General features: G+C 36.0%; 2 protein-coding genes across 2 annotated transcripts; one reads left to right on the forward strand and one right to left on the reverse strand.

Annotated features, from left to right (window-relative positions):
* Nucleotides 1-5,005: 5,005 nt before the first annotated feature.
* On the forward strand, nt 5,006-10,506 carry LOC136220122 (pollen receptor-like kinase 4). The gene is made up of 3 exons (XM_066007826.1): nt 5,006-5,678; nt 7,405-8,061; nt 9,740-10,506. Exons 1-3 carry the CDS (start codon nt 5,006-5,008, stop codon nt 10,372-10,374), a joined length of 1,965 nt encoding a protein of 654 aa, XP_065863898.1. The 3' UTR covers nt 10,375-10,506.
* An 18,243-nt stretch (nt 10,507-28,749) lies between these two features.
* On the reverse strand, nt 28,750-47,936 carry LOC136220128 (beta-amyrin synthase-like). The gene is made up of 18 exons (XM_066007839.1): nt 47,587-47,936; nt 47,255-47,440; nt 47,080-47,169; nt 46,808-47,005; nt 46,492-46,576; nt 43,337-43,503; nt 40,923-41,114; nt 39,719-39,832; nt 39,105-39,224; nt 38,533-38,655; nt 38,354-38,452; nt 37,921-37,977; nt 36,912-36,958; nt 36,678-36,821; nt 35,332-35,509; nt 33,580-33,663; nt 31,686-31,769; nt 28,750-29,005 (listed from the first exon to the last, which is right to left on the reverse strand). Exons 1-18 carry the CDS (start codon nt 47,785-47,787, stop codon nt 28,871-28,873), a joined length of 2,304 nt encoding a protein of 767 aa, XP_065863911.1. The 5' UTR covers nt 47,788-47,936; the 3' UTR covers nt 28,750-28,870.
* Between the last annotated feature and the right edge of the window lie 24,153 nt (nt 47,937-72,089).

Consider the following 72,089-nt stretch of genomic DNA (forward strand, 5'->3'; position numbering starts at 1 on the left):
GGTATTTGTTACGATAGGGTATCCCAGGATATGATTTTATTGGCCAAGCAACCATTGGGTATTACTTTTTTTTTTTGGTCTGTAATTTGATTTAACCATTGAGTATTACTAGACTAAAGTAATCAGGACCTTTTGAATAAATTAATAATAATTTATCAATTATTGGATTGTTTGCTTGATAACTAATAAATTTAAATGCCAGAAGACTATTGTATGCGTATGTGATTGCACTATGTATTTAAATAACTATTTACTGAGTCGGCAGCTCATCCCTTGCCACCACGACTTCAAGAATAAAAGATTAGCGACGTTCGTGTCAACCCGGCCAGTATGTGGAATCGCTATATTTAGGATTGATATTTATTTATTCATCTTATTTAAGATTTGATTGTTTTTTTAGCAATTAAATTGAGATTTTTTTTTTCGAATTTGTATGCTCAATTGGTTTTATTTGCGTAGGAGTTTTTATTAAATCCGACTGTATCTATTCGAAGATGAACTGGACAACTTTTGCTATTTATTGGTTTTACCCAAATTATTCATTATACAAAGGAGAACAAAAGAGTTTATTTAATTTGTTTGTATCTCACTTATATTAGTAAAAGGCCTAATACACAAATAACCCCCTGAACTTGTCCAAATGTTGCAACTGCCCCCCTCAACTTTCAATTGTAACAACTTACCCCTTAAACTTGTCCAATTGTAAAATATAACTCCAAATTGGGAATTTTTTTACCCCGTATTTGAAGCAACAGTAAAAAAATTTTCTGGATTCGTATCACGCTAAAGATCTGATTATTATACTCCACGAGCGTTGCAGATTTTGTATTTCACGTGTTTCTTCAATTGCAGTCCATGTCAGCAATTTGAGGTTGTGTTTTATAATTGGACAAGTTTAAGGGGTAAGTTGTTACAATTGGACAAGTTTGAGGGGTAAATTGTTACAATTGAAAGTTGGAGGGGGCAGTTGCAACATTTGGACAAGTTCAGGGGGTTATTTGTGTATTATGCCTTAGTAAAATAGGTATTTGGTGGTGGCGAAGGACACTGTTAAAATTTATTCATTTTATTATTATTTTTCTTTCTTTCCTTTTAGCCAGTAGTGATGATTATAAAATTGTGACAGGGAAAAAGCTATATTCTCTTAGTACAGGGTAGGCTTTTGATTGTTTTGGAAAGAAATTGTGTATTATTATTTTATTACTGTTATTATTATTCAATTGTTTTCTTTTAAAATAAATAGATAAATAGAGTACTTATTTTGATGAAAAGAGGTGTTACATGCCACTTGAACCATCTATCTTCCTCGAATCTAATGGGGTAAAACTGCTTTCTTATGGCTCGCTTAAACTTCTTCCACATCATAGTTTTTATATTATGATGTTTGTTATAAGTTTTGGACTATGTTAAAAGCATGTTTGGTCAACTTTAATGTTGCAAAGTTGACCCTTAAATGATTATTATACTCATAAATAGTATAATAAGTCTCTAATTGCTCGATCAAATTTTCCAACTTCTCTGTATTGATAACCCCATCATATAGAGACAGGAATTTTCACATATCTAACGGTGAATGAATAAATTCTACACGCTCATTAAGGTGCATGTGATCAAGAATGCATATAGAGAAATATCAATCTTGATATCGATTTTAAAACCACTCAAAGAAGTTTTGGATGTAATATCTTTGTCAGTAGTTGATTCATCTTTTTTCGGTTTATTTGCAATTCTCTACTAACTTCGTCATCATCAATGTCATTTTCTCCATTTGTTACGCCAACACTGCAATCTTAACATCGATTCCTTCTTCTCCCGCCATTGGTTGCTTCCTCTTTCATTGAAGAACTTTTTCTAAAATTAATGGTTCAACAAGTTTTTTGCTCAAAACTTTGACTTGCTTGTGAGTTGAGACTATAAACCAAAGGAAACCACAAAATATAATGCTCTGATACCACTTGATCAAAAGTTTTCTTATAGAACTCTTAATCAAGAATAAAAGAAAAAAAATGCTAAAATGGAGAAATAAAAGAAAAGACATTGAATAAAAAAAACTGATTGATAATTAACATACAACATTGATTCCTAAATTAGAAAAACTAACCCCAGGTCTGTAAGAAATTTTAGAACCTCATTTCGGTGTGACTTCGCATCGCCCAATTCCGTGCGGGTGCGCCACTAACCCTATGGTGCTTCGGTTGCATCCTCTCTGCGCGTGAGAGGGCATTTCCCCTAGTAATTGGCTAAAGGCTTGTAAATGCCATTTACTTATAAACTAGTTAAGATTCTCATTTCTTTCTTATGTGGGATGAGAATGTTTAATTTCATTTCATCTTCTTCCAAACCATTTCAAGTGGTTCACTTTGAGCAACAATTTCTCATCATCACTTGTCCGTTTTGAGTTTATAATATACCGTTAAAAATATCTCATGGCATAGAATACGTTGACATATTTCAAGTTATTCTAAACTTCATTTATCCATTAATATAATATTATTTAATTTTAACTGTTTTTTAATAGTTGGACACACCAGCAAGGAATGTCAATTTTTTGCTCAAGTAGCAGAAAATATTGGCTTTCACGGTGAAAAAAATAATAATTCATCCCTTCTATTTTTTCCATAGTTTCAATTCGTTTGACTTTTTCAAGACACGTTGATACGGATCGGGTAACAGTGATAATTTTCAATCGTAAATTATCAAAGATATTTTCAAGATACCTTGAAGGACCCGTGAAACTCCCAAGATTCACAGGCTAGACCCATATGAATTGAAAAATCCTCATTTTTTAAGAATGAACCTAACAAAAGCTCTCAAAGAGAAATATAAGTTTGATTGATAAAAAGTTGCATATCCTTACAAATATTGGGGTTTAAATACCTCCCCTAAAATAAAGATAAAAGACTTAAATACCCTAACTACTGTTACAAAACATAAAATAAGTGATATGGATAAGGTATGGTGAAGTGGCTAAATGGAATAATGGTTAATAGGCCTAAATGGCAAAACAATAATAGTTGGATAGCAAAATAGTAGTTAAGAGGGGCAGGGATTTGCCAGGCATTGGGGCAGCCGCTGTCTCCTTGTTATGTAAGTGACCTCACATGGCGTGTGCCTTTGGTGACATACCGTGTGGCTGATTCCTCCGGCCACCCAAGGTTCGTCGATGCACTTTCAAGGCCCCTCTCCAACATGTCACGTAGCCACTGTTCGAAACAAAGGACGCCTGGACCGCCTAGGCGCTCGAAATTGAGAATCCGCCGCGATTTTCTCCAATTAGTTGCTATAGGCGTTTTATTGACTCCTAAGTGATTTTTACCCGTCTTGCCTCCGGCTAGGCCGCCTAGACCGTCTAGGTACCGCCTAAGTGACAATGAATAAAAACATTTTTTATTCTGTTTTTTTTTTGGTTTATTATAGTTCAATTTTAAGTTGTTTTAATGATATTGTTGTTGAAATGTTGATGTTTGCACATTTTTAAAGATATATGTTACAAATATACATGTTTTTCTATATTAAATAATTTTATATTATTATTTTTAGATAGTATAATACATATTTTAATTGAATTTATATAATAATTTGATGATTAACAAATAAAAAATACAAAAATACAAATCCGACTAATCCCCGATTAAATCCGACTAATCCTCGATTAATCCCCGAGGGCTCTGTCCGCCCGACTAGCATCTAGCGTTTTTTATAACCTTGCACACAGCGTGCGAGTAATAGCCGCATGCCGTATGAATTAATTCTGAGTTCTAGGACCTCATCCATCATCTCACATGTCGTGTGGGTTATGTTTTCCACATTTCTTCACACAATTCTTGGCTCACACGCTGTGTGGCTAATGGCACATGTCGTGTGAGACTCTTTCCCCTCTTGTCTTGGTTTCACATTTGAGATGCCCGCATCACACGTGTAATATATCTTCTGCATGCAGATTATTTTGTACAATGGACGAATTAATTGAATACATTTTAAGTAAATCGATGAGGTCTCAGTGTATTTTAATAATGTTGAGGGGCTATTGAGATATTTTAAGAATTCAGGAGACCAATTAAGTTTTTAGGACAAGTATATAATATGATGATGTATTAAGTCTAAATTAAACGAGAGATATGTAACAGAAAAAAAAAACTTTAATATATCATTTGCCCCCTGAACTTGTCCAAAAAAACTTTGATTGGCTTTTGAATTTTCAAAATATCGCGATAGCCCCCTCAACTTGCTTAAATTGTCCCGATAGCCTCCACAACTTACGTAAAATGTAATCAATTAATTACTCGGTTGCAAAACATAAAGTTGTATAAGGTGTGTTGCGCGCACATCAGAATGTTATTACATAATTTCCAGAATAAATTAAATCATATTAAAAATGAAGTTCCACTTGCTCATTTGCAAAACATGTTCTATCTGATATTAGAATTTCATACTCCTACATTGGTCGTTTGACTTTTTCGAGATACGTTAAACAAACCTTTCATATGCAGCTTACCTTTTTTTCAATCAAATGATTAATACTACATCTTAAACAAGTTAAGAGGACTATCGAGATACTTTGAAAGTTTAAAAGCTCAAATAAACTTTTTAAATAAGTTCGGGGACGGATGATGTATTATGTGAAAATAAAATTATACTTAGAAGAACCAAAAATATTTGTAAAAAAGCTATTAAAATTAACAACTAACAAATTGAAAAAAAAAAAAAAAACTCAATGGCATACCTTCTATCTCTCCTGATCTTATCTCTACCTCTAATTTAAAAAAAGAAAACAAACTCTCATCAGGTTTTTTCCTGTCCTGTCTAAAAAAAACATAAACAAAAACAAAATCAACAAAAGCTTTGAGAATTTTTACTTTCTTTCTCATCTTTTTGCTATCTGAATCAATCATTCCCCCTGTCAAGAACAAATACACAATTCCCGTTAATGATTTTCCCATTTCGATCACCAAAAACCCGATCCTGAGTCGAAAGAAATCATAAAAACAACCCTGAGCAGCGCCAAATGCTAATGGGCGCGCACGCAGCTACGCTTGCGCGCAAAACAACGTTATTCTTATTAATATTCATTACAACGGTAATCACGATGTCATATGGTGCGGTAGAAACGGATTCGCTATTAAAATTCAAAGAAGGATTACGTAATTCGACGGCTCTAAACAACTGGGATCCGATGGTGAAACCGTGTATTTCGAATCGGACTAATTGGTTAGGTGTTCTTTGTTGGAATGGAACAATTTGGGGTATCAAATTAGAACATATGGATCTTCATGGAATCATTGACATTGATTCACTTGTTGCTTTGCCTAATTTCAGGACATTAAGTCTTATGGATAACAAGTTTGAAGGGCCGTTGCCGGAAATTAACAAATTAGGGAAATTAAAAGCGTTGTATCTTTCGAATAATTTTTTCTCGGGCGAGCTTTCCGACGACGCGTTTCAGGGGATGGGGTCGTTGAAAAGGGTATTTTTGGCAAATAATTTGTTTACAGGAAAAATACCTCATTCACTTACTACATTGAATAAGCTTATGGAATTGAGACTTGAAGGGAATCAATTTAGTGGACAGATTCCTGATTTTTCTCATCATGAATTGAAAACTGCTAATTTTGCTCGGAATGAATTGGAGGGTCCGATTCCGGAAAGCCTCGCCAAAGTGGCTCTCGACTCGTTTTCAGGTACACATATACCCTTAACGTTACTGTAAGAAGCGATAAAATTTTATAGTTATAAGAAAATTTGAGCTTTAGATAAAGCTACATTGAGTAATTTTGAGATACGGGGGTTGGCGCATATCTCATGGTCGAGAATGTATTTTTTAAGTCGGGTGCGTGTGGACTAGGTTTTTTTTGCAATTTAATAGCAGTGAAAAGGTAAAAAAAATTCTGTTTCTTATGTTAGGGGTATATTTCAACTTTTCTGAAAACATTAGGGGTAATTTTGACTTTATCCTGAAATGTTATAAATAAATGAGGTCATAAAGCATAGACGAGAGGATATTGAGGTGTTGTTGCATCCTGTCCTGCTGGTATCCACCCCCGAGAGGGGTTGTTTCGGCTTGTCTCAGTTCGACAATTTTATTTGTTGGAGTGCAATTTGCACTGAGAATGAAAAAAGAAAGAATTGCCTAGTCCAAATCAAAATGAGAAATTTTACTGTATTTTCGGAGTAATACACTCAATCAACCACAGTAATTTATGGGAAATGATTGGTGTAGAGAAATATATATATATACATATAACCTTATGTTAGAAATATATCTGCACTTTTTTAAAAATATTAGTAGCAATTTTGAATTTATCCCGAAATGTTATAAATAAATGAGGTCATAGGGAGAGACCATAGGATATTGGGGTGTCGTTGCATCTCGTGCTGTTGGTATCCACCCTTGAGAGGGGGTGGTTTCGCCTTTCCTCAGTTTGACAATTTCATCTGTGAGGCGAGGTGCAAATTGCACCTACAACAAATAAAGAAACGATTGCCTAGTTTAGATCAAAACGAGAAATTTTACTGCACGTCGGAAATAATACACTCAAACCATCACGATAATAATCTTGCATATTACTTCATAGGATATTATTGGTGTAGAGAAAAACATATATAAATTTGACTCGGCCACTATTTAGGTCCAAAATTGCTCCACATTCAAAAGTTAAGCGTAAAATTTTACAGTTTCTTACGTTAGGGTATATGTACACTTTCCCAAAAACATTAAGGACATTTTTCACTTTATCCCGAAATGTTATAAATAAATGAAATCATAAGCAGAGACGAGAGGATATGACGTCTGTCGTTGCATCCCATGTCGCTGGTACCTCCACTCAGATGATGTCACGTTATCCCAACTGCTGATATAACATCATCTGAGGAGAAGAACTACTACTGATCTCGGTCCACAGTAGAATTTCTCGTATCCACCCTTGACAGGAGCGGTCTCGCCATTCCTCAGTTGTCAATTTCATCTGTGGGGTGCAGTGGATTTTGCCCAATCTAGATCAAAATTAGAAATTTTACTGTACTCTGCAGACAACCAATCAAAATAGTTGTTCATATTAATTGATTCGTGAAATATTAATAATTAAATCTTAATTATCAATAATTAATTTCTGACATGATAGTATATCTGCACTTTTCTAAAAACATTACGGGAAATTTTAATTTTATCCCGAAATGTTATAAATAAATGAGACTATATGAGATGCCGATGCATCCCATGTCGCTAGTATCCACCTTTCCTCGGTTGTCAATTTCATCCGTCAGGCGGGGTGCAATTTTCCCGGTCTAAATCAAAATTAGAAATTTTACTATACTCGGGAAAGTAACACGCGACCAATCAAAATAGTGATGCATATCAATTGATTCGTTAAATATCAAGTTTTAACCCGAATTAACCTTAATTTGCAGGAAACAAAGACCTCTGCGGAGCGCCACTCGCAGAATGCAGCGACGCCCAATTCGAGGCGGCCGGAGTAAAAAAAAAGAGCAACAAAACAGTACTAATAATAATGATGATATTAATACTAGCAGGATTAATAATAATGGGAATAATAATAATAACAAGAAAAAAGGAAAGAGAAAGAATGCTAAGGGCAAAATCGTCATCAATAGATTCAAACAAAATAATCTCCAGACCGTACCAAATTTCCGATCCATTAGAAAGCCAAAGAGGCGGCGGCGCCGGCGGCGGAGGAGGAGGGAAAACGTCGTCAACAGCAGCATCGCTTATGAAGAAGACAGATCTGTCGTTTATGAGAGACGATGTGGAGAGATTCGATCTGAACGATTTATTGAGAGCGTCGGCGGAGGTTTTGGGGAGCGGGACTTTTGGATCGTCGTATAAGGCGTCGGTGAATCGGGGGAAAGCGATGGTGGTGAAGAGGTATCGGCATATGAATAATGTCGGGAGGGAGGAATTTCATGAGCATATGGTGAGATTGGGGAGTTTGGATCATCCGAATTTGTCTAGATTGGTTGCGTATTATTATAGGAAGGAGGAGAAGCTTTTGGTTTATGAGTTTGTTGCTCATGGAAGCTTGGCTAGTCATCTCCATGGTAATAATTGTTTCTTTTAGCTTTGCTTTTGCTTCCGAAATTCTACTGTAGACCGGGACCAATATTCGTTTTCCATTTAGATGGACGCGGGCATTACGGGTTTCTTTTACCTTTACTCTTACTTTGCCTCAGAAATTCTACTATAGATCGGGACGATACTCATCTTCTTGCTGAGATGATGGTACATGAGTAGTTAGATTGACGTGACATTATCTGAGTGGGTGGGTTCCCCATTCAAATAATGTCGCATCAATAGTTAGATTGAGATTGCATCATTTGAGTGGACGCAACCAGTAAGGGTTCCTCCATTCAGATAATATCGTATAAGTAGTTGGATTGACATGATATCATCTGAATGGACGGGAACAGTACTAGTTCTGGTCTACAGTAGAAATTTAGGATAAGATATCAAAATACGCCTAATGTTTTTTTACGAGTATCAATTTAGGCTTTACGTATAAAATAACATCAATATAGATTTAACGTTTATAAAAGAAAATATTGATTTACGACTCAATAACAAAACTCATATTACTCTGTTAAGTTCCGATTTATCTCTCCACGTGCAAGTGACACAACTTAACGGAGTAATATGAATGATGTGTCGCGTTCTGTTATTAAGGCATAAATTGGTACTTTTTTTTTTTTTGTAAATGTTAAACTTATATTGATATTATTTTATATGTGGAGACTAAATTAATACTTTCTAAAAAAAACTTTAAACCTATTTTGGTACCTAATCCGTAAATTTTTTTATTTTTATAACTTTTACTTTCATAACATTGTTTCAACTTGGGTAAATAATTTATTAGTCGTTATATTTTTACCTAGCACACAGTTCTCGTATTTTAATAATACATTGTTTAGTCTTTAATTTTTATTCTATTCAACAGTTTAATAGCTCAAATATTTGAGTTATTAAACAGTTTAGTTCCTCTATAAGGGACTAAACGGTAGAATAGAACAAAATTTAAGGACTAAACAATATATTATTAAAATATGAGGACTTAACAGTGTGATATGTAAAAATGTTAGAACTAATAAAATATTTACCTTTCGACTTTCATAAAAGTGAAATTATACCATTCTCATATGGGATAAGGTACCCAAAAAAAATAGTTTTTATATTAATTTCTAACCCACTCCTCACATGATAACACTTATATTATAGGTTCGAAGCGTGTATAAAATAGCAAGCTGTCAAATTAGAAAAAGCTCAATTTTTAGTTTGAGTAAATTACAAAATTAAATATTATGGTTTGGTTGATTAAATACAGTTTTTGTGATTTAAAAGTTTGCGAACATACGTTTACGTTTTATGAAATTTGCAGTTAAAGAATATATATGAGTCAATATCTCGGTAAACCAATATTTGCGGTTTAGTGGGTTTGCAAAATCAACAGACCTTATATTTTGAGTAATTTATAAAATCAGTTTTTTTTTAATTGTTCTAAATCACTTCTTTTTTAGGTAAATAGTCACGACAATAAATTTTTATAGAATGATTGCGTTTGTAAAATGCACAAAGTACAGATCCATGTTTTCAAACTTTTAAATCACGAGAACTGTTTTTATAAATCGACCAAATCACAAACTTTATTTTTGTATTTTGTTATAACAGAACATGACACGTCATTCATATTATTCCGTTAAATTCTGATTTCTCTGTCCATGGTTGATTTTTCAGGTAACAGAAAACAAAGGCTAAATTGGACCAGCAGAATGAAAATAATAAGAGGAATAGTAAGAGGATTAAGCTATTTATACAAAGAAATTCCAATGGTAGTTCCACATGGACATCTCAAATCATCAAATGTACTTTTAGGTCCATCAATGACAGCTTTATTAACGGATTACGCGTTAAGACCCGTAATTAACCCGCAACAAGCACACAGTACAATGATAGCTTACAAAACGCCCGATTACGCGCAACATAGCCGGACTTCAAACAAGACGGACATATGGAGTCTAGGAATTCTGATACTCGAAATTCTCACGGGAAGATTCCCCGAGAATTACCTTTTACCAACATACGATAGTGAAAACAACTTAGCTGCGTGGATTAATCAAATGGTTAGGAATAAAAAAACTAGTGAAGTGTTCGATAAAGATATGACAGGCGCTAAAGATAATAAAGCGGAAATGATAAGTATGTTGAAGATCGGTCTGAGTTGCTGTGAAGAAGATGCGGAGATTCGGTATGATATTAATCAAGTTCTTGATGAGGTTGAGAAGTTGAAATCAAATAATACCGCTCAAGCTTATAATATTAGATCGGGGAATGGGAATGACAACGCGGTTTCTTTCTCTCTTGATCGATGATTAGTACTTGATTATGACTCACACACTAGTTACAATTGATTATGAGATCGATACGTATATATTATATGAAGAATTATTCATGATTCCGTTCTATGTTTATTATATATGATGGTAGCCTCGATCTTTGCCTTTTTTTACTATTAACGTCGAACTAACTCTTGTAGAATTTTATTTTTCAATTTTTGCATATACACGAACCCGATTTTTCTTTTTCATTGTCTACTTAATTCATTAGCTTTTCCGAGAGTATCTTCTTGTCTACTACTTGTAGCACGTAGTTAATTTAAAAGTTTATGTATAATATATTACTTTTATATATGTGTTAGATGTACGGGTTAATCCATAAAGATAAACACAATATAAACTGGAATGTTATTATAAAACGAATAAAATATTACAAGTGGAAATACAAAATGAAAAATAAAAACACTTTTAAACTTTTGAATTAGCACGAAATAAAAGTTGATTGTGTTGAGGCCTGAAACTACAGTAAAACCTTCATAAATTAATACTCGATAAATTAATATCCTCTTTAAAATAATAATTTCTTCTGGTCCCGACTTGGACCAATTCGTTAAATTAACACTCGATAAATTAATATCTCTATAAATTAATAAAATTTCGTGGTCCCAACATTATTAATTTATAAAGGTTTTACTGTACTCAGCTTCTAAGAAAGAAATTTCCCCATAAGGATCAAACCGTCTCCCAAAATACAAAACACTAGAGGCGAAGTCGAACAGTAAACGGAGCTATCACCGGAGGTAAGAACGGAAGAATGTGAAATGAGACAAAATAATCTGATCCTTATTCATATAGAGGAAAATCAGAAATGTCTGTCCATTAATCCGCCAATTAAGCACAATTTGAATGTTGTATTAAAGTCTTATAACCGCACAAACGTTTGTAGATTTGAAAACAAGATGTTCCTCACCGGTCTGCTATAGTTGGATCTACACGCCCCGCTCTTTTATCCCGAGAAATGAAACGAATTGCATCTTTCTCTGTCGGAGATTAATATAAGATCTATGATTGGACCTTAACTATAAGCTCGAGCTTTTAGCTAAAACGGTTCCATGACATGGTATCAGAGCCAGTGTGACCAAGTGGTCATGGGTTCGATTCCTGGCAGCCCCATTTGTTGAGTTATTTGCATTACATGGTAATATGGGCCTGTGTTACGAAGTGGACCTTTAACTATCAGCTTGAGCTTTTAGCTAAAACGGTTCCATGACATTGTCGAACATTAATATAAGATCTATGATTGGACCTTAACTATCAGCTCGCAGAAGGATAGAGATCGAAACAAAAAATAGTTTGGTGCCTTAAACAGTTTGTATCCATAGAACATCCGTCGTACCATAGATAATAAATAAATAGGAGTTAATATCATTCCAACTGCCATTACGACAGTAATTAATATTTTTGCCGTTAAAAGGTATTTTTGGCCGCTAATTAATCCAAAAAAGACGACCAATTCCCAAAAAAACCCACTCATGCCCGGTAATCCACCTGCTGGTGAATTTAAATGTAACATCGACGCTGCACTGTGGACTTCCGATTTAATTCATGGTGCAAGCGCGGTGCTACGTGATTGTAATGGAACCTTTATTGCTGGACTTAGTATGCATGCGAAGGGCTCAATTTCGGTTAAAATGGCAGAGGTGCTGGCACTTAAAGCAAGTATAAATTAGGTACAGAAATTGACACCACACAATATCATTTTTGAGTCGGATGCTAAGCTAGTTGTGGATTGTATATCATCTACTAGACGAGATATCAGAGAGTTTGGTAGTATAATTGACGATATTAGAACTATTCTTAGCAGCCACTAAAGGTTTTCGGTGGTTTTTGTTTCAAGGTTAACCAACGATGCAACCCATGTGTTAGCACGGCATGCTCGTTTGTACGCTAATTCTTTCATTCATTTATCTGTTCCTATATTTATTGAGAACAGCCTAGTTCGGAAGGTTTCTCTTAATTATGAATAAAGTTGGTTTTTTCCTTAAAAAAAAATGTTCGTAACGTTTTTTCATTTTCCAGCTCACTAATATAAAGGGTAAATTACACTCATGGCCACTCAACTTTACCCATTTTAACATTGTGGCCATTGAACTTCAATTCCTAATGGTATGACCACTGAACTTTGCCACTCAATTTTAAATAACTCCTCAAAGTGACCGTTAACGACCTCAAAATGAAAATATTCAAGAATTAAAATTGTTCAGAACGATATTTGTTGAAACACCTTTCCACATAATTTTGATTTGACAAAATTGTTTAAGTATAAATTAAAATACATATTCTAAACACACTAAGTTTAAATGCTTTGATTTATTCTACTAATGTGTTTGTTCAATGTTGAGTTATAAATGTCATAAGTATTGGAAGGCCCAAGCCCAATACGGAAGCAAAGGCCCAAGTCAAACAACTCAGTACACTCGGCCTACGTATGTCAAGACGTTGCCGTTTTGATGCAAAACACAACTCAGCAAACGGAAGGATCTAGAAGACCTTCGGGAACAACTTCAAAACGAAGCTGCTGAGTAGTCTCGACAATACGTACAAGACAGCAGCTGGCATGGGAAAACTTCCAGACAAAGTGTTTCCCCTTTTGGCAAAGTTCAGAAGACACAGTATGCTGTCCAGTTGACTTTACCATAAAAGGAGAGACCATCTGCTGAGCTGACCGAGGACAGAAGATACACGATTGTGATTGGCCGAGAACTCTGTGCAAGTCAAGATGACAACGACATATAGCCGTTTCCCTCCAACGGTTATTTTGAATTTCGAAATGACCGAATGCCCAGACGTCTCTATAAATAGTGCCATCAGAAGCTTCACAATTGACAGAACTTGATCAAGCAGTTACGCTGACCAAATCTCTACAAGTTCTTCAAGCAAGAAGCAAAGCAAAATTCTTACACTACATTTTCATATCTGTGTAAAAGTCTAGAGTGATTGTAAATCGTCTAAAGTGTCTTAGCACATCTTTGTATTAGGACAAAAACACTTATCATTTCTAGAGATAGAAAGGAGAGGCTGAGTACTCGGTTTTAAGTACTCAGCGGAGAGATTAGGATTGAGTAGAAGTATAGAGGAAGGTACTCTTGTCATACTCAATTGCTGATATTGTAAAAGGTTTGAGGCTCTACCTTTAAAGAGCTCAGTAGAGGATTTGAAATCTCGGACGTGTTCCGGGGACAGGACGTAGGCTTAGAAGAAGCCGAACCTGGATAAATCTGCTGAGTGAAGTATTTCTAAACCTTAACTCCTTATTTATATTGCTTGCTTTAAGTAATCAAAACTGACCAAGTAAAGAGGTCAAGTTGAGTTGTGCGCGTTGAACGTGTGAGCTCAGGAATAGACTCTAAGTGCTATCTCCTGACTCAAGCTAAGGAACTGACCCAGTCACCTGTTGACTAAGCCAGAATCTTGCTGTTTACTCAGCGCCGCTGTTCAAACCTTTTTCTTTAGAAAAAGAAGTCTGCCTAACTTGCGAAAAAAAGAAAAGTTTAAATAGTTCCTAACCCCCCCCCCTTGGAACTATACTTGCAACTAAATAAGGGACCAACAAGTGGTATCAGAGCTCTAAAAGCTCACTTTAAAAGGTCTAACAACCTTGAGCTGATCCCTACCATGGGCGAAAACAGCACTCGGTTTCTCCCTGGAAACGAAACAACTCAAATACTGCCTGAGGGGCTGTCCATTACTAGGCCTCCCCTATTCTTCGGGTCAAACTATACCTTCTGGAAGAATAGGATGAAAAACTTCATTTAGGCTACAAACATGAGTGACTGGCTATCTATAGTCCAAGGCCCGTTTGTACCTGTCGAGGTTGTGGCTGGCCAAACAGTTATAAAAGCTGAGGCCAAATGGACAGAGGATGATCTTAAGAAGCTTCAAAACCATGCTTCGGCTATCAATATGCTTCACTGTGCGATCGATGCTACAGAATATAACAAAATCTCAGGTTGTGAGTCGGCACAAGAGATATGGAAAAAGCTGAAAGTCACCTACGAGGGAACAAACAAAGTAAAAGAATCCAAGGTGAATCAGCAGATGAGACTGTACGAGCTGTTCGAGATGAACAATGATGAGGGCATTTCAGACATGAACGCAAGGTTCACCAACATCATTAATGAGCTCAAGAGACTTGGGAAAATCTTCACTGAGGAAGAACAAGTCAAAAAGATACTCAGGAGTCTTCCAAAAGACTGGCAAGCAAAGAAGACAACAGTTGAGGAAGCTCAGGATTTAACCACCTACAAATATGACGAACTCATCGGTTCATTACTGACCCATGAGATATCCATGAAAAACTTTGAGGTGAAGGAAAAATCTGATGACAAGAAGCAGAAGTCACTTGTCATGAAAGCTGACTCCACTGACGGGAGTTCAACTGATGATGAGGAGATGGCTATGTTCACAAGGAAGATGAAAAGGCTATTCAGGAAGAATGACAAATACTCTAAAAAGCCTTACAAAAAGTTTGATAAGTATAAGGCTGACTTAAGTGATAGCAAATACAGAAAGGACAACTCAAAGCCCATTACATGCTTTGAGTGCCATCAAACTGGCCATATTAAGTCAAACTGCCCTACGCTGAGGAAAGACAAGAAGAGTGGGAAGAAGGCAATGGTGGCTACTTGGAGCGACAGTGATGAGTCTTCATCCACAGAAACTGAGGCCACCGAGTCAGCAAAGATATGCTTCATGGCTGACGAACTTGCTGAGCCATGCGTCTCTGAGCATGCTGACCCATCTATCTCATCAGATGATGAGGAGCAATCAAATGAGGTAATTTCTCTTCCCCAGCTCAGAAATGATATGGTCAATGCCTTGAGTGATCTCTATACACTTGTCAAGAAGTGTAATAAGAAAGTTAGAGCACTCAGCAGGCGCTGTGACGAAGTGGAAGAGGTCAAACTCAGTGACCTCAGATTCCTTCTTCAGGACAACTCAACTCTGCATGATAACATGAAAATCATTGCTGAGTCTGTCTCTGAAGTCCAGTCAGTTTCAAAGAAACTGAGGAAGGACGTCACAACTATCCAGAACCAACTAAAGGTTCCTAAGAAAAATAACATTCCTCTGAGAACTCAGTACCAAGGTACTCAGCAGAGATGGTATCCCCAGCGAAAAGTCCAATGTGACTTTTGTGGGAAGTTAGGACACACCACTAAGGTGTGCTGGCACGCTCAGCACTGGGGTGCTGACAAGTCAGTAAAAAATCCTAAACAGAAGGTCAGTTGTGACTTCTGTGGAAAGAATGGCCATACTGTCCATGTATGTCGCCATAAAATAAAATATGATGCTATACCTGTTGCACCTAACAAGTCAGGACCCAAAAAGAATTGGGTACCTAAAAGTAACTAGTCACAATGCAGGTAAGCCTGAGATGTGCCGAGAAGTCAAAGATGTGGTATATTGACAGCGCATGCTCAAGGCATATGACGGGTGATGAAACTCAGTTCATCACGTTTGAACGTAAACGAGGAGGGAGCGTAAGTTTTGGAGACAACAAGAAGGGTAAGATAGTAGGCTCAGGAACCATCGGAGGTAATCCTACTATTGAATCTGTCTCCCTAGTCAGTGGACTCAAATATAACTTACTCAGCGTAGCTCAGCTATGTGACAATGGGAGAAAAGTTATATTTGATGCTACTGGATGTAAAATATACGAGGGTGAAACAAATGAGTTAATCTTAACTGCCCCTCGGATAGATAATGTCTTTATTCTAGATTTAGAGAAAAAGTTTTCAAAAACTGTGTGCTTAGTAACAAAGGAAGAAAATTCCTGGCTATGGCACATGAGACTTGGTCATGTAAGCATGGACCTCCTGGCCAAACTAGCAAGAAAGCAATTGGTTGAGGGACTGCCCGAACTAGAATTTCAAAAAGATCAATTATGCCACGCTTGCCAAGCTGGAAAACAAACCAAACAATCTTTTCACAGTAAAAACATTGTCTCAACTAAACGTCCGTTAGAGTTGCTACACTTGGATCTCTTTGGTCCAGTCCAGCCGCTGAGTCTGGGTGGAAGAAGATTTTCCCTGGTCATTGTAGATGACTTCTCTCGGTATACGTGGGTCATCTTGCTGACCAGCAAGGATGAGACTTTTGAGACATTTTCAAATTTGGTTAGAAAAATTGAAAATGAAAAAGATCTAAAATTAGCTCATATCCGTAGCGATAACGGTGGAGAATTCAAAAACCAAAAGTTTGTTGAATTTTGTGAAGCCAGCGGCATTGACCATAATTTTTCTGCTCCTAGAACACCTCAGCAAAATGGGGTTGTAGAAAAGAAGAACAGAACTCTGGTTGAAATAGCCAGGACAATGCTGGATGAGCATAGGCTTCCAAAGTATTTTTGGGGAGAGGCTGTTAACACAGCATGCTACATTCTTAATAGGGCTCTAGTTAGACCTATACTCAAGAAAACCCCCTATGAACTTTGGAAAGGACGAAAGCCCAATATTGGATACTTTCGTGCCTTTGGCTGTAGATGTTTTATTTTAAATACCAAAGATAGCTTAGCAAAGTTTGACTCAAAAGCTGATGAGGCTATCTTTTTGGGCTACTCAACAAACAGCAAAGCATACAGAGTTTTTAATAAACGAACTCAAGTCTTAGAAGAGTCAATACATGTAGAGTTCGATGAAACAGACCCTGCAGGTAGATACCAGCCGCTGACCGAAGATGATCCAAACTCAGTAACCATTGCTGACCCAGAACCAGCTACTGAGTCATTCACAAAAAGGCTGACCAAGAGTAAGAGTGAACCTAAGATTACTTTTGCTGACCCATCTACTTCTGCAGAGATTGTTGAAACAGGAACAGCACAAGACATAAATCTACCCAAAGAAATAAGGATTCCAAGAGGGCACTCCGAAAGTGCAATCCTTGATTCTGCTGGGAATACCCTGATGACTAGGAATCAACTCAGGAAGTACCTCAGCAATGTTGCTTTCGTCTCAGTACAAGAACCGAAGAATTTCACTGAAGCTGAGTACGATGAATTCTGGATGATCGCAATGCAAGAGGAGCTCGATCAAATTAGAAGAAATGATGTATGGGAGCTAGTGCCTCATCCAAAGAGTCAAAAGACCATCGGAACAAGATGGGTCTTCAGGAACAAGATGGACAAACAAGGAAACGTAGTCAGGAACAAAGCAAGGCTTGTAGCTCAGGGCTACAGTCAGCAAGAAGGTATTGACTACGGTGAGACCTTCGCCCCAGTGGCAAGGCTAGAGGCAATTAGAATACTGTGTGCATATGCATCTCATATGAATTTTAAATTATTTCAAATGGATGTCAAAAGTGCATTTCTTAATGGAGTTATAAACGAGGAGGTTTATGTAAATCAACCTCCAGGTTTTGAGGACCCTAAATTCCCAAACCATGTTTATAAACTCAAAAAGGCTCTGTACGGCCTCAAGCAAGCACCACGTGCTTGGTATGAGAGGCTGACCAGGTTCCTGCTGACTAGAAATTACGTCAGGGGCAAAGCTGATACAACCTTATTCATTAAGAAAAAGGGTAAAGACACCCTGCTGGCCCAAATTTATGTTGATGATATAATATTTGGTGCAACTAACGAATCAATGTGCAAGGAGTTTAGCAAACAAATGCAGACTGAGTTTGAAATGTCTATGATGGGAGAACTCAACTTCTTCCTCGGTCTTCAAATTAAACAAGGAAAGAATGGCATCTTCATTAGTCAAGCCAAATATGCCAAGGAGATCTTAAAGAAATATGACTTGGAAAATTGCAAGCCAATAGCCACTCCTATGGGCACTGACACTGTCCTCTGCGCTGATGAAAATGGTAAGTCAGTAGACAGCAAGTTATATCGAGGTATGATAGGCTCTCTACTTTACTTAACAGCCAGTAGACCAGACATTCAGTTTTCAGTATGCTACTGTGCTAGATATCAATCTAACCCTAAGGAATCTCATTACATTGCTGTAAAAAGAATCCTTAGATATTTGCAAAGCTCAGTGAACGCAGGTTTGTGGTATCCAAATACTCATGATTTTACACTCATCGGATACACTGACGCTGACTATGGACGAGATAAGCTGGAATGTAAAAGCACCTCTGGAGGATGCCACTTCTTAGGAAGCTGTCTTGTATCCTGGTTCAGCAAAAAGCAGGCATCAGTAGCCTTGTCCACCACTGAAGCTGAGTACATTGCTGCTGGTCATTGTGTTGCTCAGGTCCTATGGATCAAGCAACAACTTGAAGATTATGGTGTTCAAACGAAGACAATTGAGGTCAAATGTGACAACAAAAGTGCAATTGATCTGTCCAAGAACCCAATTCAACACAGCAGAATAAAGCATGTCAGCATCAGACATCACTTCATTAGAGACCATATACTCAAGGGTGAGATCAAGTTGACCTTTGTCCCAACGGACGAATAGCTTGCGGATATCTTCACGAAGCCACTGGCTCGTGAGCAGTTCAGCATGCTGAGAGAAGCAATTGGTATGTTTAATCCTCTTCAGTAAGTTCCTGTGCTAAATAAATATGAATGCTGAGTGAATTACATGCTGAATGATTTTTTTTGTTTGCTGAGTATCTCATTGAAACTGGCTGAATATCCAATACTGAGTAAACTTGCACACTGAGTAAATTAGTTTAGAACTTGAATTTAAAATCATCCCTAAATGATGCACTGACCATTTAGAATATCAAACGCTTGACATTCTAAATACTGAGTGATTAATCCGTTAGCATAAATGCAAAGCACGCGTATAGCCTAGGATGACGTATTCGCCGTAATGTGTCATAAATGCCAGGATCATTGTCGGTACATGATCCCAAGGCAAAACTGACACATGGATTCGATTAAGATCCACATCGTTCATTTCGTCTATAAATTATGGGTATTTCCCCCTCTTTTGCTCCTTATGCTTAATCAATTCTTAAGGCAAGGAAATCACTTAGAACTTCTTTTCTCTCAAATTCCTCTAAATTCCTCCATCTTCGAAGAATGACTAAGTTATCCTTCAACGTCTCCGGTGCCGGCCAACAAAAGTCCAGCTCCGATGAACCTTCACAAAACCCTTCCACACCGAGCAAGGGTAAAACTGGCCAAACTTCCGGCCAAGGGAAAGCTGTTAAGATCAGGACCTATTCCAAGGTCTTCAAAAATGTCCACGAATGGAAGGTTGAGCCCTCCAGATGGGTCTCTGAGCACTTCGTACAACATGAACATCCATTTGCCGAATGGATTTCCAAGAACGAATGGACTGGGCTGTTCTCGGTCAGGGATGAGACCTATCCTGACCTAGTGAGGGAGTTTTACCACAACCTCAAGGTCGCTAATGACAATGCTGACTACCTATGCACCGAGGTAAAAGGAAGAACCATCTTCGTCAACCCTCTCTACATAGGAAATCTCCTCCAGCTCAAAACTGAGGGAGCAAGGCTGAGGAGATCAGGAGATCAGGACAAGACAAATTACGACCATACCTTCTGCAAACCTGAGGGCTACTCAGGAGAGGTCTCAGCATCCTCAATGGGTCAGCACCAAAAAGATGGCTCACTACCTGCTGAGCTACTTCATTTACCCGAAGATAAACTGCACGACCTCAGCAACGAACTTTGAACAGTGCTTCATATGGCACATGCTGACGTACACCCCCATCAACATGCCAGTATTCTTGGTTGCTGGGTTTTTACGCAGCACGGGTACGCTGAGGCTTGGGTCACTCATCACGCGCATTCTTCTTGACCACAAGATTGACCTTGAAGGAGAAGAATTCGTCAAAGGAACCAAAATCATAGCTGCCTCACTGAGGGCACTGAAATTTGGGCAGCCCTTGAAGAAAGGAAAAGCTGCTGCTATTGCTGCTGGCCAAGATGGCCTAACTGAGGATACTGTTGCTGAGCCTAAGAAAGGGCGAAGAACTAAGGCCCCAGCTTCTCGCAAGAGAAAGTCTGCTGAGACTCCTTCATCACATGATGAGTCTCCTGCAAAGAAGCAGAGGTCAGCTGGAAAGGAAGCTGACAAAAGAAACAGGCAAGATGAGCCTGAAACTTAGGAAGCTGCTGAGCTACCTCAGAAGAAGCAAAAGCTCTCAGCTATGACTCCTCTAGAGGCTATACCAACTGATTTCATCGTACCGAGTGATTCTCATTTCACTCAATGCCAGGGTACTGATGCTGAGGAACCAGAGGTCCAGTTAGATGATCACTTCATCTCCCAAGTTGAGGAAGAACTTGACGGAGATAGTTCTGAGGAGCAAGAGGAAGAAGAAGAAACCAGCGGTCAGGATGACGCTGAGGATTCAGAAGAAACTGCCAGCGAAATTGAAGCTGAGGATGCTAACACTGGGTTAGCTGGTGGAAATGTGCAAACTGACACCGAGTTAGCTGCTGGAGTTGAGCAAGTTGAGCAAGCTAACCAGACCCATACTGAGCAAAAGGAACCTTCTCCTACTCACTCAGAAGAACCTGCTCATCATACCACTCCACCACATAGAAGGCGAAAGCTGGTTAAGGCCAGTGAGGTGATAGTCAGTGAACCTCCTATGCAACCACCATCTATTCCTGAACTTGTCCTCTCTAAGACAACAAAGGATCCTTCTACAGTCAAACTGACGTTCTTCAAACGGCAATCAACTTCATCTACTTCAGCGCCGTTAGAAAAACAAGCCTCTGTTTCTTCTCAACAGGAACATGCCGAGCATACCACCTCAACCACTTCAACAAGTCAGGTTGAACCAAGCACTGTCCATGCTGTTTCCTCAAGCATGGTGCTGACTCCTCATCCTTCTGCCGTCAGCACAGACAGTGTTTGGGTTATGACTTCCATCACAAACCTCTCTACTGATCAATCAATCTTACCTCCAACTCAAATGCAGATTGAGCAAAGTCATCCAGTCACTGACCAGGGTACTCCTTTCACTCCACCTTCTTCTGGTCATACTGATGTACATCGGGATGCCACTGAGTCCGGTAAAAAGCTCATTGACTCAGTACAAGCACTCATCCACGATCTTCAACATTTCGCTTCGCCTGCTGCTCGATCTTCAATTCCTGACGCAACTCAGCTCTCCTAAGTCACTCTACTTCTCAATGAAGTCAAGGGACTCAAGGATCTGCTAAATGTCGTCCTGTCATTACAAGCCCAGCAAGCTAAGCAGGATTCAATTGCCAAGTTGGCAGAGATACAGCTGTCAACAATTCAACATCTGAACTCACTCCATCAGCAAGTTCAGAAGTTGTCTGCTGTGAACACTGACTACGCTACTTCCTCCGAACTCAAGATGCTTTTTGCCCAGCTTCATACCGAGCAACTTAAGACCAATGAGCAAATGGTATCCTATAGTCAGTGCTCAGTTGAGCAAATTGGTGAGGCCATACGGCTACTTAACCTCAACAAACAAGAGATGGATACTGACGCGATGAAGCAAAATGAGTTGCTATCCCTCGCACAACAATCCTTCAACCACATCCGTCATAATAATCTCCAACGTCATCACTATGACTCAGCACTTCTGAAGACTTTCCACCAAGTTTTTGCTGGCCTCTCTGAAGCCTTAATCTGGCAAGCAAAAGCTCAAGCGTTTAGCATCAACATGCTCAGTGTTGCTGATCTTCATATACCATTTGAAGTATCAGCTGATGGAGTTGCCATATTTGATGGGGTCAATGATAGTGCTGACAAGCTAAAAGAGCTATCCCAAGAACTGACTCGCGCTGTCTTAACAGATGCATTTAAGCTCCCTGAAGTTGACAAAACGGGGGAGAAAGCGCAAGCTGCTAGAGCTCAGCATGAGCGACGTCAGTACGAGCGAAGTCAGTCTCAGGGCAAGAAAAAGAAATAGATAGACTAGCAAAACTTAGGCATCTTTTTGTCCAGTTTACTTCCTTTGTCTATGTACTTGCTGACTTCTTTCAATATATATATATCATACTTTATTTCCTGATTATTTCCTGATTCCAATACTGAGTTATGATATATGTTTTTTTAAGTACTGAGTTACTTTGTATCTTCATCAGCTATGCTTAACACTTACAATATTTATTGACTAAATAATATGCTGATAACATGTTTGACATCATCCTATGGTCTTATAAAACATTCTGATAAGAACTCATTGAACAACAAATTACTCAGCGCGCGCTCTATATGTTTAACCTTTCGCTTAACACTGAGTAAATAGAATATGTGATATAGCTGACCTATTTCTGAAAACTGACCTTAGACTTACTCATTTAAACCCTTAAATGTTTTAAGTAAAACTAAGTCAGTAGATCAACCCTTACGGGGGAGTTTGCTAAATTATACTAGGTCAACTATCATGGGGGAGCTCATACTGAGTTCCTTGCTGAATAGTTTTGCCAACATCAAAATGGGGGAGTTTGTTGAAACACCTTTCCACATAATTTTGATTTGACAAAATTGTTTAAGTATAAATTAAAATACATATTCTAAACACACTAAGTTTAAATGCTTTGATTTATTCTACTAATGTGTTTGTTCAATGTTGAGTTATAAATGTCATAAGTATTGGAAGGCCCAAGCCCAATACGGAAGCAAAGGCCCAAGTCAAACAACTCAGTACACTCGGCCTACGTATGTCAAGACGTTGCCGTTTTGATGCAAAACACAACTCAGCAAACGGAAGGATCTAGAAGACCTTCGCGAACAACTTCAAAACGAAGCTGCTGAGTAGTCTCGACAATACGTACAAGACAGCAGCTGGCATGGGAAAACTTCCAGACAAAGTGTTTCCCCTTTTGGCAAAGTTCAGACGACACAGTATGCTGTCCAGTTGACTTTACCATAAAAGGAGAGACCATCTGCTGAGCTGACCGAGGACAGAAGATACACGATTGTGATTGGCTGAGAACTCTGTGCAAGTCAGGATGAGAACGACATATAGCCGTTTCCCTCCAACGGTTATTTCGAATTTCGAAATGACCGAATGCCCAGACGTCTCTATAAATAGTGCCATCAGAAGCTTCACAATTGACAGAACTTGATCAAGCAGTTACGCTGACCAAATCTCTACAAGTTCTTCAAGCAAGAAGCAAAGCAAAATTCTTACACTACATTTTCATATCTGTGTAAAAGTCTAGAGTGATTGTAAATCGTCTAAAGTGTCTTAGCACATCTTTGTATTAGGACAAAAACACTTATCATTTTTAGAGATAGAAAAGAGAGGCTGAGTACTCGGTTTTAAGTACTCAGCGGAGAGATTAGGATTGAGTAGAAGTATAGAGGAAGGTACTCTTGTCATACTCAATTGCTGATATTGTAAAAGGTTTGAGGCTCTACCTTTAAAGAGCTCAGTAGAGGATTTGAAATCTCGAACGTGTTCCGGGGACAGGACGTAGGCTTAGAAGAAGCCGAACCTGGATAAATCTGCTGAGTGAAGTATTTCTAAACCTTAACTCCTTATTTATATTGCTTGCTTTAAGTAATCAAAACTGACCAAGTAAAGAGGTCAAGTTGAGTTGTGCGCGTTGAACGTGTGAGCTCAGGAATAGACTCTAAGTGCTATCTCCTGACTCAAGCTAAGGAACTGACCCAGTCACCTGTTGACTAAGCCAGAATCTTGCTGTTTACTCAGCGCCGCTGTTCAAACCTTTTTCTTTAGAAAAAGAAGTCTGCCTAACTTGCGAAAAAAAGAAAAGTTTAAATAGTTCCTAACCCCCCCCCCCCTTGGAACTATACTTGCAACTAAATAAGGGACCAACAAGTGGTATCAGAGCTCTAAAAGCTCACTTTAAAAGGTCTAACAACCTTGAGCTGATCCCTACCATGGGCGAAAACAGCACTCGGTTTCTCCCTGGAAACGAAACAACTCAAATACTGCCTGAGGGGCTGTCCATTACTAGGCCTCCCCTATTCTTCGGGTCAAACTATACCTTCTGGAAGAATAGGATGAAAAACTTCATTCAGGCTACAAACATGAGTGCCTGGCTATCTATAGTCCAAGGCCCGTTTGTACCTGTCGAGGTTGTGGCTGGCCAAACAGTTATAAAAGCTGAGGCCAAATGGACAGAGGATGATCTTAAGAAGCTTCAAAACCATGCTTCGGCTATCAATATGCTTCACTGTGCGATCGATGCTGCAGAATATAACAAAATCTCAGGTTGTGAGTCGGCACAAGAGATATGGAAAAAGCTGAAAGTCACCTACGAGGGAACAAACAAAGTAAAAGAATCCAAGGTGAATCAGCAGATGAGACTGTACGAGCTGTTCGAGATGAACAATGATGAGGGCATTTCAGACATGAACGCAAGGTTCACCAACATCATTAATGAGCTCAAAATACTTGGGAAAATCTTCACTGAGGAAGAACAAGTCAAAAAGATACTCAGGAGTCTTCCAAAAGACTGGCAAGCAAAGAAGACAGCAGTTGAGGAAGCTCAGGATTTAACCACCTACAAATATGACGAACTCATCGGTTCATTACTGACCCATGAGATATCCATGAAAAACTTTGAGGTGAAGGAAAAATCTGATGACAAGAAGCAGAAGTCACTTGTCATGAAAGCTGACTCCACTGACGGGAGTTCAACTGATGATGAGGAGATGGCTATGTTCACAAGGAAGATGAAAAAGCTATTCAGGAAGAATGACAAATACTCTAAAAAGCCTTACAAAAAGTTTGATAAGTATAAGGCTGACTTAAGTGATAGCAAATACAGAAAGGACAACTCAAAGCCCATTACATGCTTTGAGTGCCATCAAACTGGCCATATTAAGTCAAACTGCCCTACGCTGAGGAAAGACAAGAAGAGTGGGAAGCTCAGGAATAGACTCTAAGTGCTATCTCCTGACTCAAGCTAAGGAACTGACCCAGTCACCTGTTGACTAAGCCATTATCTTGCTGTTTACTCAGCGCCGCTGTTCAAACCTTTTTCTTTAGAAAAAGAAGTCTGCCTAACTTGCGAAAAAAAGAAAAGTTTAAATAGTTCCTAACCCCCCCTTGGAACTATACTTGCAACTAAATAAGGGACCAATAATATTTACCATGAAACCACATTTTTTGGATCTTTCTCTCTCTACAAATTCAATATCTCTCTCCTAACAAAACAACACCTAAATGACCTCAAAACGAAAATTTTCAAGAATTAAAGTTCCTTAGAATATCATAAACGCTTTGGATTTTTATTTTTAGACCGTCAATGGTCGTTTTGAAACATTGAGTGGCCACCGGTATTAAAAAGCGTAAAGTTTAGTGACCATACTGTTAAGAATTGAAGTTCAGTTGTCCTAATATTAAATGGGTAAAGTTCAGTGACCATGGATGTAATTTACCCCTAATATAAACTATATGGACCGAGATATAAATGGGCCGGTTATGTTTTTGGTTCAACTACTGTAGACATATGACATTGATCATCCTGAATATGACATTGATCACTCAAAATCATACCTGTCCATAGTTCGGGTACCTGTCCGGCCCGTGTCCTTGGACTAGACTTAGACAATAAAAATTGTTTATAGGCCCAGCCTGGTCCAGGCCCGCTAAAGCTCGTCTATTTTTTGGGCGGGCTTGGGATTAATAAAGATAACACGGACCGACCCAGCCCGACCCGTCTATTAATATTAATTAATAAATATATATATATATTAAATATTTATTTTTAAGTATAATATTTATTTTTTATAATTAATAATTTTATATTTATATTTAGGTGGGCTTATATAGGTTGAGATTTGATTTTTCGGCCCAAACCCGCTTAAATTAATAGTGGACTGGGCTGGGCTTGGATCGAGCATTTTTACCTAAAAACCCGACAGGCCCTGCCCGAGCCCGGCCCTACCCGAGCCCGACTCTGCCTGACCCATGGACAAGTCTACTCAAAATGGTCAATGATCTTCCGGCAATTTTAGTGATAAAAAAAGTATCAAATCTCTGACCAAAAACGACACATGTCATATACATATGAGCCACCTAGCAGTTACAAGTCAGTTATTTTTATGGAAAAAAACAAAATTTAGATTTCTTCATAAAAATAACCAACATGTGGTTGCTTGCCAAGTATTCTTTCGGTCAGAAATCTGAGTTACCTCATACTCATGTGTCATCATTTTGATGAATTTTAATCACTGAAATCGTCTAAGTAACCTCATTAAAACAAAACTCAAAGTTAAGTTATTTATTGAGACAAATTGAAGTTAAGTGACCATTTTGAGACAACCATATAAATTCAGTAACCCCTGAAATAGTTTATAACATTTACGGTTAGGTTGATAACCTACAAAAAAAATACGCGTTATAAAGCTGTTTTATCAAACTTTTTCTTATATGTATTTAGTGTTGTATGAGGATAGAAAACTTGAAGTTAATTCGAGGTCATGCTCTCTCACGTGAAGAGGGTTGAAATCCAATTCTACTGGGTTGGGCCCTATCCGCATGATTAGTGGCGAATACAGGATTACTCGGTTAGAGAGGCCAATTTTACATGTGCGTTCGTAAAAAAAATTGATAAATCGAACTTGCTCAATTTTTTTTTATATATATGCGTGTTATAATTTGAATGGTCAAGAACCAATTTTTAAGAATTAATGTACAATTTCTCAAAATTAAGCTAGATTTCGTTTAAGAATCCTAACATGTAAAAAAAATTGGATTTAGGGAGGGCCAAACAGGTAAAAAAATTAAAAAATTTGATTTGAGAGGGCCTAATAGGTAAAAAAAATTAATAATTTGAATTTAAAGAAGGTCTAACAGGCCAAAAAAAATTAAAAATTTGGATTTAGAGAGATCTATCAGACTAAAAAAGTTAAAAATTTAGATTTAGAGAGGTCTAACAGGTCCAAAAAAAATTAGAAATTTGGATTTAGTGGTACCTGATAGGCCCAAAATATTGAAATTTTGAATTTTGGACAAGCCTAACACTTAATAGGCCATTTTGGGGGCTAATTCAACACGTCCTTTTTTTTTGAGATAGGGAGCCGAAACTACCCGGGGTCAAAGTGGTTCCGGCGGCCGGAGAGGCCCGGGCTCCCCTATCTACGCCCCTACGGCATGATGTAGACGATAAAAAAATTCCTATCCATTGCCAGTGGTGAATACATGATTGATTCATTGTGGAGACCAATTTCACACGTGCATGCGTAATTATTATTTTTTACTAAATCGAACTTGCTCAAAATTTATCTCGTATATATAAGTGTTAACATCTTAGTGGTCCGGAACAAATTTTTACATACCAATGTAAAATTTCTCAAAACGAAGTTAAATTTGGACTACAAAAGTAAGATTGAGAAACTTAGAGAAATTTATCGCATATCATATATTAATCAAATTGAATTTTATAATTAAATACAAACTCAATGAGCTAATTAACCATTCGAATCTTAATTTCTCAGAAATAAGAGATCGAAACCATCCATAATAAGGGTAGTTCCAACAACCGAAAGGTCGAAAACCATTCATGGTAGGGTGGTTCTGGCAACTGGGGGACCAGACCCCTCCAGACCTCCCATTATATCCACCCCTATCTACGGGGTTCGACTTTAAAAAAATCACCCCAATTCTAGGGCTAAATTTTAGCCGTGGTATGAAATTCTGGCTCCGACAATATGTACATATTATAAGAAACAAATTAATGAAGGAAAATAAAATATTATTAGAAAATTAACTTGAATTGAATACATTGTGACATGAAATTACATTCATATATACGATTTTTAACTAACACACCGAAACTATTAAGTTTTAGCATGCTAGGGGCTAAAAAAATTTTGTTTTGCCTATTGGCAGTGGCGAATACATGATTGACTCGTTTTAGAGGCTAATTTCACACGTGCATACGTAAAAAATTTGCCAAATTGTTCAAATTTTTTTCATATATATACGTATTATTATCTCAGTGTACCAGAACCAATTTTACATACCAATATAAAACTACTAAAAACAAAGCTAGATTTGGACTACAAAAGTAAGATTGAGTCGTTTTGAACAAACATATAGAATTTTATCGCATATCATATATTAATCAAATTAGATTTTGTAACTAAATACAAACTCATTAAGTTAATTAACAATCCCGAATCTTAATTTGTTAAAAATAAAAGGTCAAAACCATCCATAATAAGGGTAATTCCAATAGTCGGGAACCGAAAACCATCCATAATAGGGGTGGTTCCGATGGGTGGAGGTCCTGGGTCCCTCCAGGCCTCCCATTATATCCGCCCTTGCTAGTTAAAGTTCGATTTTGGAAAATTACCCAAATCACATGATAAATTTAGCCTCCTAAATATGAAATTCTGGCTCGGCCACTATATACATGTTGCGAGAAACAAATTAATGAAGGAAAACAATATATTATTAGAAAATGAACTTGAATTGAATACATTGTGAAATGAAATTACATTCATATATACGATTTTTAATTAATTATAAAATGTATATATTAAAATTTCTCTCTGTATATATTAATTTGTGCAAATTTTTTTATTTCACAAAAAAAAAAAAGAAATTGTTGGAAAATAATAAATAAATAAATAATATTAATAAATATTGCTGAAGGTAGAAGATGGCAATGGTATACGTTTGCGGTATTCAGCCAGGGCCCACAATGGAAAACAGTCCTTGTATATTGGATAGTGTAACATATTGTTATTCTTGAATGATCCCAATATTTCCTATAATTAAATAATTAAACAATTTAATTAATTAATAATATAAATAAATCTTTAGAAATATTAGTAATTTTAAAATAACTTTAGATTAAAAAAAATAATAAAAAAAAATAAATAACTTTAGATAAATAATTTTTTTGTCATGATACCCATTTGACTCGCTAGAGGCGAGCCTTGGCGCAACGGTAAACGTTGTTGTCGTGTAATCAAGAGGTCACAGGTTCGAGTCTTAGGAGCGGCCTCTTGCCAAATAAATTGGCAGGGGAAGACTTGCCCCCAGTACACCTTTGTGGTGAGACCCCTCCCCGGACCCTCGCTGTGGGGACGCGTAGTGCGACCGGGCCACTTTTTTTTTTACCCATTTGACTCCCTAGGCAAAGACTTTAAGTCAATTACGACTTTAAACTATCAAAATCATCAATTAGGTTCCTGAATTAATGGAAAATCATCAATTGAGTCCTCATTCTAAACAAAAATCATCAATCGAGACTTCATAAAAAATAATTCGGTTGGACAGTTTCAAACCCTCTTCTCCAAACTCATTTTGAACCAACACAGAGATTATTACAGTCTATATCAAATAGTCACATTTTCTGATTTTAAGATAGGATGATGACTTAATTGATGATTTTTTCTTAGTTCAGGGATCTGATTGATGATTTTGACAGTTTACGGTCCTAATTGATTTTGAAGTTTTAGTCCGGGGACCCAAATGGATGTAATGCCTAATTTTTTTTAATAGTTCGTCTGATTTCTCGGTTCGAGGCTCGTCAAAGCCCCTTTAGGTAGATCATCTTCCAATTAAAGCTTTCCGCGTATATTAGGAATCGAACTTGAGTTCTAGCTTAAGCGATTTGAGACGTTTAACCACTTAAACCAACCTTAATTGGTTGATAAATAATTTATTAGTCGGGTTAAATGCAGCATTCATTACCGAACCTTTATAGTTGTCTTAAAATGGTCACTCAACTTCAATTTGTCTCAATAAAATTACTCAACTTTAAATTTTGTCTCAATTAAGTCACTCTGGCGACTTCAAGAGTAAAAATACCTCGAAAAAATGATTTGGCTACCATATCAGCATGAGTCAACTTTCGCTGCTAATTGAAACAACTCGTGACTACCACGTAGCTGACCGAAACGACTCCACCTAGCTGACACATGTCATTTCGATCAGTTAGGTGGCAGCCACATGGCAACTAGATGGCAGCCACGTGTCGTTTAGGTCAGCGGTGAAAGTTGACTAATATTGATGTGGCAGCCATGTCACTTTTTCGATGCCCTTTTGCTCTTGAAGTCGCAGAAGTGACTTAATTGAGATAAAATTGAAAGTTTGATGATTTTATTGAGATAAATTGAAGTTGAGTGACCATTTTCAGACAATTATGAAAGTTCAGTGACCGACGATGCATTTAACCCTCTATTAGTCCGTACATTTTTACTTATTCATTGTTAGTCCTCGTATTTTAATAATCCACTGTTTAATTCTTTACTTTTGTTTCATTCAATAGTTTAGTCTCATATAGAAAGACTAAACTGTTTAATAATTTAAATATTTGAAGGACTAAATCGTTGAATAAAAGAAAAGTTAAGAATTAAACAGTGTATTAAATATAATTATTAAATAGTATGTTAATTAAAAATGTAGTGATTGATAAATTATTTACTTTTTGTTATGGAAAAAGATAAAAATAAATTTTGTGATTTGGCTGATTTGCAAAGACATTTCTCATGATTTAAAAATTTACAAACATAAGTTATGTGTTTAATGAATTTTGCAGTTAAATTAAATTTTTAATTAAATAATACTTGTGGTTTAGTTAATTTGTAAATTCAGATATTGTATTTTGAGTAATTTTCAAAGTTAGTTTTTTTAATTGCTTCAAATCCCTCGCTTCCGAGATAAAGTCACGACAATAATTTTTGATAGAATGTTTGAGTTTATAACTGTACAAAATATAAAGCAAATTTTTAAGGGATAAGGTATCAAAATAGGTTTAAGGTTTTTGGAAAAGTACCAATTTAGGCTCAACGTTCAAAATAACACTAATATAGGCTTAACGTTTACAACATAATATTAATTTAGGCTTAACATTTACAATATAGCATCAATTTAGGCCTCACGTACAAAATAGTACCAATATAGGCTTAACGTTTACAAAATAATACGAATTTAAGCTTAACGTACAAAATATATACAAGTTAAGCTAAACGTCATAATTAAATTAATCATATTATTTTGTATCAATATTATTTTAACTAGTGTATTATAATAAATAAGAAAATAGAAATAACATATAAAATTAATAGGAAAAGAATATAATATGGTTAATTTAATTATGAGTTTAGCTTAAATTGGATATATTTTGTAAACGTTAAGCTTAAATTCGTATTATTTTGTAAACGTTAAGCCTACATTGGTGCTATTTTGTACGTGAGGTCTAAATTGATGCTATATTGTAAACGTTAAACCTAAATTGATATTATGTTGTAAACGTTAAGCCTATATTACTGCTATTTGGAACGTTGAGTCTAAATTAGTATTTTTCCAAAAACCTTAGACCTATTTTGATACATTATCCCAATTTTTAAATCACGAGAACTGTGGTTGTAAATCCGTCAAAACAGGAGATTTATTTTTAAAAAATTTCGTTTTATTATTATTAAAATATATAAATATTACCTGTTGTGGAAAGCTGCCGTCCTCCTGCTGAGAGTTGATCAATAATTTTGCCCCACGGTGGATAGGAGTTGGGTCCCGCTTTGCCTATATAATATTCATTAAATTTATTTTAAAATGGATATTTTAAAAAAATAATGGAGTGATTCAAAAAAAAAAAATATAATGGAGATTTTATGAAAATTTCTAAAATAAGACGACTGTCCACGTGATATCATTTGAGTGAAAGGATTAGTACTGGTTTCGGTTTACGATGAAACTTCTCGAGATTTTATAATATAATCTGGTAATAATTTAATATAATTTTACATTTTGACAAAATATTCATATTGTATAATTAGCTACCAATCAAGAATATATATATATATATATATATATATATATATATATATATTAATTACATTTACATATTGGTTAAATATAGATTCCAAAATCGAATTACAGCTATATAAAATAAATTTAAATATCAATTTAATTCATAAATGGTCTGATTAATAAAAAAACGTAAAATTTGTATAATATGATAGCTTAATAGGCACCCAACCCCTTAAACTTGTAACTTTTTTTCACCTGCCCCCCTCAACTTAGGGGACAACCTCTCAACCCCCTCAACTCTCCAAAAACATCACATACAGCCCATTACACCCCTATGTTCGGTCAAAATATTGACCCGTGTAGAAAACGCGCTTGACTGTTGACCACACCAATGCCACATGTCATTTTTTATTAAATTTTTCCATTGAGACCCCTGCTCGGCGAGCAAGTCCAATTGTGCTCGGCGAGCAACTACCAGACATGGATTTTGATCAGAATTCTTATGTCAAAATGGAAAATTTTAATTAAAAAAAATGACACGTGACATTGGTGTGGTCAACAGTCAAACGCGTTTTCTACACGGGTCAATATTTTGACCGAACATAGGGGTGTAAGGGGTTGTATGTGATGTTTTTGGAAAGTTGAGGGGTTGATAGGTTGTCCCCTAAGTTGAGGGGGCCAAGTGAAAAAAAGTTACAAGTTTAGAGGGATGAGTGTCTATTAAGTCTAATATAATTTATGGCTTGATTTAGGGAGGTGTGTTTTATCGATACGTAAGAATAATTTTTTTAAAATAAAAATGTCATTGGTTGTAATCAGAACTTAATATTATAATTTAAAATATTTTGTTTTGTAAATAAAATATAACACATATTTTTATTTGCAATTTTTTAAACCACATGTCTGTGTTTGTAATTTTGACAAACCATGTGTAACTTTTTATACTTTTTCCAAATATATTTTAGTTGATTAGTATTAAAATAAATTAAATTATAAATCCCAAAATTCATAAATTTTAAACGTTAATATAAAACATGATATTAAAATATTAACCAAATGCGCGAATAAAGCTCTAAATGAGTCGTATTGCTCCATAGCAACTCGACGTTCAATAAAAGCATAATCTTGTTCAGTTTAATTTATAAATAAATCAAATTTAAACACAATCTTGAAACTCGATTCATAATGAGCCGAATTTGAACTTCGAAAACATATGATAGGTTCATGAACAAAACTTGATTATAATGTTCCTAAACAAACTTGGTTCGATTATTTTTCAATAATAATATTTTTATAAAAAAAATATAAAACTATGTAATTTTATTTAAAACTTTAGTTTTGTAAGTGTAAAATTTTGCTCGTGATCTTTCTTATAAACACAATAATGAGTTGTTCACGAATAAAATTTATGAATAGAATTAATGAGTTCTTTAATTAGATAATTTTTTTTTTAATAAATCGAGTTCAAATAAGATATTGAGTTTGAAAACTTCAGTATGAGCAGATTAAAACTCGGTTCGATTCGACTCGATTACGGTATATGCAATTTCTAGAAATTTATAAAAGAAAAAAGAGAGAGAACCTGGCCAGAATGAATTAGAGCCAACATGGCCCACGCAGTATGAACTAAATTGGATCGGTTCCCTCCATCAAGAGGTGTGTATATCTGAATTAATTAAAAGAAATTAATAATAATATCCAAAAATAATAATAGTTTATAATAATTAAAGGGCAAATTAAAAAAAAAAAATCCTTCAAGTTACACGAATTGTCAAACGTATGTCGTAGGTTTTTTTACGATCAAGAGAGGATTGAGGTTCTCGCTTTAATAGAAACGAGAAATTTTTAGTTTTATAATACTGTTAGTGACCTCAAAATGAAAATTTCTAAAAATTATAGGGTAAATTACATCCATGGCCACTGAACTTTACCCATTTTCACATTATGGCCACTCCACTTCATTTCTTCCCGGTATTGCCATTCAACTTTACACTTTTTAACACTGGTGACCACTCAATTTTAGCTAACTTCTTAAAATGACCGTTAAAGATCGTTAACGACCTCAATATGAAAATATTCAAGAATTAAAGTTGTTCAGAACGAAATTTACCATAAAATCACATTTTTTATTTTAAAAAATCACATTTTTTGGAGCTTTCTCTCTCTAAAAATTCATTTTTTCTCTTCTAACCAAACAACATCTAAATGACCTCAAAACGAGAATTTTCAAGAATTAAACTTCATTAAAATATCATTAACGCTTTGGATTTTTTATTTTTAGCCATCAATGGTCGTTTTGAGGCGTTAAGTGGCTACCGGTGTTAAAAAGTGTAAAGTTCAGTGGCCATACCGGGAAGAAATGTTCAGTGGCCATCATGTAAAAATGGGTAAACTTCAGTGGCCATAGGTGTAATTTACCCAAAAATTATAGTTGTTTAATACCACATTTGCTATAGAACCACGTTTTTTCTTTTCTAAAATCATCATTTTTCAAGTTTTCTTCTGTAAACATTCATTTTATCTCTCATCGTCAAACTGCTAAATAACATCAAAATAAAAAATTTCAACAGTTAAAGTTGATTAAAACAATTTTAATTATTGAAAATTTTCATTTTGATGTCGTTAACCGTCATTTTCAGAATGTTAAGCTAAATGGTCATCGTTTTTAGCAAAGCAACAACAACCTCGGTTCTCCTAACATCGCAAAAAAAAAAAAAAAAGCACAAGCATGTGTTTGACTATTCGTGTAACCACGAGAATTTTTTTGAGGGATTGAAATTGAGTGACCATTTTAGGATAAAAAATCATTTTGGTTGCACGAATTGTCAAACGTATGCATGTGGGTTTTTTTTTTTACGACCAAGAGAGGACTAAGGTTTCTCGCTTTACTAAAAATGATGATCTTTTATTTTGACACTCTAAAAATTACCGATAACGACCTCAAAATGAAAATTTTTAAGAATTAAAGTTCTTTAATGTATGTTTCTTTTGAAACCACTTTTTCCATCGTTTTTGGAGTTTTGTCCTTCTAAACATTAACATTATATCTCATCGCCAAACAACATCTGAATAATCTCAAAATGAAAATTTCCAACTTTAATTATTGGAAATTTTTATTTTGAGATCGTTAAAGATTATTTTTTTAGAGTGTTAAATTAAAAGATCATTGTTTTTAGTAAAGCGAGAACCTTAATTCTCTCTTGATCGCAAAAGAAAATTACAGGCATACGTTTGACAATTCGTGTAATCACAGTGATTATTATTATTATTATTTTTTTTAAATTTACACCTAATTAAATTGAATAATAAGAGTTGAATGAAAAGAAATTGAAACCTTGTTAGGGCAAGAAAGGTAGCTCTCTCCCCAACCACCATTTTTGCTTTGATTTTTAAGTAGAAAGTCAACGCCCTTTCTCACCGCCGGGCAGTTGTCGTAAGTTTTTCCGGCAGCCGATAGCCCGACAATGGCAAACCATGTTCCATATATGAAGCAAATCCCCCAATTTCCGTACCTACAAACCATGTTTTATTTGCATATCATTATTTTATTTTTTGCAAGAAAAAAAATAGTATCCGAGCCTGGACCTAAGTAGATTCGGTATTGGCTTGTTAATATCTCAAGTCGAACCCTCTCGAACTGAGCCGAGCTTTGAACAAATCTGGTCAAGTTTTGACCCAGTTGAGCTTTGACGGAACCGAACTCGAATAGTTTACGGACTACTAATGCTTATTAACACCCGTAGACATGACTAATACGGTGCGACGGGTCATATCAATAATGTAATGACACGTCACATATTTTAATGTCTAGAATTTATAGTTTAAAGTTTATATTTTAGGGATTAGAATTTTGTATAAATAGTTGAATGAAATATATATAATTAGTTAATTACGCAGTTAATATTTTATTATGTGTGACGTATCATTAATTATTGGTCGAACGCATATAAGAGTAGGACTGTAAACGAGCCGAGTACTAATGTGTGGCTCGACGTTCAGCTCTATAAAAAGCTCGTTCGTAAACGACTCGATTTATAACTGAGCCGAGTTTGAGAGACTCCCTTCGTAAACAAATCGAGTTTGAGCACGACAAAACTCGACTCGAAAGCTCGCGAGCAAACTTGGTTATTGGTTCGTGAACAAGCTCAATTATAATGTTCATTAACAAACTAGTGAGTAAGCTCATTCGATTATTTATTTATTTTAACCGTTTCTATAAAATGTGAAATATAAAACTACATAGTTTTGCATAATTAATGAATTGTTCATAAATAGAACTAACAAACTGCTCGAAATCAAAGCCAGTAAACAAATAAACAAGATGTTCGAGAGCAGCACACGATTATAGATTTTTTTAATGAACCGAGCTCAAACATGATATTAAGCTCGAGCTCGTCCATTTTCTGTCGAGCCAGAGATGAGCAAACCAAAGCTCGACTCAATTACAGCCATAGATATGACGTGTGATCGGACCAAGGATAGATTCAAAGAGGGCTTGAGTAATCACTGGTCATCCGAAAACACCCAACTTTTTATAGAAATTGTGTATATATGCGACTTTTTTTTTTTTTGTATAACACACCAAAAACAACAATTTAGCATCTATCAATTAAGAGAAACCACGACAAACACTCCTATCAGTGAATCGTGAATCCGTCACTGAATTGGATATATACGTACCAAGAACCATCAGCTTCTTGAATATCTTGAATATAACGGATGGCATTCGATAGAAAATTGTCAATTTCTTTAGTCCGGTGCCCGGGACACATCTTCTTGAACATAACCAACGCGTCAATCGCCGATGACGTGCATTCCACGTATCTATATATAATTAATTAATTAATTTCATTAATTTTTCTATAATCAACAAAGAATTCATTAATTCATTAACTAATTAATTGAAAATCTTACTCATGCTCAACCACGATGTTCTCCAAAAATTCCATGGGATTCAATATCTAATAATTTTGAACACCAAACTCAAGTTAAGCAATTAATTTAAAATTAAAAAAAAAAATCTCATATATAATTAACGATAAATAATTTATTAGTCAATATATTTTTATTGAACACACTCTTTAATCCTTATATTTTAATAATATACTGTTTCATTTTTAATGTTTGTTCTATTCAACAATTTAGTTCCTTATAGTGACGCTAAACTGCTTAATAATTCAAATATTTGAGGGACTAAACTGTTGATAAAATAAAATTTAAGGACTAAACAGTTTATTATTAAAATACGAAGACTAAACAGTGTATTAAATAAAAATATATGGACTAATAACTTATTTATCTTATAATTAAGGGTAAAATAATTTATTAGTCAAACCTTTTTACGTAATACACTGTTTAATCCTCCTATTTTGAAAAATACATTATACGGTCCTTTTTTTTCACTGTTAATCCTTTGGTGTTTTTTTCTATTTTTTTTAGATTTTTAACCAAATATATATTAACTTTCCGTACAACTATAGTGCGATACAAAAATGCCATGTTACTCTGTTATTTTCTGTCTTCATGTTTATGTTGAATATAACAGTTAAAAATCTAAAAAAATAGACAGAATGATCAAAAGGTTAACAATGACAAATGATAAGGACCTTATAATGTGATTTTTAAAATAGAGTTTTAAACAGTGCATTAGATAAAAAGAAGACAACTAATAAATTAATTACTTTATAATTAAAGGTAAATAATTTATTAGTCTATATAGTTTTTCCTAACACCCTGGTTAGTTCACATATTTTTAATAATACATTATTTAATTATAAACGTTTGTTCTATTCAATAGTTTAGTCCTTTATAGAGGGACTAAACTGTTGAATTGAACAAAAGTTAAGGACTAAACAATTTATTAGTAAAATACGAAAACTAAGCAGTATATTATTAAAATATGATGACTAAATATTAGGCTTACCTCTAACCATGGTGCTCCCCTCACCGGCTCCCACGGTGCTACACCACCGTTTTTGCTCTGCAATTATTCATGTTTAATCATCTATCGTCACCGGTAAACAAATTGTTTTTTAGTAACAAGATTTTGCGACACAAAAAGTTGTTGTTAAACTTTAAACTTTATGGCAATAAAAATCTTTGTTGCTAAAATGTAAAAGATATACTCTATAGCAACATCATATATTATTGCGAAAGTTAAATTTCATTTTCGTATGCGTTCAGATTTACCAGAGACAACCTTTCGCAACAAATATATTGTTGCCAAAAAATTTCAGTAACGAACATTTTTTATGACGACCAGAAGTTATTGCTATTGATAATTATATGCGAAAAAGTATGTTTGGCAACGACTTGTTTCGTTGCCAATGTAGTAAAAAGGTGAATTCATTAGTTACCTGAAGAGAAAGTATAATATTGACTGCATCGTATAACCGCTGAGGATCTGCTTTTTCACCGATGATTTCCGTTGGCAATTGTGATCCATATATAAGACACTATACCAATTTTTTTTTTCTATAATTAGTAATTGAATTAAGATAATTAATTAATTTGTCTTAAAATTAATTAATTATACCTTCAACCCTTCTGCGGTGCAATCAGAAACTTGCCAGCCATGGTCTTGGTCGGAGAACGGCCACGCTCCTTTTGAAATGTGACGGAACGCACCTTTAAAGTCTCCGGACGGATTATCCTTTATCTGCCGTTAATTAATACACCCATAAATTATTAGTTCAATAAAAAGAAAAACTTATGATCATGTTTATGAACATTATAATCGAGCTTGCTCATGAGCTTATTCATGAACCTATAATCGAGCTTACGAGTCGAGCTTTCCTGTGTTTATGCTCAGTTCATTTATAAATCAAGTCGAACACCATCGAGATTTTATCGAGCCGAACACCGAACCGCTCATGAGCGGCCCGGTTCATTTACAACCCTAAGCAAGGGCGACGACAAAGAGGGGCATGGGCACTGGTCTCCTCGGCCGCCGGAAGCACTCCTACTAGGAATGCTTCCGCCTCCCTATTTCCGAAAGATTGGGATTAGGTATTAAGATTGCGTGAATTTATATATACGCAGATGTAAAATTGGTCCGCCAACATAATAGTCATGTATATATCACAAATTAAGTATGATCATGTATACCTGAGTTTTCTTTACAAAATCATATCCTTTAACGATAGCCGGCATAACTTCATCACCGAGATCGCTGAGAAACAATGCTTGGAAGGCGAAATTAGCGTCCCATGCCTGACTGCCGAATCCCTAAATTTATATATTGAATCATTAATTAATTATGATTAATTATATATTATATTTTTCAAATGAATATCAATAAGGATTTAAACTTTCTATTTAGCCCATGTGGTATCCAAAATTTTATCATTTTCTCCATGTAATATCATAACCGACTTAATGAAAATTACTGAAAATTAACCGATCTATTAATTTTTCCCACAAAATGGCATATTTTTTGAAACGTTATATAGATATAGAATTATTTATTTATTTATTTCCATATAGACTTAATATGATAAATAAAAAAATTAATTATTTTCTTATTTATCTATATATATATTAAACCTATACAGAAAAAAATTAAATAATCAACGTATAAAAAATTATACCATATGATAAAAATTAACAAATCAGTTGAATTTTCATCAAGACGGATTAAATGTCTTGTTACTAAATGATATCACGGATCACCAATGATAAGATTTTGAATATCACGAGAACCAAATATGCGTTTATTTTACCGAAACTTTGAGTCCGTCTTCTGCGAGCCAAAAGTAATCTGGAATCCTTGCAAGGTGTTTTTTGAAACAGATGCCTTCTGGATCTTCTACCCAGCATGAAAGCATACATAATGCCTATATATATATAAATGAATTAATTAATGAAAAATTTAGTACTAAAAAGTGTTTAATTAAGTGATAATTATTAGTCGTTATATTTGTTATCTTTAGTTCTCGTATTTTTAGTAATATATTATAAAGTCTTAACTTTTATTTAACAGATTTGCACTTTGATATTTGAAATTTATTTTTACAATAAGAACTATTATTTTAAAGAAAAATACAAAAATGTATTTTTTATATTTAAAATAATCATTTTTAAGTAAAAATAAATAAATTTTAGGTATCAAAATTTAAATATGCTAAAGTTTAGGCATCAAAAATATAATTTACTTCTAATAATAAGTAACGGGTAAATCAGTAGTTTAAACTGATAGAAATACTAAACTATTGAATAGAATTCTCAGCCCAACCCGCTTATAATTTAGACGGGTTTGGGTTTAAAAATTAAATCTCAAGCTCAACCTATATAAGCCCACCTAAAAATATATACATTTTTAATAATAAAAAATAAATATTAGGAAAAAGTACAAAAATAAACCTTGTGCTCGTGGTTTAGCCGATCTGTAAAAACAGTTTTCTTGATTTAAAAGTTTGCAAATAGAGTTTGTACTTTGTGAATTTTGCAGTTAAAAAACAATACTTGTGATTTAGTTGATTTGCAAAGTTAGACCTTAAATTTTGGATAATTTACAAAATCAGTCTTTTTAATTGTTCCAAATCACTCTATTTTGGAGTAAATAGTCACAACAATAATTTTTGAAGAAACTGCAAAAAGCACAAACCCATATTTACAAATTTTTAAACCACGTGGATTGTTTTTTTTTTTTTTGCAAATCGGCTAAACTACAAAGTTTATTTCACTTTTTCCCAAATATTAATATATAAATATATAAAAATTACTAATTAATATTAATAGGTGGACCGGACCAGACCGGATTATACTATTTTTATAAATCTCAAACCCGTTAACGAAAATAGATGGGATTTAACGATCCTGGCCGAACTAGACCTAAGATCAATTTTTTTTGTCCAAACCCGGTCCAGAAAACACGGATTGGACAAATATTCGGACCCGTAAACAGATCTATATTTAAATATTTACCTTTTCCACACATCCAATGGTGATATATCTACTATTTTCATCTTCATAATGAATTAAATTCATAGTGTCTTGAAGTGCTCTCTCTCTTATTAATTTGTTAAAAGGCCACCGAGTTAGAAGAGGTTCAGAAAGTAAATATAAACTGTCCCACATAAAGTCTTGAACCCAAGTATGGGGAACATATAAATCCTCCTGCATTAATTAATTAATTAATTAATTAATATATCAATTTAATTTACATTAATTAGATATATAAAAATTCCACGTAACACCCATTTGGCTCGTTAAACTAAATTCAATTATGATTTTAAATTATTAAAATCACCAATTAAGTAAAATTTACTATTGAGTCTTCGTCAAAAATTATTCGGTTGAACAGTTTCAAATCATATTTCTGAAATCTATTTTGAGTCAATACAAAGATCATTACAGTCCATGTCAAATAGTTACAGTTTCTGATTTTAGGATAGAATGATGACTCAATTGAAATTTTTTACTTAGCTTAGAGACCTAATCGATGATTTTGACAATTAAGGTTCTAATTGACTTGAAATCTTAGTTTGGGGATCAATAACTCTCATTGGCCCCTAAACTAAAACTTGAAAGTCAATTAGGACCTTAAACTATTAAAATCATCAATCAGATTCCTTAACTAAGTAAAAATTATTAATTGAGTCATCATCCTAAATAAAAATCATCATTGATTTCTCATCGAAAATCATGCGGTTGAACGGTTTCAGACTATTTTTCTCAAACCCATTTTGAGTCAATATAGAGATCATTGCAGTTCATGTTAAATAGTCATGGTTTCTGATTTAGGATATGATGAATACTCAATTGATAGTTTTTGCTTAGCTCATGGTTCTAATTAATGGTTTTGATAATTTAAGGTCCTAATTTTTAAAGTTTTAGTTTAGGGGCCAATGAGTGTTATGCCTTAAATTAATGGGATAATACTCATTTGACTTCTCAAACTTAAACTATCAAAATCATCAATAAAGTCTCTGAACTAAATAAAAATTATCAATTGAATCATCATTATAAGAAAAAATCATCATTGAGTTCTCATCGAAAATCATTTGGTTGAACAGTTTCATACTATCTTTTCCAAACTCATTTTGATTCAATACAGGATGTCCATGTGAAATAGTTACTGTTTTTTATTTTCGAATGAGATGAAGACTCAATTAATGATTTTTGTTTAGCTCATGAATCTCATTGATGATTTTGATAGTTTAAGGTCCTAATTGACTTGAAATCTTAGTTTATGAGTCAATAACAATTCATCGACCCCTAAACTAAACTCTTAAACTATCAAAATCATCATTCATGTCTCTGAATTACACAAAAATCATCAATTGAGTTCTCATCGAAAATCATTCGATTGAACAGTTTCAGACCATCTTTTTCAAACCAATTTTGAACCAACACAGAGATTATTACATTCCATGTCAAATAGTCACAATTTCTAATTTTAGGATAGGATGAGAACTCAATTAATAATTTTTGCTTAGCTCAGAGACCTAATTAATGATTTTGAATTGACTTTGAAGTTTTAGTTTAAGCCGAATGAGTGTTATGCATTAAATGAAGGCATAACACTCATTTGACCCCTTAAACTAAGTTTTCAAAGTCAATTACAACCTTAAACTATCAAAATCGTCATTCAGATCTATGAACAAATAAAAAATTATTAACTAAGTCTCCATTCTTAACAAATCATCAATTGAGAGGTGTCTTTGAAAATCATTCGGTTGAACAGTTTCAGATCCTCTTCCCAAAATTCATTTGATCCGACACATATAGCATTGCAGTCAATGTCAAATTGTCACAGTTTCTGATTTTAGGATATGACGAATATTTAATTAATAATTTTTGCTAAACTCATGGACCTAATTGATCATTTTGATAGTTTAAAGTCCTAATTCACTTCAAAGTGTAGCAGCCAAATGAGTGTTATGCATTAAACTAACGCATAACACTCATTTGACCCTTTAATTTAAACTAAAACTTCAAAGTTAATTAGAACCTTAATTTATTAAAATACTCAATTTGGTCTCTGAACTGAACAAAAATCATCGATTGAGTCATCATTCTATCTTAAAATTAGAAACTGTAACTATTTGACATGGTCTGTAATGGTATATTTGTTGACTCAAAATGAATTTAGGGAAAAGAGTTTGAAATTGCTCAACCGAATGATTTTCGATATGTACTTAATTGTCAATTTTTACTTAAAATGTGGACTTATATTGATATTTTTTCTTAATTCGGGACCTGATTGATAATTTTGATAGTTTTTGGGACTAAATGAGTGTTATGCCTTAAATTAATTAACTATATAGAAATTAATAAAATAATATAATTAATTAAAATGTGTACCCTTTTCAAAAAAAAAAAATTAAAATGTGTACCTTTGCACATAGATGACGTACACGTGTCCAATTAATTGAATCATACGGCTCAAGGAAAATTTCCTCTCTCAATTCTAAAATGAGTGGAGTAGTTTTGGCCACAAATCTTTTCCCATATAAATACGACATTGGCATGTATACCAAACGACAATAGCACCACATCTTTGCTGCATTTCATTAATTAAGCATTTATAGCATTTAAAAAAAATAATAAATATTAGGAAGTGCTTTTTTATTCAATTTTATCATCATCTTTTCATATTAAAAATAAAAGTGTTAGGTGTTTGATTAGAAAACTATCGTTTATCGTTTATAAATTAAAATTAGTTTTTTTCAGTAACTGATTTTCCAACAGCAAACAGTAAACGTAAATATTAAATTTTCTATTTATATAAATATATAATTTTTTTTGTATTTATAAAAATTGTAAAATATTTTTCCGCTAAAAAAGAAATGATATATACATATATACACTTTTAAAAAATAAGGTCGTCTAGACTATTTAGGCGCTCGAAATCGAAAATCCGTCCTGATTTTTTTCGATTAGTCCCTCTTGACGTTTTTTTAACTTCTAGGCTATTTTTAACCGACTGGGCTCCGTCTGAGCCACTTGGACGCCGCCTAAGCGACGATGAGCAAACGCGTTTTTTATTATGATTTTGTTTTATTATAGGCTTAATAAGCACCAAACCCCTTAAACTTGTAACTTTTTTTCACCTGGTCCCCTCAACTTAGGGACAACCTCTCAACCCCCTCAACTTTCCAAAAACATCACATACAACCCCCTACACCCCTATGTTCGGTCAAAATATTGACCCGTATAGAAAACGTGTTTGACTGTTGACCACACCAATGCCACGTGTCACTTTTTTATTAAATTTTTAATTCTTAAAAAAATGAAAATTTTAGTTTATTTTTTATAATATGAATATATTAATTGAGATGGTTGGAAAATTGGTTTTTTATTTATTTAATTTAAAAAAAAAAAAAATTGGTTTCTAAAGCTGGCCCAATCTCATCCTGACTTCAATAAATAAAAAATACATTCATAAATGAATTTGGATAAAATAGTTAAAAAATAAAGGATTAATATCTATGTTGCCCCCTAAACTTGTATCATTTTATCATTTAGTCGTCTCTACTTAATAGCCAACCTATCAGTCATTCAACTCGATCAATGTAACAATTTGTGCCCTTTTATATGTCTATAAGGCATTGATTAGCTCCCTCAACTCACGAAATGTAACACTCGGTACCTCTTAGGTTTTTATGTATGTTTCAAAGCAATGAAAGAAGGGTTCATATCCGAATACAGAATGTGTACTAGACAAAACATGCCAAATGTATGACAAAATTCAAAACGTGCCAAGTGACCTAACTACTTGAACGTATTTAAAGTGAACTAACCGCCATGACCAGGTGTGTTCATATGGACCTAATGACAAAATCAATTTGATCATTCCCCGTTAGATTTAGACCTATTAAATCCTTAGAATACATTCAATCTCCACCACAAAATTCTAATAAAACTAGTTTTAACACTGAATGATCAAATTCATTTGTTCATTAGGATCCGTATGAACACAACTGCCACCATAAATTTGCAGAAAATGACTTAAGGGGTGTCTGTTAACTCAATTTTCTTTCATTGTTTTTCTTTTCATATTAAAAATTAGAGTTTTAAATGTTTAGTTAGAGAACTATTGTTTGCCTTTTATACATGAAAAATAGTATTTTTCAACTGCATGGAATCTCTGTTTTTCCAACAGCAAACATCAAACAACAAAATGTGCGTTTATTTCTCCCCATGAACTTGCTTAAAGGCATCAGGGCCGGCCTTGGGTATAGGCCAGGAGTGCGGCCGCCTAGGGACCAGGCCAAAAGGAGCCCAATTTTTTTTTAATACATATATATAATAAATTTTTTATTATTATAAATATAGCTATAATACACATTCGGGCCTAAAAAGAGCACCAACTAATAAAATATTTTAGATCTAAAATATATCCAAATTTTTATTTTAAACTTTTAAGTATAATTTTTTTTTACTAAGAGTCTCTTATCTCTTATTTCGCCCAGGACCCATAAAGGACCGGTCCTGAAAGGCATATATGTTCTAATTTGTCTCAATCCTCCTTTATTTTGCTTCACTTTAAATAAGTTTAGAGAATTAATAACACTCAAGTTTAGAGAATTATTAATATTTTGTAAGTTTAGAGGTCAATCTGTCATTTGAAACAAGTTGAGGGGCTTCTAATGTAATAAGCCAAAATTAAATGGAGCTAACTCATGTCGGACCCGGCTAATTAAAATGGGCTACATTTTTAAGTCAATGAAAAGGATAATGTATATTAATCATTAATGTGCATCGCACTTGCTTTTTACACAAATTATTGCTTTGTGTATTAATTGAACATCTACTTTCATTAAGAGGGTTTTTTTTCTGGAGTTTTCTGTTCTGTTTTTATTGTCCGGGTTAAACGTAGATTTTAGAGGTTTTTGAACCGGATTGAATATTTGAATTAAAAAAAATAAATTGAATTGAATCGTTTAATCGAATTATATTATTGATTTAAAATAAGTACAATTTTGGAAAATTTTAAATTCTAATTATTCAGGATCGGTCTTGAAATTTTATGAGCTGTAGACGAAATACGAGATAATGGCTTGTTTTAGGTCTAAAATATCATATTATTTAGTCACATTTTAGGTTTATAATAAAAAAAATTACTGGTAAAAAACTTTGGGCCCATTTTGGCCATGGACAGCTGGACTTCTGGTATATGCCAGAGCCGGCCCTGCTTTTAATGTGATTAATTTTGAATCGATAATTATTGATTTTAATTATGCCCATTCAAGTATTTACTCTCGCCGGCTTAAGAGAATATATAAAAATTAAGAAATATAATTAATTGATTTAATATTTTAGCAAAAAAAAAAACATTTTGTTATCCGTGTGTTAATTGCCTCGGATAATAAATTTTTGAGTATAAGGCACACTAATTATTAAGGTATATATTGTAAAAATCGATTAATGTGTATGAGTTAAATCAAAACATTATATATTATGAAACATGATTTTTTTTTTGTTTTAGAAAATCATCTATTTTAAAACGGAAGAAGTATTAATTATTAAACTGGATAGAATTACGTACCTGGATGCATAGGAAGAAAAGAAGGAAAAACCCAAAACTCGGGAGGCATAGGATTGCATCCGGACCAGTCAAAAAGACCAAGTATCTAACAACAACAACGACAAAAAAAAAATCATGTCAATATGAAAGAAATTTGAGTATAGGCATGATGCACCATCGAACGAGGAGAATTATTACTGTAAACCGGGAGCAATACACTGAATATGTGTTAATATGTACCCATCTTTTAATTGATCGGATATTTTACTCTCGGTGTATAGTAGAAAGTCTCCGATAGAGAAATCCCATTGGATATTGAATGAAAGTGAAAAAATACCGCGAGCCATGTCTTTCCCCAAGAAGAAATAGAGGTGGCGCCGCCATGATCAAGTATCCATTTTCTAGCTCTGGCACACGCATTGTCTTGTCCGCCATCTGGACCTTCTCCGAGAAGACGCATACATATGTAGCTCAATACTGTACAGAACATACAGCTGTGGCTCTCTATATCTATTCCCCACCCTCCATCTTCATTCTACACGTCCTTTTTTAATTAGTATTACTATTTATTTTCGACGTCGATTTCATTTCATTTCAATTCAAACAAACCTGGTGATTGTACATGTATCGCAAGATCTCTCTACGATACTCCGCATGGAAATACGTATTCAGATGTCCTGTGATGTACAAACAGAATACCTACATATACATAATTAATTCCCACAATTAATTAAACTCAAATATATAGAAATTTACACATAGAATTGAATTAGTATACGCTTACAAATGGTTGCGTAAAATAATTAACGCCAGCATTTTCAGCCGGCCAATGTCCGTCACTAGCTTGCAATGCCGAAAAGAAATGAGCTGACCTCCTTACTGCTGTCGTCACCTTCTCGTACGTTATTTCCTCCCCTTCCTCTATCCTTTCCGTAGCTATTGTCTGCTTGAAACTCTTCTCTCTCAGTGCCTACAGTGAATTCAACTTATTAAAATTTTCTCGCAACGATGCGTCGAATTAATGGGATCACCAACGGATTACCGACGAAAAAGTCCGTCGGTGATACCAATTTTTCTTGTAGTGCATACAATTATTAGGTAGCACAAAAAGAGTACCTGAAATTGCCAGATGAGATTGGCGCAACACTTGACTTTGTAACGATTGTTATAAAAGTTAAGACGAGCTTGCTCAATCTCTTCAAGCTCTTCAGGTGTGCCTGCATCTGCATCGAATTCCCATGTTTGTCTTCCAGTGAAATTGTTCGTGCTGAATAAATACGGGTTTCCTACTCCGTCTCCGATTTTGAGCTTCCACATTGTTTGATCTTTATTTCAATTTCTTCACATATATATGCAAAGAGGAAGAAGAAATTTAGGTGCAAATTTATATCAAAAAGCTTAAGAAAGTAGAGATTTTCTTAAGCTTGTGATAGGGTTTATTTATAGGCATTTACTTAAACTTTTGGTAGGTATGTGAGAAAATGAGACAACATTTCTTACTTATATAGACAATATAACTTAGTCAATGACTTGTATAAATAGCTATAAGATGTTGTTGGCATCATTATCTAATAAAATATCTTATATAGAACTAAAGGTTAATTTCAAATAAAACACTCTGATTGGCAAAGTTTTTATTTTTTCAAATTTCCGGTAACAGTCTTAAAATAAAAAATTTCAAGAACTAAATGATATTTTAAGTCATTTTAATTCTTCAACTTTTTAGATTTGATTTTGAAAAATAAAAAATACGGTTTCATAGTAAATATGATACTAAATAACTTTAATATTTGAATTTTTTTATTTTAAGGTTGTTATCGGTCAAATTTGGAAAAATGAAAAATTTGCCACCAACATGTACCGATCTGCAAAAAAAAAAAAGTGAAACCACATGGTTTTATTTGAAATTAAACCTGGAATTAATTAGGTTCCGAACTTATCCAAAAAACTTGATTGGATCCCTTAACTTTTAAAGTGTCTCGATAACCCCCTCAACTTACTTAAAATGCTACGATAGCCTACTCAACCTGCTTAAACTGTAGTCAATTATTCACTCGGTTGTAAAGAAGAATTTACATGCAAAAAGTGTGTTGCACGCGCCTTCGAAAAGTAAAACGACCATGGTCGAGATATGAGGTTCTAATATCAGAGATGACAAGTTTTACAGTTGAACAAGTAAGAACTTCTTTTTAAATATGTTTCAATCTATTCTGTGTAATAACATTCTCTCATAATGTTAATACATAATTCACAGAATAGCTTAAGACATATTTAAAAAATAAGTTCTTATTTGCTTAACTGTAAAACTTATCCTCTCTGATATTAGAATCTCATACAAGGTCGTTTGACTTTTTCAAGGCGCGTGCAATACACCTTCCGCATGCAAATTATTTATTTGTAACCACGTGATTACCTGACTATATTTTAAATAAGTTGATGGGGTTATCAGAACATTTTAAGCAAGTTCGGAGGTCATCGATATACATTGAAACTTCCGGGGGCTAATGATGTTAAGCCATTATTATATATATATATATAATAATTCTATTAATAATGTAGTGTTGAACATATAGCATGTTGTCTACCGTCCTGCACATACATGGATAGGTGAATTTATATTTTTTAATATTCAGCATGGAATTGGCTAACAATAATTAATTATTTTTTTATTATTTTTTTCATTTCCAACTAATTGAATATGACAAACATGTTTCATGAACTTAATTTTTTGTTTATATTTATTTAAATTTCAAAATGCCAATTTAAATAATTAGAATGATATAATTAGATGACTTTTTTGTTTATTTTTTCCAGCAAAGCACAGTTCGTGAAGATCTTCAACCAAGATTTGTTATTCGAATTTTAAAAATACAAGATTAATGTTAAATAAAACCCGGTGGTTTCACATTTTTTCAGATCGATATCTGTGATTGCAAAATTTTCATTTTTCCTAATTTAACCGATAATGACCCCAAAATGAAAATTTTTCAAGAATTAAATCATATTTTAAACAAATTAAATTCTTCAATTTTATAGGTTTGAGATTATTTAAGTGTTGTTTTTTTATGAGACGGATAGTTAATGTTTAGAGAGAGAAAACTCCGAAATTGATGAGTTTGAAAAATAAAAAATGTCGTTCCATAGTAAATATGATACTAAACAATTTTAATTCTTGAAAATTTTCATTTTGAAGTCGCTATCGGTCAAATTTGAAAAAATAAATTTTTTACCAACCACAGATACCAATCTATAAAAAAAGACATGGCACCACGGGATTTTATTTTTAATTAACCCAAAATACAATATCAAATATAGGTAAAATGAGTAATTTTTTAAACTGATTTTGATGTTTATAGTTAATTTTGTAATAAGATTCTGACACAACGGAGACACGTTATAAATAATTGATTTGCGTACGAATACTTATTGATAACCTCTAAAATTTAGAAAAAATTGGAAAAATCGGAATTTATGTATTGATTATAAAAAAACTAAATAATACAATCGAAATTTTTCTTTTAAATAGAAAAAGAAAAATACTAAAACTAACTCTAAACGGAATAAGAAAAAAAAAAAAAAATTAGACACTAAATCCAAAAAACAGTAATTTGCATTTTTTAAGGCCAACGGAAGGAATTTGTCTGAAAAAGCACGAGCATCGCAGCAAAATGGTGTGTTTTGCTTGTTGGCCCATTTTCATGCAAATTAAGATCCGAAAATGCAAATATACGAAACCTTTAAGTTTGGTAGAAATTATAAAATTGTCATTGTATTAAAATTTATCAAATTTCTCCATAAACTTATGAGTTTCAAATAAAATTGTAACTATTAATTATAAAATCAATGGTGAAGATTTAATTATCATAATTTTAAAATTTAATTATTTGTTTATTGAACTATTACATCACAATTAATGGTTGAGATATAATATTAAATGCCCTTTCCAATTAAAAGCAAACTTGAGAATCCAAATCCATTCTTTTCACTCAAAATTAATGGAAAGTTGAATACTAATGAATTAATGACATATATATGGTAAATTCCAAAAAAAAAAATTTGTGGTTATATATTTTGTCAATTACATATATGGGTTTTTTTTTCAAATGGGGATTGGAGTATTTTTTGGCAACTAAGAAATTGATAAGGTCTTTGCTAAAAAAGTTTTTTTAAATGATGGTTAAGGACTTTAAAATTAAAACATTTTAAGAATCGATGATATTTTAAGTAACGTTAATTCTTTAATTTTTTTAATTTTAATGTCATTTGAGTGTTATTTGGTGAGGAGAGATAAAGTGATTGTTTAGAGAGAGAAAGCTCCGAAAATTATGATTTGAGAAAGTAAAAAATTTAGTTCCATCATAGATATAGTAATAAAAAATTTAATTTTTTTGAATTTTTCATTTTGAAATCGTTAACGGTCATTTTTATAGTATCAAACTAAACAGATCATTGTTTTCAGTGGAAAAACAATCTCCATTTTGAAAAAAAAAATCATAAGCATGCAATTGACAAAAAAAAAAAAAATGTAATCATAAGGTTTTTTGGACCTCAAACGATGATATTTTAGTTTGACATTATAAAAATGATCGTTAACAATCTCAAAATAAAAATTTTCAAGAACGAAAGTTGTTTAGTGTCACATTTACTATGAAACCAAATTTTTTATTTTCAAAAATCATCATTTTCGTAGCTTTTTCTCTCTATCCTTACCAAACAACATCTAAGTGGCTTCAAATTAAAAAAATTGAAGACTTAAAGTTACTTAGAAAATGATCAATTCTTGAATTTTTTTACTTTTGAGATGGTCAAGGGTAATTTTAAAAGTGTTAAAAAATCATTGGTTTTAGCAGCGTGGAAAATCTCAATCATTTTCTAGTCGCAATAAAAAAAAAACTTAGTCCTCATTTGAAAAAAAAACCCACAGACATGCAATTGGTAAAAAGTGTAAAATATCACTGTACCAGGTCTGAGCTAGGTCAAAACCCTATGTGGCACCGAGATTTTCACGAATCCTCGGTCAACCATTTCCTACTGAAGGGGTCTATCATCTTTAAGTGTCCCGTCAATTCATCTGTCAGTATTCCGTCTTGGAGGGTATCCCTGTATATAAACCTCGCCTTATAAAAGACAAACACTATGGTTAACTCTGTAGCCCAAAGCGTCCATAGGGTTCCATTCTATAGAGATATCTGTCTCCCTTCACGAAGGCCGAATTCCCGACTCTCCTAGTCCCTAGTGGACTAGTGTGGATCGGTTAAACCAGTACCAATAATTGGCCTAGGGGTGGCGGAGATCCGCCACCAGGTTAGTGTTGAAACACAATTTCCATAGAGGTTTTGATTATGACAAAATAATAATTAAGGAATTAGATCCCCGAGATATTTAATTCAAATTTGATTTAAGTTGTTTTTAATGCTAATGTGTTTGTTGATTGTTTATTTTAACTTGGAGCATAAAACAAAAACAACTTAAAAAACCTTAAAACAATCAAAAGCATAAGCCTAAATCTGGCCCAGTACCGGAATCAGAAGCATGCGACAAGCAGTCACATCAAGGTCTTCCAAATATAGTTAAAACTCAAAAGGTAGAAGACCATGTCAGTCAGACGTCTCTCTCTATCAATCAAATAAGGAAAAATGCAGACTGTAAGTCTGCAAAGTCAGAAGTTAGAAGACGATAATTTGATGCGTGACTCAATGATCGGCAGAAGCCTGATTTTGGAAACGACAACTTTCCCTTAATGGATAAATTAAATTTTCATTACAAAATTTTCATTTTTCCTAATTTGACCATAATGATCTCAAAATGGAAATTTTCAAGAATTAAATGATATTTTAAACAAATTAAATTCTTCAATTTTTTAGGTTTGAGATTATTTAAGTGTTGTTTTTTTATGAGACGGATAGTTAATGTTTAGAGAGAGAAAACTCTGAAATTGATGATTTTGAAAAATAAAAAATGTCGTTCTATAGTAAATATGATACTAAACAACTTTAATTCTTGAAAATTTTCATTTTGAAGTCGTTATCGGTCAAATTTGAACAAATAAATTTTTTTGCCAACCACAGATACCAATCTATAAAAAAAAAACATGGCACCACGGGATTTTATTTGAAATTAACCCAAAATACGATATCAAACATAGGTAAAATGAGTAATTTTTTAAATTGATTTTGATGTTTATAGTTAATTTTGTAAGTAATCAATGAATTAATGTGTATGGTAACAGGGAGGCTGACTGGCTAGCGAACTACGCAGGTTCTTGTTCTTTGGGTCACCATGAGTTTGGTGTACCTCCCGCAGGTCTCCAGAAAATCCTTACTGATGACAGTAGAGGTTGAGCTTTGAACAGAGTTATTCGTTTTTAGTTTTTTAGATTTCATTTTTTCTTCTTCTTTTTTCTGTCCGGGCCTGCGTGCCTTCCAATTCTACCAAAAAAAATGAATTAATGTGTATGATCATAATTAACTAAGATTCTGACACAATGGAGAGACACATTATAAATAATTGATTCGCATATGAATACTTATTGATAACCTCTAAAATTTAGAAAAAAAATTGGAAAAATCGGAATTTATGTACTGATTATAAAAAAAACTAACTAATACAATCGAAATTGTTCTTTTAAATAGAAAAAGAAAAATCCTAAAACTAACCCTGAACGGAATAAGAAAAAAATTAAAAAGAAAAATTACACAGTAAACCCAAAAAACAGTAATTTGCATTTTTGAAGGCCAACTGAAGGAATTTGTCCGAAAAAGCACGAGCATCACAGCAAAACTGTGTGAAATAGAACGGAAATGGTTCGTTGATCCGTTTCCATGTAAAATAGGATCCGAAAACACCAATATACGAAATTTTTAAATTTAATAGAAATTACAAAACTGCCATTTAATTAAAATTTATCAAATTTCTCTATAAACTTACAAGTCAATTCTTCAACCGTATCAGATAAAATTATAAATATTAACGGTTTTAATATATACAACCCTTAGGGTTGTATATATAAGTTTTTTTTTTTTGCACAACAAGATGAGTGATGACTTTCTCACAGATTGTATAGTGTGTTACGTTGAGAAAAGAATTTTTATCAGTATCGAAAATAAAGCAATTGTGTAAAATTTTCAGAACATGTCAACTCGAAGGGGTAAATTGTCACTGTTAGAGATAATATTCTAATTATCTCTGTAAATAGATTCCTATCTAGTTAGAGTTTTACTCTGTCTATATTCCTAGCTAGGTAGAGTTTTAATACGACTATACTTATGTATTGTATTCCTATACAAACTATTATTGGCTCACTATAAATACAAGGCCTTTGAGCCAGAATCATTAAGCTGATTCAATTCATTATTGTGCCTATTACTTATCTGTCTATCTCCATAATTCTCTCATCTATCTAACCCTAGATTCAACATGGTATCAGTAGTATCAACTTCCACATCCTCCGAATCCTCTGATCATCCTCAATCCCCGACCTATTCACAATATAAAGCCGCCATTGCTGCAGCCGCCGCCGCCCCGTCTGCCGCCGCAGATCCAATCGTGTCCGGCGATTCCATCGCACCGAGCTCAGGCTGGCGATTCACCTCTCCATTTGTAACCGGTGAATCGTCATTCCTCGCGGCAAACAATCCTCTGCCACAAACGTCGCAGCCACCTCCGACAACCGCGACAGATTTGCTGCCGCAGGCGGTTCTTGACGCCATAGCCGCGCAACAGGCGCAACAGCACCAACGACAACGTGAATCGCAGGCCGCTCTCACAGCGGCTGCCGTTCACCGTGAGCCGCAACCAGCGCAATCGCAACAGACCATCGACGACCTCCTACCGCAGGCGGTCCGCGATGCGCTAGCCGCGTTTCATGCGGCAAACCTTGGCGGCGCGCAACAGCAAAAATCGCAAGCCGCGATCCCGCAACCGATGTCAACGCGCAAGCCGCGATTCCTGCTACTGCCGCTGTCAACGCGATCCCCGCTACCGCTGCTGTCAATGCGCAAGTCACGCCTCTCGTGACTCCGACGAACTCCACAGCCGATGCAGCGGTGCTAGCCGCGCTTGCGGCATACAAGGCAGCAGTTTCGCTGCCGCAAAATCAACAAACCCGGGTTCAGCAGCCATCTACTCAATTACAACAATCGGCGACACCTCCAACTCTATTTTCTCCATCAGTTCTTGCTGCCCTAGTAGCGTATCAGGCAGCTGAAACCAGTAATAGAAATCAGGTTATTTCTGAATCTTATACTTCACCGTTTTGTTACAATACTCAAGTATCCCATGATCCCTCACCTTCTTTCTTCTCAAATTCGTTTCATAACACTGTTGATGCACCGTCAAACAATGTTAGACACAATTTTATTTCCTCATCCGTTCCTCATACCAGAAACAATCCTGTCCCTCCAGAACCTATCCCCACTCATGTTGAACAACCAAGACAACCACCCGCAAATATCAACATTAACATCAAATTAACACCAAACAACTACAAAGCATGGAGAATGTCCATGGAATCCACACTTCAAACCTATCATCTTCTTCCTCATATTCTTAGTTCAACACCACCACCACCCAAATTTATTCCTAGAACAGGTTTTGTGACATCAGCTACGGATTTAATCATAAATCCATCTTTTATTCAATGGGATGATATAGAAAATGTGGTTAGGACTTTGCTCCTAAATTTAATCACCGAAGAGGTGTTTTCTGAGATTGCATATCTCAAATATTCACATGACATTTGGCTAGCCTTAGAGGATGCCTACGGGCTAATTACAGGCAGCAAGCAGTTTCAGATGGGAGTCGAACTGCATGAACTTGAGCAAGGAGGAATGTCTGTTACGGCATATATGCAAAAAGTGAAATCCATCCTTGATGATCTGGCTGCCTCAGGGAATCCTTATCCTCGGCATCTACTACCGTCAGTCCTTTACAAAGGTTTAGCAGAAGAGTATCGCTCCACGGTTCAGAATCTGGTAACTTAGCGCGGTACAAACATCAACTATCAAGAGATTTTGCATAGCCTGAAGATAGTTGAGGGCATGATTCAATCAACCAGAAAGACAACTCTGCTTCAGCCTGAGGCCAATGTATCCACCATGGAAACAAATCAAGCAAAGAAGCAGAATCCAAAGAAAAGAAGGAGTGGCAAGTGCTACAATTGTGGTGATCCAAGCCACTGGGCTGACAAGTGCAAAAGGCCAAAGAACAACTCAAGAGCACAATACAATCCTGGACCACAAGCGCATATGGCATGGCAACAACCACCGAATCCATTCATGGGTCCTAATCAACCTTGGTACCCAGACACAGGAGCAACTAATCACATGACGGCAAATCCGGCTCAACTTCAACAACTGCAGCCATATCCAGGATATGATACAGTTCAGTTTGGCAATGGTCAAGGTTTGCAAATTTCTCACTTTGGAAATTCGAATATCAATAATCTGAAAATTAATGATGCCCTACTTGTTCCCAAACTTACCAAATCTTTATTATCTGTTCAAAAATTTACCCGTGACAACTCATGTTTCTTTGAATTTTGGCCTAACCATTTTCTTGTGAAGGACCAAACAACTGGGGAAATCCTGTTACGGGGCCCGAGTAAAGATGGACTCTATGTGCTTACATCCACCCTGAAGGAGGCGCTAGTTGGAGAGAAGGTGTCTTTTGAAAGGTGGCATGCACGGCTTGGACATTATCAGAATCAGACAGTCAGCTCAGTTCTCAAAGGAAACAATCTATCCTCTTCAAAACCAGTTAGCAAATGTTCTTTCTGTCCATTAGGCAAGCTTGCTAGGAGCTCTTTACCATCTATTAGTCGCTCTAGCACATTTACTTTTGAAAACTTACATCTGGATGTTTGGGGGCCAGCTCCAGTTTCTTCTTGTCTTGGCCACCGTTATTTTTTAATAATCATTGATGAATTCACCAGATTTGGATGGGTTTTTTGTTTAAAGAATAAGAGTGATGTCTTTTCCACCTTCTGTGATTTTTATGCCATGATCTCTAATCAGTATAGTGCAAGGGTTAAGAATATTTACTCTGATCTTGGGGGGGAGTTTCAAAAACTACAACCTTTTTTCAAACGTCACGGCATTATACACAAGATTGCATGCCCTCACACTCATGCACAAAACGGTATAGCTGAGAGGAAAATTAGACATGTCGTTGACACTTGCCTTACTTTACTAGCCAATGCATCTTTACCTCCAAAATTTTGGAACTATGCCATGATACACAACATTAGGCTAATTAACTACTTACCCACCAAAATCCTCAACAATAAGTCACCCTATTTCTTGTTCTACAAGAAACAACCTGCCTACAAGGCCTTACGCATTTTTGGCAGTGGTATTTATCCCCTTCTTCGTCCATACAACCAGCACAAATTTGATTTTCGCTCCAAGCTATGTGTCTACCTTGGTCCCTCAGAAAATCATTCTGGGGATATATGTCTTGAATATGCCACCGGACGCATATACATCTGCAAATTTGTGCAGCACAATGAAGAAGTCTTTCCTGCATCAACAATCACTGCATCATCACCTTCATCTAGCAACTCATGGGTAAGCACATCGTGTCAACTACCATCTCTACTCGGCCCGTATCCAGGTAATTTCTCTAATCCCAATCCTATAGTATCTTCTTCTAACCTGGTTCCATACTCTGCACCCATCACACCTGGACCTCATCCTGAAACCCCAACCACTCCTCCTGACTCTGAAGCCACAAACAGTGCTCCTTTAGCTCCACCTCAATATCTGTCACCGGTAGTCACTGCTGCATCAACACCTGTTCCTCATAATGATCCTAATGTTGAAGATAACACTCCAGTTGATGCTGCGGACATCATCACACCGGAAATACAGAATGCAATTCCTCATGAGGAGAACATCATGCCACAAACAGATTCTCCTCTACTCTGTCTATATTCCTAGCTAGGTAGAGTTTTAATACGACTATACTTATGTATTGTATTTCTATACAAACTATTATTGGCTCACTATAAATACAAGGCCTCTGAGCCAGAATCATTAAGCTGATTCAATTCATTATTGTGCCTATTACTTATCTGTCTATCTCCATAATTCTCTCATCTATCTAACCCTAGATTCAACAGTCACATGTTAGACATTAATTTTCTTACTGTAAGTACACATACTTTTTACTCTCATTTTATGATATAATTTATCTATTATATTGTTCATTTTATTTTTATGAATCTGTTGAAGTAGAATTTAAATTTTTATGATCTAGACCCCGATCTATAGGTACTGGAGCTACATATATCAAAACCGAACTACTAATTATAAAATTAGTGTTCGAGATTTAATTATTATAATTTTAAAATTGAATTATTATTTTTTTTGAAACAAAAATTGAATTATTTAGGCAAAAAACATATTTAAGCCCCTGAACTTTATCTGTTTTAAGGATCAAGCCCCTGATCAATTATTTTTCCACATTGAGCCCCTGAACATTGATTTTGTTATGGTTTAGGCCCTTATTTAACTTTTTGTCGAGTTTAGGAGATGAGAAGATCGATTTGGCAATTCTAATATTGAAAATCACAAAATGGGAGAGAAGAAAATCGATTTTGGAAGAATATACTGAAAATTAATTTTTATAATTTCGTTTTAATTTTTAATTTTTTATCTCTCATAGTCAAAGAAATCTTTTTTTTATTTGTCCATGTCAACAAGCCGAATCGCTCTAACGATGTATGCAGTCCAAACTCGACAGAAAAGTTAAATAAGGGCCAAATCCATAACAAACTCAATGATCAGGGGTTCAATGTGGAAAAATAATTGATCAGGGGCTCAATCCTTAAAACAGGTAAAGTTCAGGGGCTTAAATATGCTTTTTGCCAATTATTTATTTATTGAACTATTATATCACAATTAATGGTTGAGTATTAAATATGTCCTTTCCAATTAAAAGCGAACTTGAGAATCCAAATCCATTCTTTTCACTCAAAATTAATGGTAAGTTCCAGAAAAAGAACATGTGATCATGTACGTTCTTTTTTTTTCAAAATGGGAACTTTCAAAATGTGAGGGGGTGGTGTCGGCAGCGGCTTGGGCAGATCGGGCAGAGGAGATCGGCGGGGATGGGAAGGGCGGGCTGGAGGAATGGGGTGTTAGGGGTGATGGGTTGAAGGAGGATGCGGGGTGTGAGAAGGGGAGGGTGTCGGGTGAGGTGATGGGCGGCGCGACAGGAAGGCTAGGGATTGATAGGCGGGAGGGCGTGATGGGGGTTTGGGTGGCGCCGAGTGCTCAGGATGTGCGGCTGGGGGGGACGCAAGGGCGGCTGGATCTGGAATGGTGGCCGATGCTGGGGGTAAGGCGCCTCCCCTGTCGGAGGGTGATGCTGGGCATTCCGAGCCATGCGCCGGCGATGCTGGGCAATCCGGGTTATGAACCGACGCTGCTGGGAACTGCGGGTTGAGTGCCGGCGCGGGCAGCAATTCTCCGGGCAGGAATGGTGCTGTGCAGATTGGGGCGGCGGCAGTGGTGCAAGCTGCCTCGGGAAAGATCCAGTTTAATAAAGGGGTGTCGGGTAGGTTTGGTGAGGAGTGTGGGACTCAGGTTCAGGGGAACGCGGTTTCCCCCAGTTCTAGGGTTGGTATGAATGGGATAGGGAAAAGTTCTTGGAGAGATACGGTAATGGGGGTGGTTGAGGAGGAGCCTTGTATGGAGGAAGTGTTGATGGAGGGGGAGTCTGATGAAGTGTACTCTGAATCTGATGAAGAGGATGGTGAACAAGACGATCCTCTTTGTTTTGTGATTAGGCTCTCCTCAGCAGATAAGCAGGAGCTAAGGGAGAAGTGGAAAGTTTCTTTAATAGTAACAGTGCTTGGGAAGATAATTAGCTTTAACTACTTTGCTCAAAGGATCCAAGCTCAGTGGGCTAAGAAAGGAAAAGTCAGTATTACTGACCTGGAAAATGACTACTATGTCATTAAATTCACTCGAGTTGAGGATTATAATGCTGTGATCAATGGGGGTCCGTATATTATTTCTAACCATGTTCTGGCCTTACGGCCTTGGGTTCCTAATTTTAATCCTCATGATTGCTCGGTTAACAGGATTTTGACTTGGGTTAGGTTCCCGGGCCTTCCTATTGAATATTATAGTGAGAGTTTTCTCAATAAAATAGGAGGTCTGGTTGGGAAGGTCCACCATGTGGACAAAACTACAATTGGAGCCATTAGAGGCAAGTTTGCAAGGGTTTGTATTGATATTAATCTTGCAAAACCTTTGTTGTCAAAGTTCTGTGTTCATAACAAAGCGTACTTTATTGAGTATGAAGGTTTACATAATATATGCTATGATTGTGGTATGTATGGTCATACTCAGGAGGGGTGCCCTAAGAGGGAAAAGGTATTAGAAGAGGTAGTTGAGGGTGTTATTGGGAGAACTGAAGGGATCCAAGGTGATGGGGGGAATTTTGGGCCCTGGATGGTGGCAAAGAGGTCTGCTAGACGAAGGACACATCCGTCAGTTGTTCATAATCATCATCCTGATATTAACAAGAATATGAAGTCTACCCTGCCAAATCCTATTGCTAGTCCAAGTGTCAAGGAGAAGCCTATCCCCAAATTGCGGGAGGATTCTGGAGCTGCTTCAGGTTTCACTTCAGGATCCAGATTTGGGGCCCTGACTATTGAGGAAACCCAAGACTCTGACCAGGTTGACGAGCACATTGATCAAAGCATGCCAGGGTTGGAATCTGTTGAACCATCTAATAAGGTGGTTGAAACTGTTAACCCTCTTTTTGTCTCCAAAGGTGAAGCCCAGGTGAGGTCCCTGGCTCTGGATTCACAAAGGAATAAGAAGATTAATGAGGTTAGTATTCCTAGTCACTATGGTGATCCTGGTATTGGGAAAACTATGGGAGTTAACAAAACTAGTATGAAAAAGTTAAAGGGAAAGCAAAAAAGTGTCCAGAACACTATGGTTTGTCCAGATAAGAGAGGGCCTGCGGGTACCTCGGCTAGGCTCTCAAGAGCCCCTAATAAATACCTAGCTTAGGTTTGTAGGTGCGGTCAGTTATCCTCCAATCCATGGATTTGTTAATTTGGAATGTTAGAGGTGCGGCTAGCAAGGCTACCCGTATCCATGTTAATGATTTAATTAAATAATTTAATCCTTCTTGTTTTGCTTTAATTGAGACTAAGGTTAGTGGAGATAAAGAAGATGAGGTGGTTAAAAAGTTTAGGAACTGGAATTGTGTTAGATCGGAGGCTACTGGCCGAGCTGATGGGATTTCGCTTTTCTGGAAGCCAGATCGTGTTCATTTCGATATTATTAGCATGGATAAGCAGTTTATTCATAGTAAAGTGAGTGTTTCTAGTAATAACTCCTTTTTTGTTACCCTGGTGTATGCTGACCCTATCCTGGCCAATCGGAAACGGCTTTGGGAGGCTCTTTTCTCTATGAGTGTTAACATTTCTGAGTCTTGGTTTGTGGCTGGTGACTTTAATGATATTGCTTTTATGAGTGATCAAAGAGGGGGTTCGCATCATTATGTTAACCGTTGCCTTAACCATAAAAAGAGTATGGATTTATGTGGGCTGTCTGATCAAGGGGCCTCTGGTCATAAGTTCACCTGGAAGCGCACCAGTATCTTTGTTCGTTTGGATAAAGTTTATGCTAATGTTTCAGCTCAATCCACTTTCCCTGAAGGTTCTGTGTTAAATCTTCCGTTCCGTCATTCGGATCACTGTCCTATCTTATTCAGGCTGATGAGAGGCAATCGTCCTAGGGGGGAGATACCTTTCCGTTATCAGGTGGCTTGGGAGTCTCATCCTAAGTTTAAGGAATTCGTTCAAGATAATTGGAAGCCTCACTCGAATGTCCTTCAAGCTGCTGAAGGATTCAGAAAGAATGTGCTGGGGTGGAATAAAAATGTCTTTGGGCATATTATTAGGAAGAAGAATAAATTATTAAGTAGAATTGAGGGCATTCAGTGTAGGTTGGAGGTTAGATTCGATCATAGTTTGGATGGATTTCTCAGATCCCTTCAGAAGGAGTTGGAAGCTGTGCTGAGGCAGGAGGATCTTCTTTGGTTTCAAAAATCTAGGAAAGCCTGGATCAGAGATGGGGATCGAAATACCAGGTATTTTCATCTCTCTACCATCATTAGAAGGCAGAGGAATAGGGTTGATGCTATTAAGAACTCTAATGGTGATTGGGTTTATGAGGACGAAGACATTCAGAGTTTGGCCCTAGAGTTCTATAAGGACCTGTTTAAAGAGGAACCTGTTGATCTGGAGAAGGCTCAATCTGTTGCTACTTTTCCCATGGTTGGAGAGGATAGAAGTCTGGAAGCCTTCCACCCTATTTCCTTGAAAGAAATTGACCAAGTCATTTTTAGTATTGGGGCTACTAAAGCTCCTGGGATTGATGGTCTGCCTGCTGGTTTTTACCATAAGCACTGGGAGGTTGTGAAGGAAGGTATTTATAACTTCATCAAAGGTGTTTTTAATGATTCTCAGGATATTGGGCTGGTTAACAGAACCCTTCTGGTGCTGATCCCTAAAGTTGAGAAGCCTTTTTCTTTCTTACATATGAGGCCTATCAGTCTTTGTAATGTTCTCTATAACACTATTACAAAGATTGTGGCTAATAGAATCCGTTGCATTTTGCCTGAGATCATTAGTCAGAATCAGGGAAGCTTTGTGCCTGGTAGACAAATGATGGATAATGTGGTGATTGCCCAGGAGATGGTTCACACTATGAAGATCAAGAAGGGAAAGAAAGGTATTGTGGCTCTTAAGTTGGATCTTGAGAAAGCCTATGATCACATTAACTGGAGCTTTCTGATGGAGAGTCTGGAAAGAGCTAGGATCCCAGATAATTGGAGAAGGTTAATAAAGGTTTGTATCTCTTCTCCTGTTTTTCAAGTGTTGATTAATGGGGATATGTCAGAGGAATTCTCTCCTGGCCGGGGTATCCGTCAAGGGGACCCAATAAGCCCTTTCTTATTTGTTATTGCAATGGAAAGACTGTCTCACCTGATCCATGATGCTGTTGAGAGTGGGAAATTCCACCCGGTGGCTATCAATAAGTTATGTCCCCATGTTACTCACTTGTTCTTTGCGGATGATGTTCTGATCTTTATGGAAGGTAATGAGGAGCAGTTAAGTATTATTATGGATATTCTTGATTGTTTTTGTTCGGCCTCTGGTCAGAAGCTAAATGTCCAGAAGTCCAGGATGATGTGCTCTAAGAATATGAACCAGAGAGTTTGTAAAAGGTTGAGTGATCTGTCAGGAATTCCTCTGACTTGCTCTCTCGGGAAGTATCTGGGTATCCCCCTCCATAGTGAGAGAGTGTCTAAAGTGTCTTTTAAAGATACTTTGGATAAATCTAATATGAAGTGTGCCACGTGGAAAGCAAAGACTCTCTCTCTCGCTGGCCGTCTTACGTTGATTCAATCTGTCAATTATGCGACTCCCAATCACATTATGCAGGCTTGTCATCTTCCTGAGCCTGTGCTTAAGGATCTAGATAAAATTAATCGTAGGTTCCTGTGGAGGGAAGCTGAGGAAGGAAGGAAGATCCACCTTGTTCCTTGGAATGAGGTTTGTCAACCAAAAGATAAGGGAGGTCTGGGCATTAGGAAATCCAAAGATAATAATAAAGTCTTATTAATGAAGCTCCTGTGGCAGCTTCCTTCAACTCTGTGGGTTTAGCTTTTATGTGGTAAATATCGGAAGGATAAGGTGTTTGGGGGTCCTAAGGATAGAGTGGTTAATTGTTCCTTTCTTTGGAAAGGCATTAGTGCAGTTTTTGCTGAATTCTGTTCAGGGATTGGGTGGAATGTGGGTAATGGTAGGTCCATCAGATTTTGGAAGGATGTTTGGATAGGTAAGAAGCCTTTATTGGAGGTTTGTACTTCTTTGCCTCCGTTGGACATTCAGGACTGGAGGATTGCAGATGTGGTGGATTCTGAGGGTGAGTGGATTTGGGCTAAATTTGATTCCTACCTCAGTCTAGAATCGCTCCTTACTATTAGAGGTGTTCAGAGTAGTAGTCCAATTGAGGATAAAGATAGTTATTGTTGGTCTTTGACAAACAACGGGGCCTATTCTTATAAATCTGCTTTTCAGGCTTTCTATCAGGATTTGGATTCTTCGTCCCCAGGAGTGTGGAAGACGATTTGGGCCTTAAAAGTGTCGTACCGTATTAGAAGTTTCCTTTAGCTTGGGGCTAGGAATAGGTTGCTTACTAATTCGGATAGAAAAAGGAGGCATCTAGTGGAGTTTGGAGCTTGTTGCAGATGCAGAGGGTATGAAGAGACTTTGTGCCATGCTCTCAGGGACTGTGAGAAAAGTAAAGAGGTTTGGAGGAGTATTCTTCCTAGGGAGGTGCTCTCTTCTTTTTTAGCCAACTCAGAGAATGATTGGTTTGTAGATGGGATTAAAGGGATTCTTCTGCCTGATCTGAATCAGGGTGTTCTTTTATTTGTGGTGGTTTACCATCAGATTTGGAGATGGAGGAATAAGGAGATTTTTGGAGGAAACGTGGTTTCTCAGCCAAACGTCTTAGACTTCTTCTCCAAAAAGATTAGTACTTTGGTTGAGAGCTTTGTTGAAGATCCCTTGGCTAGGGTGTCTCAAAGGAAGGAGGTCCATCTTTTAGGCTGGTGTAGGCCGAGTGTAGGTATGGTTAAGCTCAACACTGATGGTTCTTGTCTTAGAGATGGTAGAATTGCCGCATGAGGAGTTCTTAGAGATGATGGTGGCAGGTGGGTTTCTGGTTTCTCTCAGAATTTGGGTATAGGTTCGTCCTTTTCTGCAGAGCTTTGGGGGATTTTCTCCAGCCTGAAGTTAGCAAAGAATCTGGGAGTGAAAAAGCTTCTTGTGGAGTCAGATAACCTAGAAGCGATTAAAATGATTTCTGTGGGCAATGCTATTTGCCTAAATAGCCTTAACTTAATCAAAGGCATTAGAAGGATTGGCTCATCCTTTGATTCTATTAGCTTTGCTCATATTTATAGGGAGCAAAATCGCGTAGCGGACCGTCTTGCGATGGAAGGGCATTTTGGAATGTTGGGTCTATCTATCCTTTCTTCTCCTCCAGTTTTCATCTCTTCTATAATCTTGGAGGATGTGGTGGGGGTCAGTTTTCCTAGGCTGATCCCGGGTTGAGCGTTTTTGTTTGTTTGTTTTTCTTTTCCTATCCTACCAAAAAAAAAAGATTACTAAATTTTTTTTGCTTCACAAATTTTTTTTAACCAAAATGATAGTTGAGGGTTTTAAAATTGAAAAATTCTAAAAATTTATAATATTTTAAACTATGAAGCACAAATTTTTCTCTGAGATTGAGATGGCCGTGTCGGACTCGCCGGACATGGGGACTCGGCGAGGACTCGACAGGACTCTGCAGGACTCAGCGGGACACGACGACGATATCAGACACGACGGGGACATGGATCGGACACCGCGGGGACACGGATCGGACACAGCGGGACACGACAATATGTAAAAGTTTAGGGGTTTTCTCCCAATTCCATCTCTTCTTCTGTGATTTAGGAGTCACTATTCTCTGTTTTCCAATTCCATCTCTTCTTCTACGATTTAGGAATCGCTATTCTCTGTTTTCCAATTCCATCTCCTTCTGCGATTCTCTGTTTTCCAATTCCATCTTCTTCTGCGATTTAGGAATCCCGATTCTTTTATGATAAATCTTTCTCTTGATTCTTTTGTTTCCAATTCCATCTACTTATTTGTGATTTAGCAATTTTTTATATTTTTTATATTTTTTATATCTAATATATATATAATTAATTATAAAAAATTTAACGTGTCTCGATGCACCCGTGTCTCATATTTTTAAAAATGTCGTTTGCCGTGTCCGCACCCGTGTCCGTGCTTCATAGATTTTAAAAAATTATAATTTTTTAAACTTTTTAATTTTGATCATATTTAGGTATTATTTGGTGATGAGAGAGAAAATGAATTTTTAGAAAGAGAAACCTCTGAAAATGATGATTTTAGAAAATGATAGTTTTTTTAACCTCACACGAAGATATTTAGTTTGACATTATAAAAAGGACTGTTAACAATCTCAAAATTTAAAATTTCAAAAATTAAAGTTGTTTATTTCCACATTGCTACGAAACCAAACTTTTTATTTTCGGAAATCATCATTAAATGACCTCAAAATTAAAAAAGTGTAAGAATTAAAATTGCTTAGAAAATCATCATTTCTTGGAATTTTTTAATTTTGATGTGGTCAACGGTCATTTTAAAAGTATTAAAAAAAACCATTGTTTCTAGCAACACGAGAAATCTCAGTCATCTCCTACAACAACAACAACAACAACAACAACAACAACATCAAAGCCTTAGTCTCGAAATGATTCAGGGTCGGATAACATGAACCATCATACAAAACCGTGAAATCAAGTCGTGTCAGCGACACAAATTCGCTCCCTCCACTCCGTCCTATCCACTACCATATTTTCCTCAATTCCCAGTAGACTCATATCACTCTCGATCATCCTCCTCCAAGTTTTCTTAGGTCTTCCCCTACCCCTCGCCACTACATCCATTTGCCACTCTTTGGTCCTCCTAACCGGCGCATCAAGCGCTCTACGTCTGATGGGTGTCGAATCCACCAGATAAATAATTGTTACAGACCGAACGACTGGTTTGTAGAAATGGTAAGTAAAGATCGTACCCGAAGGATTAATACTGATTGAATACGTATATAACTAAATCTAATTAATGTAAATTGGGGGGAAATTATTGTTTGGTAGTTAACTTGGAATAAGTTTTGCAAAATTGAAATGAAATTATATTTGGTGATTACTATATGAGAGAATATCGATCAAGGGATATCCGCAGGCATAACAATTATTTCCTTGTTGATCATTGAAAGTGAGATGATATCATAATTGACATGATCTGGATTGGTTATAGTCGTTCCTTATTCATTTCCGACCTAATTCTTCCTTAATTGTAAAGCAAATCCTAGAGCACCTAAAGACAAGCCCCTATTCGGCCAGACAGTTATAACTTATCGCTAAGAATTTAATCTGTCGAAAGCATTAGGGATTAGAAGGACCCAATCTAAGTTAACCGAATTCTTAGCGATTTCAATTTAAACCAAGTCACACGTTTATGCGCTTGAACATAGTTAGGATTTCAGATGATTACAAATCCTATGGCCTAACGTTGTTTCAATAAATGAAAAAGCCGAAGCCTGGCCGAATTGTAGCCTAAACTTTCATTGGAGGTCTGATTTCATAGATTGATAAATATGTAAACAGATCACATAAAATTAGATTACTGAAATTAAGAACAACAATCTCACAATTGGAAATAATGCTAGCCTTTGATTAATCCCTTAATCGAATGAGGAAATTAGCTACGCATAGTCATGAATCGACTATGATAGCTTACAAAGGCGAAAATGGTGAATGTAAAGTAAAATGAAAATGGTGTTGAAGCTTACAAAACCCTAACAAGGAAAAATAAAATTATCAAATAAAAAATGTGCTCCCAAAACAATGATGGAGTTCCTTTATAGTGTTGATTACAAAAAATCTTCAATCTTCTCAGTTCCTTCCTTGATTTCAGGGATTTCCTTCGTTCAAAATATGTTGTGAGACTGTGGAGATAAGTTAGTTTCTGATTCTGCTGACTTGGCGATTTGAATATGTCGACCCCCTTAGTCTTGGCCAAGACTAAACTAGTGGCGACCGCAAAGCTGAACTTTGAGTGAAAAAGGTCCAAAACTGCCCTCCAAGCCTTCTTTTCTCCAATTTGATCCCTGAAAGCACTTATGCAATAAAACAAGTAAAAAGGTCCTAAAGTGGCACATAAAAGGGGGAATAACCATAAAAAGGACCTAGTAAACTTGCCATTTTGGACACTTATCAAATTACCTCACACTTGCCAAATGCTTGTCCCTAAGCATGTCTATGTTTAAGTCAATATCCCCCTTTTCAAATGAAACGCACTTACTAATCTTTCCAAGCCCCCCCTAGCGTTATGAAGATCACAAACCATCAAATTAAGTAGAAAGGGACTTTCGTTATCCTAAGCATGCTTGCTTCATGTATGACAAAGAATAAAGCAATCAACCTTTTAAGAAAAACATTTTGAAAAATGTACCACCCTCTCCGGATTTCTCTCATATCGCTCAAGTGTTTAGGCAATGATTTTTTGGGGAATCGCTCAAATCACAACCCTAGAATGAAATTACCATAAGCTTGCCAATATATCAAATCTCCACCACTTAGTATGATTCCAAGATACTAAATTAAAGGGTCTTAAAAACAGGGTGTAACATGGGTTAGGGTAGAGGTTTGGAAAGGGAAGAAGGAGAAAAGGGGAACTGAGAGTATTGACAACATAAATTCTACTCTGCAAAGTGGCCAAAATGAAAATCAAACAAACGACTCTAACTTCAGAATGAATGAACAAGACCAACTATAAACGGACTTCTTTTCTTTTTCTTTTTCTTTTTTTGTTCTTTTCCCTTTTTTCCTTTTTCTCATTTTTTTTTGTTTTTTTATTGAAATAGAAAAATAATTCTTCAAACCAGAACAAGGGGACTATTATTTCACAGGATAATGTCCATTTAGGGATCCTTGAAGCACAATCCATTCATAATCAAAGGACTATTAATCGAGTCCTTGTATTGTGGTCTTTTTATGAACATTACCCAAATCAACAAAGAATATACAGACTCTGATGGCTAAAATGTCCCTGGCCAAGGGACTTAAAACAGGGGTTGTGTCAAAAAAATGGGAAGAAGGGCTCAAAGGTGGCTAACTAAGGGATGGTTCTGTCTTTTTCGTTGTTAGTCTTGGGCAAGACTAAGGGTTCAAAGTTTATTTGAAGTGGTTGAAAGAAAGAAAACCTACTGCCCTTATCATGGTTAGTACTTGGATTCATCAATGTGGTCTTGAAATGCATAACATGGAAAGTTCTAGAATTCTAACCTAGAATTGGATAACACTCAGAAAGAATAGAACAAAGTGTAATGTTTTTGTTATCGCATTTAGGCTCAAAAAAATTTCCAAAAATTCAGGGTGAAATGGTGGTATAAGTTTCAAAACGTTTTTCGAGTCCGGGTTGAAAGACTTCATAATCAATTAAATGATTTAACAAAGCATGATGGGTTATCTACTCATCCCGGATCTTTTCAAATCAAAGGTTGTGAATTTTCATAAAACGAGCGGGTCTACGTACTAGACTAGCTTCGGTTGTCAACAATTCCAAGCGTAGAATAAGGACAATAATGACACTTAGGAACATGCATTTGAGCGCCCACCTAACACTTAGTCAAAAACTGTAGTTATAAACAAAATTGGTGGGCACCTCACACTTAGTCAAAAACAAAAATTTGCACAAGTTCAGCACACAAAATTCACAAAACTCAAAAAAACAAACTACTAGCACTAGCAAAACCTTCCTGTAAGACTCAATTGTCCCTCCCCCACTATTATTATGCATCATCTCGATGTAGAAAACGGAATTATGAAGAACTAAGGGCAGCAGTTGAAATTGAAAGGAGAAAGGATAAGAATAACTGCCCTGTGGAGGAGTGAATCCAACTGAATGAAGGAGCGAAGGGATTGCGGAGGTGTGTATCCAACCTCCTTGAAATAGGCCGCATGGTTCTGGAATATTTTTTGAATTGTCTCAACCATTCTGCCAACAACGGCAGCCAAGGAAGCTAGTTGCTCGGGGGGATCATCAGTGTGCCGGTTTGGAGCTGAAGTTTCGCCATGTTCTTAAGGAGGTGCGGTGGAGGATGCAAATTTTTTGAGAATCCGACCTGCGTGAGAGGGTAAGTCGCTTGCAGGGACAAAAGAAACAGAACCTCCTTCCTCGTTCCGGATTAGCTTCATGGCTTTTAACAAATTTAAATCAAAAAGGAGCATACGACAAGCAACATGCAAAGGGAATTCATTCACATCAAGTTCACATAAGTTAACTGCTAAGCATGTGATGATATGTCCTAAGTGAAATTTAGCTACTCTTTTCATCATTTCAGAAAATTTCAAGGCTATCCAATAGCCTAAATTGACTTGTCTCTCAGTCACCATGCACCATAGGAAAAACAATTCCTGTTTAGACACAACGGTTGGGTCCTCATTCCTGGCTGAGTAGTTAATAGCCAAAAATCTATGCATGAAACGCAAAGGCTCGCTTAAAATTAGGTTTGCCTTAGACTTGGAGGGGCTAAAAACGGTATTGGCTAAACCAGTTAACTCAGAATAAACATTCACAGCATTGAACTTAGTAGGATAATCACAAAGCATGTTAGAATATGCATCAGTTGAGCAAAATTTTTTTATCAAACAGACCCAAAGCCACATTAAATTCAGCTACAGACAGGTTATGCATCTTATCATTTAATTGAAATTGAATGCATGAGGCCTGTGATTTCTTCATTTTCTTTTCCAAACTAAACGTGCTAAAGAACTCATGCATTAGACAGTTATAAACAAGATAATTTAACTGCAAAAACGGCTTCCAACCAATATTATCCATCAAGTCATGCACATCAGACTTAATATTTAAAGCAACTAGAGTAGGCTCATGCAACCAACGACCCTCAATAAAAGTTTTAAGTTTCAAGGAATTGTACCTCTGTTGGTGGGCCGGCAAGTCAAAAGTCATCTCGGTGTCGATGACTATAGGCTTGGATCATTGCGGTCCTTTTTCTAGGTGAGCTTGGGTCTTTTTCTTTGGTTGTTTGGAGGAAGTTGGAGCCTCGGGCTGCTCAGGTTGTTCACTGTGAGTTTTCGAGGCCTCCGATTCTGCTTGCTCGAATGGATTGGTGTGCGAGCTGGAATCGGTTTCCATTGAGTCAATGGAGCTTAACTCGGAGATTTCAATGGAGATGGTCCGTTTGGAAGGAGGGGCAAGTCGCTGGGACTTCCGAGACGGGGTCGGTCTCTTAGGTGGCGGGGGCTTCCTCCTTCTCTGAGTTTTTGGTGGTGGGGAGCGGTGGTCAGATACCTGAGGTGAGGGTGCCGGACCTGTAGGGAGTGGTGAGTTGCGGCTCGCCGTAGGTGGTGAAGGTGCTGAATCTGCTGGAAGTGGCGAGTGGTTGCTCACCGTTGGTAGCGGAGAGTTCGAACCAGCAGGGGGCGGCGATTGGTGGTCCACCGTTGGTGGTGAAGGTGCTGAACTTGTTGGGGGCGGCGATTGGTGGTCTGCCATTGGTATGTCACCGGCGGAATCGGTCTCCTGAATTCTCACCAACATCGCGGCTATTTCAGAGGTGGAGGGAGAGTTGAAGCGGTATGGAGAGTCGGGGACCACCGGTGGTGAAGGAGTTCGGTCTGCCATTTGCGGTGCCTTCCCTTTCTCCTTTCTTGAATATCGGCGAAGGTTCACCGGAGGTGAAGGGGACTCTGCATCGGTGCGGTACTGGCGGGGAGGAGAGGGTGGTGAGCTGTAGCGGCTCCGTCTGGGAATGTCGCTGAAGTAGCCGTCCATTGAAGCTTTGAGGGAGATGAAGGGTTTTGGGTGAATGTGCGATGGAGAGGGAGGGGTTTAAGGGTAAAGGGTTTAAATTGTGTTTAAACTTAAGTGGGGTAAAAAGATGTATTTTTACCTTTCATTTAAATTTTTAACCTATTTTAGGCCCATTAACCTTATCTCATTTAGGTTCTTAGCCCAACTCCATAAAAGCCATTGCCTATACCTGCACTCAACAAAATGAAACCCAGAAATCATCTATGGGAATGGATGAAGTTGGTTAAATTAGTTAGAGAAGAAAAACAGTAAGAAAAATTGATATGAAAAGAGTGGCTAGTCTTGGGCAAGACTAGTCCTAGGGATGCCTCCCTGTAGCGCTGCTATTTTTTGTCTGAGGCTAGACGTAACTGAACTACATTGCTCAGTCTTTGGGAACTTCAAAGCAAACTTCATCGGTCCCCTGAGCTTGGAATCCTTCGTAGAACAGCTTTAGGCGATGCCCGTTTACCTTGAAACATTTTTCGTCCTTCAAGCTTTTAATTTCCACTGCACCATGTAAGAACACCTGTTTTACCACGAAAGGACCAATCCATTTGGTCCTTAATTTTCCTGCAAATATCTTGAGTCGAGAATGGTACAAAAGGACTTTTTGCCCGACTTAGAATTGCTTTCGTGTGAGTAGGCTGTCATGGTAATTCTTGGACTTCTGTTTATAGATTCTTGAACTTTCATAGGCTTCGCCTCTCAGCTCCTCCAACTCCTGTAGCTGTAATTTTCTCTCTTCCCCTGCTTCATCATAGGCCATATTGCATTTTTTTACTGCCCAAAATTCCCTATGCTCCAATTCCACGGGGAGATGACATGGTTTTCCATAAACCATTCGGTAGGGAGACATCCCAATTGGGGTTTTGTACGCTATTCTGTATGCCCATAGGGCATCTCGAGTCTGACGCTCCAATATTTTCTTGTGAAATTCACCATTTTCTCTAGGATAGACTTTATCTCTCAGTTCGAAACTTCAGCCTGACCATTGGTCTGTGGGTGGTAAGTTGTGGACATACAATGATTGACTCCATACTTTTTAAGCAGGGATATCATTACCCGATTGAAAAAATGAGTCCCTCTGTCACTGATTAATACTCGGGGCATGCCAAACCTGCAA

Source organism: Euphorbia lathyris, chromosome 1 (genome assembly GCF_963576675.1).
Source record: "Euphorbia lathyris chromosome 1, ddEupLath1.1, whole genome shotgun sequence".
Taxonomy (NCBI): domain Eukaryota; kingdom Viridiplantae; phylum Streptophyta; class Magnoliopsida; order Malpighiales; family Euphorbiaceae; genus Euphorbia; species Euphorbia lathyris.

Bases quoted from the DNA above. Each gene is read 5' to 3' on its own strand.
- LOC136220122 (XM_066007826.1), top strand. From the start codon at position 5,006: ATGCTAATGGGCGCGCACGCAGCTACGCTTGCGCGCAAAACAACGTTA. The intron at 5,679-7,404 runs GTACACATATAC...CTTAATTTGCAG, and splicing joins GGCTCTCGACTCGTTTTCAG to GAAACAAAGACCTCTGCGGA. The intron at 8,062-9,739 runs GTTTCTTTTAGC...TTGATTTTTCAG, and splicing joins TCATCTCCATGGTAATAATT to GTAACAGAAAACAAAGGCTA.
- LOC136220128 (XM_066007839.1), bottom strand. From the start codon at position 47,787: ATGTGGAAGCTCAAAATCGGAGACGGAGTAGGAAACCCGTATTTATTC. The intron at 46,577-46,807 runs GTATTTTTTCAC...TGTTGTTGTTAG, and splicing joins GGGGAAAGACATGGCTCGCG to ATACTTGGTCTTTTTGACTG. The intron at 39,833-40,922 runs GTAAATATTTAA...ATATATATATAG, and splicing joins CCATTGGATGTGTGGAAAAG to GCATTATGTATGCTTTCATG.